This window comes from Cornus florida, unplaced genomic scaffold, assembly GCF_030987335.1.
Source record: "Cornus florida cultivar Cherokee Brave unplaced genomic scaffold, ASM3098733v1 CherokeeBrave_3.0.0_Hap2_Chr02, whole genome shotgun sequence".
NCBI lineage: Eukaryota > Viridiplantae > Streptophyta > Magnoliopsida > Cornales > Cornaceae > Cornus > Cornus florida.
Window position 1 is genome coordinate 52,771,533 of NW_026775572.1, and position 72,089 is coordinate 52,843,621.

General features: G+C 34.1%; 1 protein-coding gene and 2 pseudogenes across 2 annotated transcripts; 2 read left to right on the forward strand and 1 right to left on the reverse strand.

Moving 5' to 3' along the window:
• Nucleotides 1-40,868: 40,868 nt before the first annotated feature.
• LOC132294983 (uncharacterized protein At4g28440-like) lies at nt 40,869-49,022 on the reverse strand. Of its 2 annotated transcripts, none has more exons than XM_059793042.1 (3): nt 48,879-49,022; nt 48,087-48,315; nt 40,869-41,363 (listed from the first exon to the last, which is right to left on the reverse strand). In XM_059793042.1, the coding sequence occupies exons 2-3, from the start codon at nt 48,301-48,303 to the stop codon at nt 41,203-41,205; spliced, it is 378 nt and encodes a 125-aa protein (XP_059649025.1). In that variant the 5' UTR covers nt 48,304-48,315; nt 48,879-49,022; the 3' UTR covers nt 40,869-41,202. The 2 variants fall into 2 exon arrangements, with proteins under 2 accessions (XP_059649025.1, XP_059649024.1); XM_059793041.1 differs by having other exon boundaries at nt 40,869-41,393.
• Nucleotides 49,023-67,723: 18,701 nt separating this feature from the next.
• On the forward strand, nt 67,724-67,821 carry LOC132297664 (U2 spliceosomal RNA; annotated as a pseudogene).
• Nucleotides 67,822-68,023: 202 nt separating this feature from the next.
• Nucleotides 68,024-68,157, forward strand: LOC132297663 (U2 spliceosomal RNA; annotated as a pseudogene).
• Nucleotides 68,158-72,089: the final 3,932 nt, after the last annotated feature.

Genomic DNA, 72,089 nt, shown 5'->3' on the forward strand with positions numbered 1-72,089 from the left:
TCCAGAACTTGACGCACTACAGCCCAAGTGGTCGGCATTTTCGTTATACTCCCTTGGTAATTGGATGAACCTGATCTGATCAAAGCCTTTCGCCTCACGCAGAACTGCAATTCGGTATACTTCCATGGTCTTATCCTTGGTCCCATATTCCCCAGTGACTTGCCGAATGATTAGTTGTGAATCATTATAAGCAATCAGATTTTTGATCTTCATCTCTTTAGCCAACTTCAGCCCAGTTATCAACGCCTCGTATTCTACCTCATTGTTGGTTGCATTAAACTCAAGTCTCATCGCTTAGCTCAACGTGGTGCCTTCTGGTGTTCGCAATTGGATTCCAATCCTTGCCCCCATCTGATTTGAAGAGCCATCCACAAAGAGCTTCCACAAGGAACAATTATAATCTTCCACCAAATCTTCAGCATCACATTCAAGTAGGAAATCTGCCACCGCTTGACCTTTAATTGCCGTCCTGGGCTCGTACGCAATATCAAATTGAATCAACTCAATGGCCCACTTTGTCATTCTTCCTGATAGGTCCGGTTTGTGCAAGATCATTCTTAAAGGGAAAGTTGTTAAGACGACAATCGGATGAGATTCGAAATAATGTCTGAGCTTCCTTTTTGCGTTGACCAGCGACAAGATCATCCGTTCGGCCCTTGAGTACCTTCTTTCTGGCTCAGACATCGTTTTGCTGACATAAAACACTGAGAATTGTTTTCCGTCTTTGCAATGGATCAAAACGGCACTAGTCGCTATGCTGGATACCCTAAGATACAGAAAGAGCTTCTCATTCGGCTTAGGAGCAGATAGAACCGGAGGGTTACACATGTATTCTTTCAGGCTGGTTAGCGCCTGTCGTTGTTTATCCCCCCAGGTTTGCATTCCATGGCCTCGAATTGTATCAAAGAAAGGTTTACAGGGGTCCGAAAGTTTGGAAATGAATCGGCTCAGTGCAGCATTCGACCCGTGAGTGCTTGCACCTCCTTAGTTGTCTTTAGCTCTACATTTCTGATCAGAGCTTCTGCCTGCGCTGGGTTAGCCTCAATTCCTCTATGATTGACCACATGTCCCAGAATTTGACCAGAGCTTACACCGAATGAACATTTGGCCAGATTAAGCTTCATCCTATATTAGCGCAACACATCGAACATATCCTGCAGGTGCGCTAAGTGATCGTTTTTCTTCTTACTCTTGACCACCATATCATCAATATAAGCCTCGACAGTTCTTGCCATTTGGCTTTTAAAAATCTTGCTGATCAACCTCTGATAAGTAACTCCAGCGTTCGAGCAACCGATCAACCTCTGATAAAAATCCTGCTTCGAGCAACCGATCAACCTCCTCAGCTATAATCTGGTTTCGTTCTAGAGCAAATCTTCTATGTTTCTGCTTCACTGGTTTTGCGTTCGGATCTACATTGAAGGAATGGTAGGATACAGAAGGATTTATCCCTGGCATATCTGAATGGCTCCATGCAAATACATCTGCGTTCCGAATCAAGAAATCAGTCAACTCTAGTTTTTCCTCTTCTGTAAGTCTGGATCCCCCCCTTGTTGTTCGGTCCGGCTTCTTATGGTCGATCTTCACTTCATGAAGAGGTTCTGTGGTCAGAACTGGTGGCTCCTCCTCCCTATCTTTGCTGGGAGGAGGTTCCTGTAATTGCTATATTGGACTGGCAGAATGGATGGGATTTTTCCCTTTTCCAGCAGATTTCAAAGTCACTGAATAACACTCTTTAGCTGCGACCTGGTCCCCATGTATGTCAATCACCTTGGTCCCATCTGGACCCAAGCACCGCATCACTTGATGCAAGGTAGATGGGACGCCCTGAACTCTATGAATCCACCCTCTGCCCATCAAGAGGTTGTAGGATGGATGAATTTCCACGACCATAAAACTCTCAGTCAAAACTCGCTCAGCAGCTTGTACTGTCAATTCCACTATACCGATGAACTCCACTCGCTTCCCATCAAATCCGAGCAACGGATTTCCTATGGGTTTAAGTTTTTTAGGTTCGATCTCAAGTCGGTCGAACGTCACCCTGGGCATGACATTCGTACTACTTCCTCGATCAATCAAAACTCTTTGAACCAGGCATTCTGCAACCGTCAGACTGACGACTAATGGACCTTCATGAGGTATCTGAACGCGTAGCAGGTCTGTTCTGTCGAACTTTATCGACGTGGATGCGTTCTGCTGGTGCAAAGCATGCACACTGCCAATCCTTCTTTTCTGTTGGGCCTGGCATAACCACGTTATGAGCAACTCCTCTGACTCCGTCATTTGTTCAGGTCAGCCATGCATTGCATTTATAATCCGAACAGGCTGAGAGTTATGTTGGTTCAGCCTCTGATTCCGCTTGATCTGTTCAGCCGGTCGGTTCTACTCTTACGCCGGACCTTGAACATAGCTCGCAAATTCCCCCTTTACGATTAGCATCTCTACCTGCCTCCTTAGGTTCCTACATTCGTTAGTCTGATGTTCAAAATCACTATGGAAAGCACAATGTTTAGTTTGATCCCTCTGTTCAATAGGTTGTCTGATTGGTAAAGGAGGGCGAAACTTATCTTTATTTTCTTGGTATAGCTTTGCTAAGGTGACTCTGAGTGGAGTTACTGATTCCTCCTCCCTGGGCCTTTTCTCCGCCTTCCATGAGGTATGATGTTGCAGCTGAGCTTGTTTTTGCTGGATCTTGGCTTTGGACTTCTCTTCCGTCGAAATAATTGACGTCTTCCTTGAATTAGCCGCCTCTTCCTCCCCAAGACGAACAAAATCGTCAGCTCTCTCGTTCAGCTCGTCTATGGTCTTCGGCGTATTAACCACCAAGCTGGTGTGGAATGGCGTCCCCCGGTTCATTGCGAGTTTAAATGCTTAGACCGTTGTGGATAGATGACACTCCATTACCATGCTTTTAACGAGGTTGAACCAGGTGAGAAAAGTTTGGAGCCGTTCATCCTCGTGCTGCTTCATTGTGAAAAGGCTTGATACATCCTTAGCCGGACGTTTATTCCCGTAGTACTGGCTTATGAACTTATCGCACAAGTCCTGGAAACTAGCGATTGAGCCCTGAGCCAGATTCTTGAACCAATTGAAAGCTGGTCCAGCCAAGCTTGTAGGGAAGCATTTGCACATCAAAGGATCAGTGTTAGTATTTAGAACCATTTTCAACTAAATGTGGTAGATGTGATCGACCGGATCGGTTGTTCCATCAAACAGAATGAAAACCGGCATGGAGAACTTCTTCGGATTTGGTGCGTTCAGAATTTCATCAGTGAACGGAGATGCAACAGTCCTTGCTGATGAGCGCAATGCTTCATTTTCCCTTGAAAATTGTGACGGAAGCCCCCGATCGGCAGATCTCCTTTCTGAACTGTGGTAATTAAATGTTGTTATTGAAGGTCGGTAAGGTGGATCGAACGACCTGTCCTCTGTAAATTCACTTTGCCACGGTGACGCAACCCTATGATCATACGCCGGTGCTTCCTCCCTCATGATCCGTTCACGGCGTGGTTCCAGATGAATAGATCCTTCTCAATCCCCTACTTGACGGACATTCGGAGGCAGATCGCCGATTATAACTTCATCACGACGTGGATCTACACGATTAACACCTTCTGGATCACCTTGACGATCAGCTTGGGACGGTAAGGCTCCCTCTCTTTCAGGAGGTGGCCTCGGAATTGTAGGAGCCTCACGACGCTCTATTCCAGCTCGTAGTTCTGCATTTTCTTTCCTCGAAGCGTCGATCATGTTCATTAGCTCATCGAGCTTCATCTGCTGGCCGTTCTCCAAAGGATTTGAGTTCTCCTCTCCGATCATCATTCCAGATCGGAGCAAAGTCATCAACTGCAGATTTCTTGACCAGATCGGAGTTCCGCTAACGCACACGCACCAGATCTGAACTCACACTTGCTGAATTCTGTTCGCTACTGCCTGGATTCAGTAATCGCAACAAATCGCAATTGTGCAGTTCGCCGGATCAAGCACAAATCTGATCTGCGTGGATCGGACGCCAATTTCTCGAAATCAACCGGAGCCTGGACTCATCAAGACAAATTGTATTGTCACCAATGTTGATTCAGCTTTCGGAGATTAATCGTCTTCCTCGCAGAGTGCTTCGAATCGAGTCGATCTGGAACAACATCAATCAATCCTTCCTGTTCTTCCCACAGACGGCGCCAATTGAAAGTACAAAGAATTTTCCCCAATTGCAGAGAGAGAAATTTTACACTCCCAATGATTTCTTACCACTTTTCCTTCTCAATTTTCCTTATTTATAGACGGTTACAACCTCCTCTGACCTGGGCCTTACTTCTTCTCCTTAACCTGGACTCAACTTCTCTTATCTTAATACGGGCTTCCGCAATGACTTCATGGATCTGGGCTCATTCAGCGTGAACTTGCTCCATCCTGGCTATCCATACCCGGCCCGTTCTTATCAGTACGGATCATACCAAGCCCAGGTCACTTTGGTGTCCTCAATTGTTGTCATCTCTAGATCATTCATTTGGCACTTGAAAGAAATAGAATTTCAGATAGGTAAAAACAATGATTAAAAATTGGTTCCTCGTTAATATTGAAACCAGAAAGTAAATTTTCTACAGCTAACCAATCTCATTTGATCAAGTATTGAGTAAGAAGCAAAGTATCACAGAAACAAAGAACTTTTTTGGTGGGGTTTAATGTTTTTCACTCACTCCATTGCAACAACAAAGAACTGAACCACCATTGAGTCTAAGACATGCTTGCTGCACAAGTGTGAATGGTACTACTGCAATATGATGAGCACCCACCATGCCAACGTAAAGCAAGCAACCGAGCACAAGCACATCATTAACAAAAACAGTGCCACAAATGATTCATAATGCTCATGATAGTATGCTTTCCATGTATATATATATATATATATATATATATTGAATGTCAAAATTGGATCAATTTAGCTTTCATGATCAATCCTCAAGACCAGTCCTAACCTTGACAAGGCACAAATAGTCCCACCAGTTCAATCATTTAGGAGCCAGAACCTTTCAGATGAATGATGAAGAAAAACACACACACACACACACACACACTATAAACAAGGAATAGATCGACAACAATGGACAATTCCTCTGCAACATTATGAATTTCTCTGAAGTTTTTGAACAAAACATGGCAACGTTGTGGCATTGTTCTTGAGCAGTTTGCATCCAACGCGTCAAAAGCATTGCTGTGTGTTATATATTAGCGTGATTTCAGTATTTGTATTATCATGATATACTAAATTTCGAGTCTTTTTTTTCTTATATATTCAATAATTTTGATGTCTCTTGTTTCACTTCATCATTATAAACCATGTGATAAGTGCTCCATTCACTGAATTTTGGGCATGAAAATGAGGAGACATATGGGTAGGTCCTAATGTTTCTATATATCTAAATACTCATGTGCACGCAAAAACAAATTATTATCTATCTGTTTCTTCATGGATCAGATCTCATATCACCGTACTTTGATTTGATTGAACTCTGCTTTCCATTATTGATAATACTATCTAAATAATCATGTGCACACAAAAACAAATTATTATCTATGTTTCTTCATGGATCAGATCTCATGTCACCGTACATTGATTTGATTGAACTCTGCTTTCCATTATTGATAATACCACTCCCGTTCTAAAATATGCGATTTTTTTTTTTTTTTTTTTTTTGGAATTTGTGACTCACAACAATACGGTTTCTAAAACAGAATACTTATTTTGGGACACAGGGAGTATTAGAATACAACATAAAAGCTTTTGTCACATTTACAATTTTATAGTTAACAAATAGAAGATCATGATTTGAATAGTGAGTAGTCATAAAAAAAAATGCCTTCTTTTGTGTTTTTTTAATGACTTGAGACCCTCACAATTACTAGTCCTTTGGACTTGTAATTGCAGGTTAACCCCTGAATTTGTGCAACCTTATTGGTTGAGTCCAAATTTGCTGTCTTACAGAGAGTCTAACAAATAACCTCCTAAATGTGGAACTCCTGATGCAGGCAGTAATCATAAAAATGTTTATTACTGCAAAAATTAATAAATTGCTAAGGTTAACAATGTTGTGAGTAATCATAAAATGTTTAAACTATTTTTCTAAAATAACATGAAAGTTAATCTTTGATACTCGGATATTGGGAGAAGATTCAAATGCTACCACACTCCATAGGAAGAAAATTTCTTGATTGGAACTTTTGAAGCATGAGTCCCACATTTTTAGCCATTTGTGCATAAAAGGACAAAGTCATTATAAGCTTATTCAATTGATTTTCGACCGAGACATGGTTTGTGCGTGCATTTTGATCAAATTTGGGATCTAGCCAATCTTTCAATTTCATAATTTACATTAAAAGTTTTCATGCACTAAACTTACTGTTGTTCAACATAATATGAACTTCCATTAATTAAGGGTTTAGATCATTTGATTGTTACTCTAATGACAACTTCTTTAGTGAACTATCTTAAGCTTACATATTTTTATTGGTGTAATGATTTTCCAATTTACAAAGTTGTCTCCCTTGTTATGATTCTCTACAGTATTTATTTCGAAAAATTATTATATGGTCTGGAATCACCATGTGACACGTTGACGAAAAATCAAATAAAGCTTACACATCTTTGACGCATTTGCCATGTGTCACATGGTGATTTGGTCCGGAACCATGTAATAATATCTCATCTATCTCACAGAACTGTTCTTTTCACAATTTTTTTTTTAAAAAGCAAAAACAAAAAACCCAGAAAGTGTCTATTCTCGAGGTTGATATGTTCAGGTAAAGGTAAAGATAAGTTGGTTATATCTCAAAATCAAATTAGCAAACAAAAGAGAACAAAACAATACTATATTGCATGAGCACTTGTGGGTATTAATGTTCCAACTCACACCATTCCAACAACAAAGAAGAGAAAAGCATAGAAATACAAAAAAGTTTGCACCACTGGTCCACTACAATATCATGAGCACCAACCAAAACAGCATGAACCAAGAATGTGCATATTGTTGCTAACAGAACAAGATCCGGGGATAAATGGTTCGTGAAGTTGATGATTGTATGATTTTCATGTAATTAATATATCATTGAATGACAAGATTGCAATCATTTATTGATGAGCACTAGCCGAGATAGTACAAGTCCTACCCTAAATGGGGATGTTGCAACTTACCCATAAAAAGGAAAAAAATAAAAATAAATAAATAAATAAATCTTAATGGTTTGTTCTTCAATTTTGTTGAACCTGTTTGTCAAGATAGTATAAGCACTCTCCTAAATGGGGACGTTGTACTTTCGAATCTTGATTGAGACATAATATAAATGTGTGTTTGCTTGAATTTTTTCAAAAATAAAAAAAATAAAAAATAAAATAAGAAGAAATCAACCCTTTCATTGGAACCAAAATCCTCCTTCAAGTATGAATTAGTGGACCACAAAATAGTTTTAAGGAATGGAATAAACTAGGAACTAACAACCTTGTGACATTTTTCTTACATATGTAACATATTTGTGTACGTGGCATGTGATATTCATACACTAGTACTAATTAATTTTAAGCCTTAATTTTTTTTCTTCTTTAAACATTTTGATAACTTTTTGAATGTCTAACTCATTACCAACCATGTGTTAGGTGGTCCATTCACTAGATTTGAGGCATGGAAATGTGCAGCCACACTCTCACTTATCCTTCAACAGGAACATGGTGTCCATATGGATAGGTCCTACATATATCTATCTGTTTTTTAATGGATCGTCATATCACTGTATTCACTTTTGTTGAACACTGTTTGTCATTAGTAATTAAGTAATAACCATATAAAAACAAAACATAGATTGTCTGTTGACTCTTATTGTGCTTGTACATTTATAATTAACAATTAAAATATGCTTTAGATCCATAGTATCATAAAGATTCTTAATTAATACTGCAAAAATTAGTAAATTTCTCACGCATGTTATGTAAAGAAAATTTTATCTATTTGTTTTTGGAGAGAATTAAAATTTATGTCTTTGAGCTTCAGAAAATTGAGCAAGTTGCAACTATTATTTTCTTTTCTTTTCTCCTTTTTCCCTTTTTTTGGGTAATTAAGTTGCAGCTATTTTCTTCCATAATGAAAAAATAATAATAATTATGAGAGTTGTGGCCACATTACGATATGGATTAATGGTTTTTTTAGGTGCAGACATATTTCACTAAGTTTTGCTCTTATAAAATTAACACACACACACACACACTCATATATATATATATAGAGAGAGAGGGGGAGAGAGATTTGAAGCCTAATATATGTAAAAGTAGTGGTCAAAATTAATTATTAAGCTTATATATATTTCTTGTTTCTCCATCTTCTACAACAACTACTAACTTGAAATGGGACCACATAATATATAGAATCATAAAGTGTGACAAGAAATAAATAAGATAAGTTTCACTGGACATATCCTCCCTGTCATGCGTAGTTTGATGCATTGAAATTCAAGACATTTCTCTGAACAACTGATGATCACAGTCTTCATTTTCAAGCAACAATCCACCCCAAAAGATCATCCATATATATTATCAAAATTAAGGATCAAATTACTCAATATAGCAATTTTAAGGTGCACTAGATGGATATCAACCTACCATACTTCTGTTCTGCGCGCAGAAGATGAACTTTGGGTAATTAATGAGTTTTAGATTAAATATTTGTTATTTTAATGAAGATTTTTCTGGTGAACTGTCTTAAAATCACACGTTTTATGTCGGTGCAATGACTTCCTATCATGCACTTGAAGGATTTGAACACGAAGAAAAGTTTGTTTGACACTTTCCTTGAAATTGTTTACATGCTTTTGCTTTTACCACAGTGATTAGTTTACACCATTTTGTTTTTGTTTTTTTAGCACAATTAAGAAATATGAAAATTGTATATTCTCAAGTTTGATGTGCTAAAGAAAAGTACAACATGTTAATTATCTCAAAAGCAAGTTGCCATAGGAACAAATTAAAGAGAACAAAACAATATATTAATTGTATGGCTACAAAACAATATATATATATATATATTATATGAAATTTATGATACTTAAAATGGTTTAGAAGGTATGAAATAGTTGTAATCATTGTGAGATATATTTTTGTAATTGGTTAATTTCAGTAACAAAATAAGTCCTAGTCGAGTTGTAATTTCATCGACTGTACAATTGGAAGATTGTTAAGAAGAGGAAAATACTATTGATCATCAAAAAATACAGAACAATACATTAGAAAATCCTTTTCCACTCAGGACACAAATACTTACATGGTATATTTTCTGGAATTACCAAAAACAGAAAATCCAAGCTCAAATTGGATTCTATCAAGTGGGAACCGGTACTTGCATTTGGGAACCGGTTCAAGAAGCTAAGATTCGAGATAAATCAATTATGTCCTTTAGGAACGGTACCACAGTTTGGGAACCGGTTCTAGAAGTCCTGACAGCATCAGGTTTTCAGTTTCCTTATTCTGATTGATTCCTTTTTTATCCAACTTTCCTTCCAAGTCCTATGCATTAAATTTCCTTTATTTTCAGCAGGAATAGGACTTTGCAAACCTCTATATAAACCTTGTCATACACATAGGTTTATTCATGGCTTTTGCACTATCAAGTTATTATTTTTAAAAGCCTTAGGAAGATTATTCTTGTAAAAAATCCAAGAGATTTATCTGTCATCTTTCTAGAATACATACACATAAACACATAGTGAGTTTAGAGTTGTGATGTTCAAATCCTGATCGTGATCTTACAGTTGCATTTACATCGATCATACAAAAACAGATCTACTTCTACATCGAATTGAGACGATTGAAGAATAGAAGTAAAAATAATCACACTTTGAAAGGGTTGGAGCATTCGAGGAGTATTGTCTAATCTACCTGTTACTCTTTTACAAATATCAAGCATAAGCCCGAGGTCAAGTTATTGTTGGATAGGGAGTCGCAAAGCCAAAGGATTGTCAGCAATTGGGGTTTGGTAGAACAGTAGGGTGTGAGCCAAAGTCAAAGTTCAGTATACTTTGTTTCAAACATAGTGGATCGATTTACTTTGGACTATACAGTCCACGAGGTTTTATCCACATAAACAGTTAACGTATTTTATCAACTGGGGGTTTCCTCGCTAAAAATCCTGGTGTCATATCTAACTTTTAATTTGCTTTATTTTATCTGCATGTGATTAATTGTTTAATTACTAAAATAAAGAAAGTTAGAAAAATACAAAATCTGTTTTCAAAATAATCAAAACTTTCTAAACATTCCATTGCGTATGACTCACAAATTGGTATCAGAACCAATCTCTACACATTGAGTTGATCCTTGTGGAATATTTTGATTGATTTCAAAAATTTTGTTAAAATCATGTCTTATGTGTTGAAAGAAGGTGGTTCTAATCAACATGGTCCTTTATTTGAAGGAGATAATTACAAATTTTGAAAATTAAAGATGAGAGCCTATTTGCAAAATTCAGGTGGTAAAACTTGGGCTATTGTTAAATCTGGCTATTTACCACCTACAGAAGATAAAACTGTAGATGGTAAAGAAGTCGAGGTCTTAAAAGATGCTTTTGCTTTTACTGCTATTGAAACTGAATGTAATGATGCTAATGGAAAAGCTTTATATGCAATTATTAATTATGTTGTTCCATCTGAATATGTTAGAATTTATGATTGTAAAACTGCTAAAGAAGCTTGGGATATTTTGCAGGTTACTCATGAAGGAACTTCAAAAGTGAAATTTAAATGTTTTCTCATAACTTTGGGAACATCATGATGAACGAAAATGAATCATTTTCTGATTTTTATTGTAGTCATCTTGAAATAATTTCTGAACTGCGTCACTTAGGCAAAAAAGTTAATAATAAGAAAATCTGTGAGAAAATCTTAAGGTATTTACCTAAAAATTTCAGATTAGTGTTAGAACCATCACTGAACATTGGGATTTAACTTCATATAAAGTTGACGAGGTTGTAGGTTTATTGAAAACCTTTGAGATGCAGAATTTTGATTTAAATCAGAAGGAGAAAAATCCTACTTTAAAATCTACATGATGAGTGCTGAAAAGTGCGCATTTAAACCCTTTAAGCTTAGGTATTTTAGGATCTTTATCTATCTTACTTTCCCATTTTAGACTAATTTTATGTTATTGTCCTTTTTAGGTGCTTATCCCCAAAATAAGCTAATTCAGCCAAATAAGAGCTTAAAAGAAGCTAACTCAAGCTGGATGGAAGAAATGAGCAAAGTGGAAGCAGAAATGAAGCAAAATGTGGAAATCAGCATATTCGATCGATCGAAAGTTCATCGATCTAGACTTTCCAAGATGGATCCAAGCCCTATTGTCATTATCCAAAGATCCCACAAAGTTCGATCGATCCAATAATGCTCAGATCGATCGAAAAGATTCCATCTTATCACGTTGTACCACCCTACCTACCACTTTTGTTTCTTTTCCCAAAATATCTCAGATATGTCCTTATCCAAAAAGGCACCGCCATGAGAGGATCAATCTAGCCAAAGTTTGATAGATCTCAGCTATGTTCGATCGATCACAGCACAGGTTCGATCAATCGAACCCTCTCACATGCGAATTAAATTAATTTACAGCTCATTAAAAGTTATCTCATTGTGCAACCATTGGAGGAGCCCTTGTGTACGAGCCTAGACCATTGGGTGTGACATTTGAGCTACCTATATAAGGAATATGAGCTACTTTTACATATAGTCTTGGATATACTTTTTAGAGTAGAGAGATACAATTATTGGAGAGGAAGAAAATAGAAGAGGAGGCTAGAAACACATTCTAGAGAGGTTTTCCATCTTCCTCAAAAAGAATAGCACTTCTACCATGGAGATAGCCCTTGAGGGTTGGAGGACACCATTCATGAGTGGCTAAACATCCTTTTGGGGCTAAAGTTAACCCTAAGCATGCTTTCTTTACCTTGATTTATTTATTTTTGAGGGGATTTGTGTTGTAATACATGTTTTGACATATTTATTTACATAGATCTTGTTTATTCAATAATTTATGTGGTTTAATTATTCCAATTGATTATTTCATTCTATCCATATGTCTATGTATGCTAGAATAGATGTTCATGTGTTTATCTTTATCTCTTGTGTTATTAATGCATGTCTATGTGTGTTGATGCTATAGATCTAGAGATTGTCAAGACATAGTGCTTAATAGAATGCTCTTGTGGTTTATTTGATGGTTCATACTCATTTCTTGATGAATTATGCCTCTCTCTTAGTTTAATTAGTTTAATTTCCATGTCATTAGTTTAGATGTAGTGTAGTTACCTTAATTGTTAAATGGGAGGACAATCCATGCTTGTTGTTTTATGTTCCATACTTATGAATGCAAGTAGTATATTTCTCTAATTAGTTTGATGTATTGTGCTATTCATTGTGTTGTTTAGACAATATATACTTAATTGGTCATCCATGCTTGTTAAAACAACCACACACACTCACTATTGTTGCAACATATGTTTTCCCCCTCATTAATTGTGAATTAAGTGTATAGAAAGGTGATGCTTAGTGGTGATATCTAAGTCCCAAGACCTCTCTCTCTTGTTTTCTCTATCCTTCAATTACTTATTTTACATTGAGCTTGCTTAATCTTAATTGTAGTTTAATCAACCAAACAATCTACCTTTGATCACTCGACCTACTAACCCTAAGTTTTGTTTCCATTACTAGTAGCCCTCTAATCCCTTGGGACGATTCCTACTCACTCTTGCTACGTTAGTAGTAGTGGTAGTAGTGGTTTTTATAAATTTAAACTTGACCCAAAAGGCTTTTCTTGAACCTATATTCACTACATTATTTTGGTGTATAGGAACGGCCACCATCACTACACAAGTTGAGAATTTTGTGGATGATAACTCTGATGATGATTTTACTTTTCTGTCAAGGCAATTTAATCAGATCTTGCAAAGACAACAGAGGAGAAGGAATAGCAATATGGCTAATCCTCAAAATTTTGAGAAGATGTCAAAATTTATATATAATGAAAAGAAAGTAGAAGAGTCAAAAGAAACTGAATTCACTTGTTGGTATTGTGATGGCAAAGGTCATGTAATACTCCTAATTTTAAAAGGATAGTCTCGGTATTTATTTATTTATTTTAATTGTATTTTTAATTATTTAATTGATTATTTGACTAATTGCTTATGTGTTTAATTGAATTAGGTATTACTTGATTATTTGATTATGTGTCTATGTATTATTTGTATTTATCTATGTGTTAATTATTTAATTAGATTATGTGCTTAAATGGTATTTTGATTAATTGTAAATTAAATGTTTTCTTTTCTTTTATTATTTTATTTTATTTTTCTTTTGTGGTTATGGTTAGTAGTAATGGGCCAACCAATTGGGTCGCATGGACTACTTGGATAGGAGGTTGGATGTGTATGAATTATTACCCAAGGATAGTTGTGTATGTATATATATAGATATATATTATATACATATATAAAAAGAAAAGTAATATATTAATTACTTTTATGGTAATTTAGGTAGTAATATTTAATCTGATGTATATGTTTTATATTTAAATAATAAAAATATACATAGATTTGATACATATTATGTTTTAAGTTACTTTATAATATTATGGTAACTTAAGTATTATTGGATAATCCATTAATAAATAATGGAATGTGTATAATTTATTTATTTAATAAACATATACATAAATTATATACGTAACATATTTTACTTACCTTTTTAATATTTTAATATTTTTTTTTTTTTAAGTTGACTTGGATTGGGAAAAGGGTTAGGGTTATTTTATTTAGCCTATAAATATATAGTTATAGGTTGTAAAAGGTGGTTATAAATATTCACGTGATATATTCTAAAGAGAGAGAGAGAGAGTTAAAGAGAGAAGGAGGAAAAAACTCTGTAGAGAGAAGATCAAGGAAGAAGAAGTTTAACTTTCGATCTGAAAGTTTAAGGCAAATTCTTCTTCTATCTCTTTCCCTTTGATTCGTGTTTCTATGCATGCCTAGGAAATTCTAGGATTTATTAAACACATAAAATCAAATAATTATGCATGTTTAATTGGATTAGAACATAGGTTTTATGAAATTGGTTCATATTTGTTCTTGTTTTATGAATTGATAAATACATGATTTTGATTTGATTTTTAGTGTGAATTTTTATATGTTTACATTATGTATTTTTCATATCTGTGGAATGATGGAACGTAAAAACATGCCTAGGATTCCTGAACATTAAATAGGAACTAGGTTTGGGTTTAAATAAATTTAAATAGACTCAATCATAGTGATGCTTACTATTTGAATGTTTTAAACAAACGAATGGATTTAATCTTTTAAAATGTTTTAGCAATTAAGATTAAATGTGTAGGATGAATTAGATATGGAGAATGTTTATTTGACGGTATAATAAAATATCATCATGTATAAGATTCAGTTTTTGTAGGACATATGATATAGGAAGCTTAAATAAATAATAAGTCATTCCTATTTTGTGATAACTTGATATCATATTATCATAGTTATTTCTGGATTGTTTGATGTATTTCCTTAATCGTTACATCAATTATTGGATTGGGTGGTTTAATGCACCGGTATGAGACGGTGGTATTCTAAGGACGGATTAACTTATCAGTTAAGTCCTACCTATTTTATATAAGGGAATGGATTAACTAAAATGTTAAGTCCTACTTATATTCAAGTCAGGTCAGCTGAACAAGTTGAATGACTTATGGAGGATTAATTTATACTGGATAGGATGGTTACTAGATTATATATATATATAAGTATGGTGCCATGATATGAGTTTGAGTCTCAGGATCAATGGTTAGGGCGCATATATCGCCAGGGATGTGTAGCTAGATATAGTGTAGTTGTGTACCCTGGTAGGTCTAGGTACTCATGCCCACTATATGTGCGTTTTGCATGTTGCCTACTATTCAGGTTGAGACAACCCTATAGTCTAGTGAGGTTCCTTTAGTGTGTGTATATATATATATATACGGACTACTAGTTACTGTTGGATTGACTAGGATGTATACGTGTATCGGATCTCTGCTTGGACTGTAGTAGAGTAGAACTTGTTTGTGAGCCTGACCCACTATTATTTTTCAGGTGTTCGTCAGGAGTAAATGTTATTCGTGCTGAGCGAGGATCAGTCTACTTCATTATTCCGATGCTATATAAGAGTTCCTTTATGATTCAGTTTCCTGATTTAGACAGTTATTGCTATCATTTGTTTAGTTTGGAGTTTCTAGGGGTCCACACAATATGAATTCCCGAGTTATATTTTGGAGGATCAGTTGTATCAGAAGAGTTTATTAACTAATGGAAATATATTCTGAGGTTTATTATTAGATTATCATTTTAGTTTCTTGTCAGCATTTTATTTATTCTTCTTTATTCTTTTGTACTCTGTGTTCGTATATTATCAATTTGTTTTGATATCATCGGGTATTCGGGCGTGGGCCTGGCTTACCCGCATTCGGAAATCCGGGGGTATCACAGTTGATATCAGAGCACTCCAGATTCAAGTGTCCTTAGGAGTGTCTTTCGTTATATGACTTCCGCGTTGCGTCTCTTAAAACTTAGAGCCGTATTAGGATTCATTGTACTCAATTTAACCGTTTGTTAGGAGGAGCTGATCTCAATTATATTCTGTAGTCATAAAATGGTAGGTACTAGGAAAATGATGGGTTCAAGGCGAAAGTGATAAAGACCCAAAGGAGTAAAGGAGTACGTTATTGATTTCGTTACCAAAGGCAGAGTTAGGGATCGATGGTTTAGGCTCGTTTGGCATTACTTTAAAAGTATAAGCTAAGGAATGATTTAGGTGTACGTGATAGGTCACCGTATATCGGGGCCAACACGACTTCAATTAATCTCAAAAAGGAGACAAGCGAGGAGTAGGAGCCTGAAGAGGATCCTAATGTAGGAGATTTCACCGTATCCAAGAGAGAGGGTATTAAATCTTGAAGATGGGTGATTGCGCAAGGGTGATGTTATTTACTAGTAGTATTGCGAATAATATTAGTGGAATTGGGGTTGATCAATCTATAAATAGTTAAGCTTTCTTATCATCTCTAAAAGAGATATATAAGAAATATTCTTCAGAAGTTTGGGGATCGGATGAATTCTTATCAGAACAAACTACATGATTTTAAAAGAGCATTGGTATTATGTTGTGACGTTCTAATTTGCTTTATAAAGCCAAGTTAGACAGTTTACATTCCGTATAAAGAGGATGAGGGTTAAGCCCTTGGTATTTGCTTAGGCAAACATATGTTGCTTTTAAGTTATGTTTTAAAGGATATGTTTTAAGATTGGATGATTATCTACGAAACTATAAAAGAAAATTGTGAAATAATCTAGTAAGGTTGATTTCAAAAGAGGCTTTCTTTTCTAGAAAAAACGATGTCTTAAGTAGGAGTATATTTTGTTTTATTGTGTTTATCATACGTGTTTTATTTTTGTTAATTATTCAGGATTTGGTATGTGGTTTAGTTGAGGACACAAGTGTGTGATCAGTCAACTAATGTTTTAATAACATGGAGTAATAATGCTATTTACGCTAGATTTGGAAGCATACGGTCATAGGATTTGGTAGATATACATAAAGCTAGCCAGTCTATTGGACCTGGACATACGTCATTATGGTATGTTATTTGGGATGAGGTAGTTAAACCATCAATACGAGTCAAATAATCTAGAACAATTATTTTGATATACTTTACCCTATGTATGGATTCGTATTTTTTATTACAACACCATGATATTGATGGTTGTTAATGTTTCAGTATGTGTGAGGTGGTGGTAAATAAAGATCACCGTAACACCATGATGATTTATCAGAGGTGCTGGATTTGCTAAACATGTTCTTAAAAATTTCAGAAGTTGTTACAAAGTCGAAAGGAGGATTTAGTACTGGATTAAGTACTTATTGGAATGACACCAAGTGAGGATAGGAGACTGAATAAATATTCATCAGTAAATTCTTACTCAAGAATTTATTCATGAGGGTGTTTCATTAGGAGGAATTTTCCGGTGTTGCACATGGAGGAGGAAACTAAGTCTCTTCATTTCCATAAATAATATGGAATTATTTTTTTTTTAGTCACAATTTACAACAATTAGTTGTTACTAGGAAATTGATGACTTATGTAGATGATGAAAAGATTTCATATTCTTTTGAAGTTAGACAAAGAAGTCGGATTGTCATTAACTTGTCTTAAAGAAGCAGGGTGTGTCAAAGGCAAGATGGTGAAACCAAACACCTATATAAAGATGAGGTGCATGGTATGTATGGAAATGTCGTAGTTTGTTGACTTTTGTTGAGTTAAAGTCATAGTTGACTATTGATAAATGGAATTACCGTTTGACTTTCAATATCGGTAAGTTTATCACAGATCAGTGGTGGATAGATTTAGTTACAGAATTTGCTTTTGAAGATGCTCCAATTTAAACAATGGGTACAGACAAAAACTGGTGGTACCGGATTAACAGTACTTTCTGCAAACAAATTGGATGGAGGATGCAAGGACTGAGTTTCACAACTCTTAGTTCTTTATTTATCCTAATGGAAACATGATGCTTCACAGTATGAAACAGACGTTTGGAGGACAGGCAGGAGGGGGACATAGTGATTTTGTCTCCCAGTGTATAATTTATTCGATAGTCAAGATGGACCATCAGAGATCACTAGATCATTTTCAGCCATTCCCTATATTGAAGTGGAAATGAGAAAGCATTTTCCACGGATTTAGTTGAGGGATTGCTGACTTCGCACAAGGGTTATGATTCTGGATGAGATATTGGTTGAATGATAAGTTAGGTCAGCTTCGTTCTTGTCTATTTCGAACTGGTAAGACTTCAGTTCATATAAATATAATGGATCACGAGACGGTTTAGATGAATAGAAGTAGTGATTCACACTTTATATCAAGTTTCGTCTGGTGGAAGCAATTATGGAAGTGGATGCTCTCAACAACCGATAAGATATTTAAATCTTTCGGTTCGTTGATGAGTTATCAGTTGAATGTATAGCAGGTGTAATAATAACACTTGTTATTACCAAGGTAGTTCAGGAGATCAATTTTGAATATCGGAGCTGACCTTAGAGAATGTGTTACCTTACTCAGATGGAGTTTAAGGTACTAGAGGAGGAGTTAGTAGTTTCTGTAAATAGTGATATGACGGTCGGGCGACTGAGATGGAAATTTATAATTTTTCTTGGTACACCCAAATGGTTAGAAGGTACATCACGACATCAAATGTCAGTTTTGCTGAACATGTACAGATAGGGACATGTATATAATTGCTCTAAGTGTAAAACCTGCTACAAAGGTGGAAAGTTGATCATTGGATATCATAGGAATCTTTAGCCACTTCCTATAACAAATATGGAAGTTGAACTAAATAGGAGTGACGGTCGTTGGGAAAGATTGACATTGATTTGGAATTTCAATTTTTCACATGGAATCCGAGTGGTGGATTGAGAAAGATCGCTTGAGGACATAAATTTGAGTGATGCTTATTTTAGAACTTCATAGTAGTTCCATAGTTCAGTGATAGTGGTGTTATAGCATGTGGATATCCATATTAGTGGATGCAAAGTGCTATTTTGAAGGAGCTTTATGAAGATTTTGGAGCAGCAGCTCTACTTCATATCTATAGACGGGGGAATTAATTGAGAGATTAAATTAGACCATAAAGGATATGTTTGAGGTGTATATCCTAGATTTTCATGGATAGTTGAAAGTGTTTACTTCACTTGTCGGAATTTTGTTTGTGATGTTATTGGCACAAGGAGGTTAGTGTGACAACTTTGGAGGTTTTGTATCTTTCACAATGCATACCTCTAATTTGTTGGTTGGAAATGGAAGTAAGGGTTGTACAATCAGACCTCAACTTCATTTAAAAATATATCGAAAAGAGATACTTCTCTTTGTATTGAACTACGCGCGGTTGGGAGGCGACAGTGTGATGTTATAAATAGTTGAACTCATATACTAGAGTTTTTCTATCAGGGAGTAGTTTGCTCGTTCTGTTTTCCATGTAGGAAGAAAGGCTATTTTTGGAGAAAAGGTCAATTTTACTTATTACATTGACTTTTAGAGAATTGTGTTTCATAATTGAGGCAGTCGCCTCTGAATTAGCGTTACCAAATTATTAGTGCTGGGTGCATAGGAGTTTGTGCGCATATTCTATGACACTTGGAGGTATGTAGATCATTCCCTTGTCGACATGGGAGGATTACGTTGTTATTTGATACAACCTACGCATTGTATGATTATTGTATTTCTTAAAATATAGGAACCCTGTATACCACTTGGTATATTGGAGTGAAGTGGAGCCCTTATAGTGAGGTTGCGTCTCCTTGGGAATAGGAGGATGTTTTTCGCTCACAGTTTACAAGCATAATGGAAGAAAGTAAAGGCGAATTCCGAGGACGGAATTCCTTTTGTTAGGGGGAAAAAATATAATACCCCTAATTTTAAAAAGATAGTCTCGGTATTTATTTATTTATTTTAATTGTATTTTTAATTATTTAATTGATTATTTGACTAATTGCTTATGTGTTTAATTGAATTAGGTATTACTTGATTATTTGATTATGTGTCGATGTATTATTTGTATTTATTTATGTGTTAATTGTTTAATTAGATTATGTGCTTAAATGGTATTTTAATTAATTATAAATTAAATGTTTTCTTTTCTTTTATTATTTTATTTTATTTTTCTTTTATGGTTATGGTTAGTAGTAATGGGCCAACCAATTGGGTCCCATGGGCTACTTGGATAGGAGGTTGGATGTGTATGAATTATTACCCATGAATAGTTGTGTATGTATATATATATGTATATATATATATTATATACATATATAAAAAAGAAAGTAATATATTAATTACTTTTATGGTAATTTGGGTAGTAATATTTAATCTGATGTATATGTTTTATATTTAAAAAATAAAAATATACATAGATTTGATACATGTTATGTTTTAAGTTACTTTATAATATTATGTAATTTAAGTATTATTGGATAATCCATTAATAAATAATGGAATGTGTATAATTTATTTATTTAATAAACATATACATAAATTATATACGTAACATATTTTACTTACCTTTTTAATATTTTAATTTTTTTTTTTTAAGTTGACTTGGATTGGGAAAAGGGTTAGGATTATTTTATTTAGCCTATAAATATATAGTTATAGGTTGTAAAAGAGGGTTATAAATATTCACGTGATATATTCTAAAGAGAGAGAGAGAGAGAGTTAGAGAGAGAAGGAGGAAAAAACTCTGTAGAGAGAAGATCAAGGAAGAAGAAGTTTAACTTTCGATCCGAAAGTTTAAGGTAAATTCTTCTTCTATCTCTTTCCCTTTGATTCGTGTTTCTATGCATGCCTAGGAAATTCTAGGATTTATTAAACACATAAAATTAAATAATTATGCATGTTTAATTGGATTAGAACATAGGTTTTATGAAATTGGTTCATATTTGTTCTTGTTTTATGAATTGATAAATACATGATTTTGATTTGATTTTTAGTGCGAATTTTTATATGTTTACATTATGTATTTTTCATATCTGTGGAATGATGGAACGTAAAAACATGCCTAGGATTCCTGAACATTAAATAGGAACTAGGTTTGGGTTTAAATAAATTTAAATAGACTCAATCATAGTGATGCTTACTATTTGAATGTTTTAAACAAACGAATGGATTTAATCTTTTAAAATGTTTTAGCAATTAAGATTAAATGTGTAGGATGAATTAGATATGGAGAATGTTTATTTGACGGTATAATAAAATATCATCATGTATAAGATTCAGTTTTTGTAGGACATATGATATAGGAAGCTTAAATAAATAATAAGTCATTCCTATTTTGTGATAACTTGATATCATATTATCATAGTTATTTCTGGATTGTTTGATGTATTTCCTTAATCGTTACATCAATTGTTGGATTGGGTGGTTTAATGCACCGGTATGGGACGGTGGCATTCTAGGGACGAATTAACTTATCAGTTAAGTCCTACCTATTTTATATAAGGGAATGGATTAACTAAAATGTTAAGTCCTACTTATATTCAAGTCAAGTTAGCTGAACAAGTTGAATGACTTATGGATAATTAATTTATTATATAAGGGAATAGATTAACTAAAATGTTAAGTCCTACTTATATTCAAGTCAGGTCAGCTGAACAAGTTGAATGACTTATGGAAGATTAATTTATACTGGATAGGATGGTTACTAGATTATATATATATAAGTATAGTGCCATGATATGAGCTTGAGTCTCAGGATCAGTGGTTAGGGCGTATATATCGCCAGGGATGTGTAGCTAGATATAGTGTAGTTGTGTACCCTGGTAGGTCTAGGTACTCATGCCCACTATATGTGCGTTTTGCATGTTGCCTACTATTCAGGTTGAGACAACCCTATAGTCTAGTGAGGTTCCTTTAGTGTGTGTATATATATATATATACGGATTACTAGTTACTATTGGATTGACTAGGATGTATACGTGTATCTGATCTCTGTTTGGACTGTAGTAGAGTAGAACTTGTTTGTGGGCCTGACCCACCATTATTTTTTAGGTGTTCGTCAGGAGTAAAGATTATTCGTGCTGAGCGAGGATCAGTTTACTTCATTCTTCCGATGCTATATAAGAGTTCCTTTATGATTTAGTTTCCTGATTTAGACAGTTATTGCTATCATTTGTTTAGTTTGGATTTTCTAGGGGTCCACACAGTATGGATTCCCGAGTTGTATTTTGGAGGATCAGTTGTATCAGAAGAGTTTATTAACTAATGGAAATATATTCTGAGGTTTATTATTAGATTATCATTTTAGTTTCTTGTCAGCATTTTATTTATTCTTCTTTATTCTTTTGTACTCTGTGTTCGTTTATTATCAATTTGTTTTGATATCCTCGAGTATTCGGGCGTGGGCCTGGCCAACCCGCATTCGGAAATCCGGGGGTATCATAGGTCACGCATCCAATGTTTATCCTAGTTCTAGGAAAGAACAAAAGGATAGGAATAAAGGAAAAATAATGAAAGTTTCTATGTCTGAAAATTTTGCTTTAAGTGATAATGATTCTCCTCATGATGATACAAATGATTTTTCTTATGTCGTTTTTCTTGAAAAAGGTCCTCATATCCTTACTTTATCTGACTCTGATATTTCAGATAATAAAGAAAATGAAGTTCATGATGAACAAGTGCAAGAGGCTGAAAAGGATGATAAAATATTGAAGAAGATGGTCGAAGAAACCATAAAGGTTTAACAGGTAATCAATAAGCTAGCAAAGGAGCTTATCCAAGCTAAAGGAAAGAATGAAGATCTAAGGAAACAGATTGATGAAGGAAAGGGGAAAGTTTTTGAAAACAATTCTATCATCACTGTGCTTGATAAGAAGATTATCATTCTTGAGGATATGGTAAATATTGCTAACTCATTGAAGTAATGTCTTGCTTTGAAAAATAATTATATTGAAATTGAATTGAAATCTGAACAAGATAAATTGAAAGGATTCAATATGAGTAAAAACAATTTGAATTAGATAATTAATATGGATAAGGATGTGAAGGATAAAATTGGGTTATGATTTGTTAAAGGTTCATCTTGTAGTCAAGGTAAAATATTTTTTGTTAAACCAACTATTATGCATAAACCATGTTTGCTTGATGCATTGCATTCTGATATATCTTATGTGCCTTAATTGTTGCATTGCACTTTTTGTGGTAAGAATGGACATAAGTATAACTCATGCCTTCACAGGAAAAAGAAAGACATTTCTAAAATTCATTCTTATAATGTTCAAACTAAGAAAATGGTGTGTTCTAAAAGCAAAAAGAATATTGTTACACCTAAAACTTCTAAAGTTGAAAATTTGCCTAAGAAATAGGTAAAGAACGAAAGAGAATTTCAGGAAATGAGAGTGAGAACTATTTGGATCAAAAAGTTTGATTTGATTAATTATGTACCTGTTGAGTCCATGGAACTAGTTTCCAAAAGGACTTCACCTTCAAACTAAGTCCTATGAAAGTTAATGATCATGGCTTGTTTTTAAAAGAAAATTTTGTTGCCATTGGATCACTTGTTAGGGTTTGGTTTAGGTTTGAGTTTTTGATCATAGTCTTCATAATATATATTTATGAAAATTCTTTCATTGAATTTATGATCTATCTTTGAATGCAAATTGAGACACATGATTTTTGATTAAAAATAGATTCTTGATTTGTAATCTATACAATGAAAGTTGATTTGCACTGATTAGGAGATTTTTAGATTTGAATCTCTTAAGTTCATAACTTTTTGTGCACTAGTCCAAATCTGAGAAATTTGATTAAAAATCATTAAATTGTTAACTATGGTATATTGATCACAAAAGTTATAAAGGTTATTATCTGGAAAAAAAATAAGAGATTGAAATCAAATGAAAAAAAAAATGAATAAATTTAACTTGAAAAGAAAAGAAAATTTTGAATATGCTAAATTCTTTATTTAGGAAAAGACTACCTATTGAGATGTGTTCGAAAACTCCCATTAGACTTTGAAGTGGAGTTAAATGAGTAAAAAGAAAGGTGGAGACAAGTTGAATTGAGGAATTGTTGTATGCTCTTTAGAGTGAAAGTCACCTTACTTAGAAAAATTGCTTATAGACAATTTTATCTTGATGTTTTTCAATCAATATGGTTTGAACAATGATTTATTGATAATTGATTGAAAATCACACACTTGAACTTGCTAGATTGATTTCTAAATGTTTCATTAACATATGCAAGTTAAAATTCGTGTTGTGATTATTTCCTGATAATTGAAATTGATTGAATATTCTATGGAGTCGAAATTTTCGTTCATAAATATCTCTGAAATTTTCGGAAAATTTAGATCATGTGTGGACCTGAAAGACTTTAAGTGACTGCTCAATGATTTGTTCTTAACATTATTTAAAAAAATGAAAAAAAAAATGAAAAATTATAAATAAAAAAAAAAATTCAAAAAGATTTTTTATTTTAGTTTGTAGATTTTTTTTTGCTTTGATCATTGAGTGATTCAAAAAGTCTGTTAGAAATTTTTTCTGGAAAAATTTCAAGTCTTTAAAATACATTCTGCCATGTTCCTACCAGTTCAAGCTTTCCTCTATCGGTTCAAAGGTCTAAAGTAGCAAGGCCAAACACTTCTGGTGCTTGGCTATCGTTACCACAAGTTTGGTACCGGTTCAAAAGTGGTCCTCACTTTTCAAAGGCTCACTGCCTAGTGGGAACCGGTTCCTAAATTGGCTACCGGTTCCTGGCAGCGTGAAAGGGCTTTAAGTAACCCATCTTTACCTTATTGGGTATTGTTGCACACATCCATTCTCTCTCTATATTGTGCACACACACTCTCTCTACATAACTCCATATATATATATATATATATATATATATATATATATATATATATATATATATCTTCATATATTGTTTCATTCTTGCATCATTCTCACCATATATTGCAAGATTGAACATGAATCATCTCTGGGATCTTAAGATTTGAAGATTGAAATTGAGTTTTGAAGAGGAGTTTGGGTTTGAAAAAGTTCTAGTGGATTTGGTTGAGATTTTGTTGAAGATTCTTGGGGTTGACATTAAAAGATTTGGGGTTAATTGTTTGAAGATTTGTGCTTGCCTTGTTGGGTTGATTTTTGGGGTTATTGAAGATTGAAACAAGATTTGTTTAAGAACAACAGTTGCAACACACTCCAAGTGTTTGACAAAATTACCGAGTGAACTCCGAAGCCTCAAACCAAAATTGTTTGAACACAAGATGCCTCCAAAATTGTCTCAGAAAGCTAAAGGAAAAGGAATTGTTACTCCTCCACCTTCCAAGAGAGCCTGAATGACGATTTCCATCCGGGAACCACAAGAAGGGTCACATGCTCCAAGGGACGAACCAACTTCTCCCATGCATTCTTCCTCGCCTTCTACTGAGGTACCAACTGGGTATCCTTTAGTTTCTGACATTGGAAAGGTTGAGTTCGCAAGAGAACACTTCTACAATGAACATACGTGGAAGGTGTACACTAAAGTGTATAAAAATGGTCTGATAAAATTGGAACGCAATGTGAACTTGAAGAAGCTCAAAGAAAGTCTGTGCAATACCCCTAGTTTTCAAAAGGGTATAATTGGGATTTAATTTTTATTTTATTGAATTTTAGGTGCTTACGTGGCTATGCGTTGTTATGGTTTCATGATATATGTGAAATTGAATTAAATGTTTAATTTTGTGAATGCTTAAGTGTTTTGTTTTCATTAAGTGTTGAATTATTATTTGATATTCGATTTTTGCGTGTGTTTTATTTTATTTTATTTTTAGTTTAAAATGATGGATTTGAATGGTAGTGAAAGACCAACAGTAGGTCTCATGGACTACTTGAATAGAGGTTGGAGATGGGTACGAGTAATTCCCATATATGGTTGGTTGTATATAGATACACTTGTGTATATATATATTGGATAATATAGATTATTATTATTGTTCGTTGTTTATTTTAATGATAATAATAGTAGTTTTATGTTACTAGATTATGTATATATTAATGGGAAATTATATATATATAATTGGGTAATACGTATAGGGCAGTATATGTATACGTAAATGTATTTTATTTTATGTTCTTTTCTTTTAGCCGACTTAGTATTGGGTAGGAATTAGGGTTTGGTTTAAACCTATATATATTTGTAGTCTTGTCTGCCTTAGGGTTCATAAACCTTATTCACGCCACCTTATAGACGAGAGTGGTAACAGAGGAGTAAGAGAAAGAACAGAGAGGAGAGAAGAGAAATCCTGTTATCGGAGAGAGGGTTTGGGCAAAATAATTAGGCTGAACCGAGAAGGGGTATTGGATGCTTGCTCATGGGTTAAACCTAGGGAAACAAAGGAGTTGACAACAATCAGAGGTCGCCGAAAAGTCTAGACAGAGAATGGTTAAAGGTTTCAATTCGAAACGCAAGTCTCTATCCTATCTCTTTCCCTTAAACCTGTGTTCTGTGCATGCCTAGGTAGACTCCAGGGGTTTAATTAATGCTAAAACATATTTGTGATGCATGTTTAAACTGGAATTTGCTTCGTTGTATTAAACTATTTTGAAAATTCTTAAACTGTTTAATTGTATCCTTCTGTATATGTTGTTTAAGCCTTGTTTAATTGAGATTCATGATGCATGTTGATGTATTTAAAATAATCTGGAACACTGATTAAACATTAGAACAAGTGTTTAAAAGAATTACGAAGGCCTGGGTATCGCCGGAGACGATGAAGACGAAGCAGAAATCGCAGAAAGGCTTCAGAGAGTGAGAGAGGGGGCTCCCAAAAGGAGGGAGCCAGCTCCCTCATCAATGGAGCCGGCTCCAAGGAGTATGGAGCTGGCTCCTAGCTACATAGAGTAGGCTCCCTAAGTTAGAGAGCCGGCTCCCATGCCAAATGAGCAGGCTCTCAATTTGTGAGAGCCTACTCTCGCCCAAAATTGTGTACTGTTGGGTTTTAAGGCGTTGTTTGGACTGTGCAGGGTGTTTCAACTTCATTTAAACTATTTAAATGATGTATATGATTCTCATAGACCTGTAAAAGATAGGAAAACAATAATTTATAAATGGATTAAGGGATGGACAGTGTAAAATTAGGAAAAAATCCTACATATTGCACTTTTGTTGTTAATCAGCTTACATATTGGAACTTGGAGATTCGTTTATATGTGGTTCAATATTGATTAATCATATTTAAATAGAGTTTTAAGTATAGTGAATTACTTGAAATTAACTATGCTTGGTTTGGATTAAATCGGTATTTAATTTGCGATTAATTGCATCAATTATGGTACTGTTTGGAGGATTAAATGCTTAGACTTATTTTATCCATCTAAAAGACTGCAAAAGGATTTTTAAATCTTATATTGGATGCATAATTTGGTTATACACATGTTAGACTTTATTTATGCTAATTTTGGAGTATAATTGATGAGTTACTTATTCCTGCTTTGTCAATTATACGGATTTGTGTTTTGTATACACCGGAATGGGACGGTGGCATACTAGGGATGGATTAGTTAAAAATACTAAGTCCTACCTATTTGGAAATAAGTTGGATTAACTATAAAAGTTAAGTCCTACTTATATATGTGTATATGCACCGGTATAGGACGGTGGCATATTAGAGATGGCTTAGTTCAAAACACTAAGACCTACCTATTCTAAGGACGGATTAGTTCAAATATTAAGTCCTACCTAATCTGGATTGAGGTATGGATTAACCATAAAGGTTAAGTCCAACTCATGCTTGTGTCATGTCAATAAAATAATTGAATGACCTACTTTGGTTTCTAAATGGATTGTTATACATATATCAGGCCACTATACCAGATAGAAGATATTTTGTAGTAGGAGTATACGGACTTTATATATTTATGTTATGGTGTCATGGTATGAGCTTAAGTCTCAGGACCATGGTTAGGGTGCGTATACCGCCAAGGATGGATAACTGGACAATAGTTGTTGTTCCCTGGTAGGTCTAGGTACACATGACCACGTTATGTGCGATTTGCATGGTATCTCTACTCAGGTTGAGATAGACCTATTGGGCTAGTGAGCGTCCTATAGTATGTACTTATACATATATGGACTACTCTAGTTATTGTTGAGCTATTTAGGGTGTATCTACGTATCGGGTTTCTATATGGATCGTAATAGGATAGGACTTGCATGTGGGTCTGACCCACTCTCTTATATTTCAGGTGCTCGTCAGTTCTAAGGTTAGAGTTTGGTCGTGCAGAGCAGATATAGACACTCATTCCTCCGACTACATAGGACTACTTTTCATGTTTAGCTTGAGATTTTATTTCAGTTGTTTTAGTTTCAGTTTGGGATATTATTAGGGGTCCACTGGATGGATTCCCAAGTTGTATTTGTATTGGAAGTTTGGATGTACCAGAATGGTTCTTATTAATAAAATTTATTCTGATGAGTTCATTATTGGATTGTCGTTTTAGTTTTCTTTCAGAAATTTTATTTATTCATATTCATCTTAATTGTATTCTGTGTTCGATTGTTGCCTAATTTATTTGATATCCTCGGGTAATCGGGCGTGGGCCTGGCCAACTCGCATCCGGAAATTCGAGAGTATCACAATCTAGGGAAAAAGCTTGGTGACTACATTGAGAAGCACAATTGGCTCTTTTTCACAAAGATGGATTGTACCTATAGCCTAGACATGGTTCACTACTTCTACTCGAATATCCAAAAAGCTCATGATAGTGGATATTTTGAGGTTTCATTGTTTGGCAAGGACTATGTTGTCAATGAAACGGCTATTTGTGGAGTTCTTGGTACTCCCAAGAAATATTCAAACACAGATTCAGGACTAAAATAGGAAGATATTTGTAATGCTTTGTGTGTTCCAAACTCACCGAGATACCCTAATTATATACCATCCTGTTATCTTACGGATGAGGCGGTGTTTCTGAATTTGTTTGCCATCTCCAATCTTGGTTACTTCATAAATAAGGATGTTATCTCTTCAGACCGTGCAGAGGTATTATATCTTCATCTATTGATGCACAGATCTATCTTGCTACTTCTATCTATGGGTTGATGGTAACACATTACAAGAACAATACCAAGAAGAAGTCATCTCCATTCCCTATAATCATCATAGGTCTGTATCGGCAGTTTGAGATTCCACTTCCACCTCAAGCTCGTCATATTGAGATTATGTTTGAGATGGATGTTAGGGCTTTTAACAAGTCTAAATCCGTCAAGGCTATTGCTAGGAAGGTTAGAAAAGGTTTAGCTACTTCATCATCTCTTCTTAAGATTACTTAGATTTTTTCGTCTAAACAAAATTTCACGACAGAGGACGCTAATCTGCTCTACTCACTGATTCTACAGAATCAGAAGGCGATGTTTGATGTTTTTTGTGATTTACAGGCCGAGGTAAGATTCCTTAGAGAGCAAAGGACGGGTAGTACATCAGAGGATGTCTACAGACCAGCCCCTCTAGATCCATCACTTTTTGCTGAGGATGAGAGAGATGAGGATGATGAGACAGATGATGATGCACAAGATGATGAGGATGGTAGTGGTAGTGACACTAATGGTGGTGATAAGGACATTCCGACTACTACAGTTCCGTTTAATGGAGATACTGATACTTGATTTTCTATGTTCATATCATACATGCATCATACTTTTGATCAGTTTTTACATTGTCGTGACACTTGAAATTTTTGGATATTCTCTTTTGACAGCTGACATGTAATAAACTGTTTAACTGTTTCTCTTATCGTTATTTCTTCACTCTGATCATTGTTAATTACTTTGTCAATTTTGTTCCAAAAAGGGGGAGAACAATGGTTAACTTAAGGGGAAAAAAATAAAATCTAAAAAATTTTTGGACAATTTATTCAGGAAAAGTTTTTAACCTATTTTTTTAACTTGTTTTATTAAGCTTTCACTGGTAGTTTTGCATGATCCATGTGCGGGAATTCAGGTGAAATTTTGTCCAAGAGAAGAAGATAACAAAGTTTGAAATTTTCGTGTTTTCTTAAATAATTGTAATTTGTTTTTCTATTTGGGTAGATTGCGTAAATTGTTTTTAAGGTTTTGTCACAAAATTGCCAAAGAGGGAAATTATGAGATATATTTTTGTAATTGGCTAATTTCGGTAACAAAACAAGTTCTAGTCGAGTTGTAATTTCAAGTTACCATATCAAGATCGACATCGATTGCGGAATTGGAAGGTTGTTCAGAAGAGAAAAATAATGTTGATCATCGAAAAGGAAAGAACAACACATTAAGAATTCGTTTCCCACTTAGGACACAAATATTTACATGGTATATTTTCCAAAATTCCCAAAAATAGAAAATCTAAGTTCAAATTGGATTCTGTCAAGTGGGAACTGGTACTTGCATTTGGGAATCGGTTCAAGAAGCTAAGATTTGAGAGAAATCAATTATGTCCTTTGGGAACCGGTACCATAGTTTGGGAACCGGTTCCAGAAGTCCTGACAGCATCAGGTTTTCATATTGATTCATTTTTTATCCAACTTTCCTTCCAAGTCCTATGCACGAAATTTCCTTTATTTTCAGAATGAATAGGATTTTGCAAACCTCTATATAAACCTTGTCATACACATAAGTTTATTTATGACTTTTGCACTATCAAGTTATTATTTTTAAAAGCCTTAGAAAGATTATTTTTGCAGAAAATCCAAAAGATTTATCTGTTATCTTTCTAGAACACATACACATAAACATATAGTAAGTTTAAAGTTATGATGTTCAAATCTTGATTATGATCATACAGTTACATCTACATCGATCAGACAAAAGCAGATCTACTTCTACATCGAATTCAAACAATTGAAGAACAGAAGTAAAAGCAATTATACTTTGAAAGGGTTGGAGTATTCGAGGAGTGTTGTCTAATCTACCTGCTACTCTTTTACAAATATCAAGCATAAGCCTGAGATCAAGTTGTTATTGGACGAGAAGTCGCAAAGTCAAAGGATTGTCAGCAATTGGTGTTTAGTAGAACAATAGGGTGTGAGCCAGAGTTAAAGTTCAGTGTACTTTGTTTCAAGTATAGTGGATCGGCTTACTTTGGACTACACAGTCCATGAGGTTTCTTCCCACACAAACAGTTGACGTATTTTATCAACTGGGGTTTCCTCGCTAAAAATCCTGGTGTCATCTTTAACTTTTACTTACTTTATTTTATTTGCATATGATTAATTGTTTAATTACTAAAATAAAGAAAGTTAGAAAAACGTAAGATCTATTTTCAAAATAATCAAAACTTTCTAAACATTCCGCTGCGTACGACTCACAATCATTGGATTACTCATTTGGCATTTGAAGCAAATAGTGTTATAAATGAGAATGTAGAAAATTTAGTTATTTGTTAAAAATACTAAAACCATAAGGTAAACTTTGTAGAAGCAACTAATCTTTTATGATCAAATATTGTGTTAGAAGCTAATCATTATAGAAATAGAGAAATTTTTTTGTAGGGTATATTGATGTTCCAACTCACAAACTCCAGCAATACAGGGCAGAACATATCCGCGATCACGAACAAAACATGTCTTATGTGTCGAATGATTCACAATTGCTTTCATATCATATATCACTGAAAGAAAAATTTGTGGACAGTATAGCTTTAATGATCAATCCTCAAGATTAACCCTAAAGTACCTTGACAAGCCACAAACTGTCCTACCAATTTAATCATGGAGAGCTTCTCTATCATACATTTCATTTATGAAGCTGACCTTGACAAGGCACTGTAGTCCAAAATATGGTCTAACTATACCATACACTATAGTATTACTATTTAAATATTATGCATAAATATAATGTGTGTATATATATAATTATTATTATAAAATAATAATCTATATATACAATATCTTATAAAAAAAATAAAACAAAATAAAATAAAAGAACCTGGAAATAAGTTGAGGCTAGAATTTGATTATATGTCCTTAAGACATATTCACCCCACTATGGTGCTAACGGACTCAGTAGCGTCTATCTCCCAGGATACAACAACTTTTACTTCCTTCGGTAGTAGCACTGCAAACCAAAGGAATAGACGAACTTGCTCGGTGTAGTACTCTCTAACTCTAACTCAAACTCGGAGTGACTGACTAAACTTGGACTAGGAGTGACTGACTAAGGCTCAAGCCCAAAGACAAGGGTTAGTACCCACAGACACTTATAGAAGAAGAGAATTCAGAATTAAAGAAAAGGATTCTGAATTAGAGTACTTTGGAATGAACCCAAGGGGGAGTTTATATAGGCCTCATGGTGCTTTTAGGTTTTAATATTTTTCCGATGTGGGACAAACATTTTCCACATTTTGCAAACCCATTTAGGCTTATCAGACACCTTACTTTGGAGCTAATTTCTCATTCACTTGGAAACGGATTTGAGAAAGTAAATATATTACGTTCATCTCTTTGCGAAGAGGAACGGGCTCGTCTATAGATCCGCAAAAAATTCTTAGCGGAATCTATTTAAAATCTCATCCAAAGTTTATGTTTTTAATGCCCCCGTTTCCAACAATCCCCCACATGAATGGAAATTTACGTAAATTGTGAATAAAGAAGATACAGACACTAGAAAGAGTACTATTGGAAAGTAACTGCATCGGGATAGGTAGTTTTTGGCCTTGAACCTTCCCTAGTGTATTACTATCGAATTTACTGCCTAACCAATGAACATGATGTCATGAACTGTTCAGCCGTTGATGTAAACGAAGACAATAGCAAACATATAGTTCCTTCCCGCACAAAGTCGATTCTAACAGTTGTGTTCATATGGCCCTAAACAACTCTTGGTGTTTCATGAGTGCTCTAGAATACTTAGCATTAGAAGTTCTCATAGAAGCGACCCCACTTCACACTCATATAGGTGACTTCTTATTAAGAATATCCTACTATACCCCACTTGAATTTTTAAGGTATAAGAGTCATTAAAAGCATAGCTTATCCTATGCATCGCTGTAGGTAACACTGTCTCATCATAGCAATAAGTTGAAGATTAAATCTTCCCGGTGCTTCTGGTGAGCCATTCAGAATTTCTGTTATCCCTTTGAACCTAGATCTTGGGATCTCCAGTCAACTAAGTTGGGTTTCCATTAAGATAACTCGTTAGCTTTCGGCTTTAATCACATTCTCCTTGATGAACTATGCACTTGTTCTCTTGTCAAACCTTTTGTAAATGGATCCGCTTAACTATCTTTTAACCTGATATAATCTACTGAGATTATCCTACTTGAGAGCAATTGTCTAACGATATTATGTCGTCAACGTAAATGTCGAGACTTACCTTTATGCATATTACTTTGTGCCCTTCTAATTGTTGATTGACTATCGCAATGTATACATATAGAGGGCACAGGTTTAATCCAATTTAGAATATCTTCTAAGAAATTACGAAGCCATTCAGCTTCTTCACTAGCTTCCAAAGCAATAAATTCATATTCCATAATGGATCTGGCAATACAAGTCTGTTTTGAAGATTTCCAAGATATGGCACCTCCTCCAATAGTAAAGACATAGCCACTGGTGGATTTAGAATCCTTTGTATCTGATATCCAATTAGCATCACTATCTCCTTCAAGTACTGCTGGATATCTAGAATAATGTAATCCATAACTTATGGTATATCTTAAATATCTTAGAACCCTGATTATTGCAGTCCAATGGTTCTTTTCTGGATTACTTGTATATCTACTCAATTTATTAACTAAGTATGCTATGTCTGGTCGTGTGCAATTCATCAAATACATTAAGCTTCATATAATGCGAGAATACCCAAGTTGTGGTATGCTAGGACTAATATTTTTCGATAAATGAATATTTACATCAATAGGAGTCTTTACAAAACTACTATCTTCTTAATTAAACTTTTTTAATATTTTCTCAATATAGTGAGATTGAGATAATATTAGACCATCTGATGTTCTAGAAATCTTAATTCCTAATATGACATCAGCTATGCCTAAATATTTTATGTCGAAATTTTTGGTCAACATCTTTTTAGTAGTTTCGATTATAACATCATTACTACCCATTATTAGCATATCATCTACATATAGACACACAATGACATATTCATTTTGAGTGTTTTTCACATAAACACATTTATCACACTTATTAATTCTAAAACTATTTGACAACATTACTTTGTCAAATTTTTCATGTCATTATTTAGGAACTTGTTTTAATCCATATAAGGATTTTATAAGTTTGTACACCTTCTTTTCTTTTCCTAGAACAATAAAACCTTCAGGTTATTCCATATAGATTTCTTCCTCTAATTCACCATTCAAAAATGCAGTCTTAACATCCATTTGATGTATTTCTAGATTTTTGCAATGCTACAATAGCTAGTAACAATATAATGGATGTTATTCTTCTGACTGGTGAATATGTATTAAAATAATCAAAGCCTTCTTCTTGCCTGTATCCCTTGGCAACAAGCCTAACTTTGTATTTATCTATTGAACCATCAGGCTTCATCTTCCTCTTGAAAATCCACTTATACCCTAAAGGTTTAAAACCAGGAAGAAGATCCACCAACTCCCAAGTATGATTTTGCATGATGGATTCAATTTCACTATATATGGCTTCTTTCCATAAAGGAGTTTCACGAGAAGACATAGCTTCCTTATCGCTTTGTGGCTCATTCTCTAATATATATGTTAGAAAATCAAGACCAAATGATTTGGACGTTCTAACTCTTTTACTACGTCTAGGTTCTTCCTTATTTTCATCATCTATAGGCTCTTGGTCTATATTCTCTTGTATATTGCTATTAACAATATCATGATTTCTTTTAATAAATTTTTTACAAGGAAATATATCCTTAAAGAAACAAGCATTCCTTGACTCAATAATTGTATTGACATGGATGTCAGGAATGTCTGATTTATGCACAAGGAAACGATGTGCACTACTATTCTGTGCATAGCTTATGAAATACCATCAAAGGTTTTTGGTCCTATCTTAACTTTCTTAGGAGTAGGAACCGTAACCTTAGCTTGACACTCCCACACTTTTAAGAATTTATTGAAGGTTTTTATAATTTATAAGGTGTCACATTTGTTTTCTTTTGAGGTATTTTGTTGAGAACATAATTACCAAAAAGCAAAGCTTCCCCCCATAAATTCTGGGTTAAACCAGAACTTATTAACATAGCATTCGTCATTTCTTTTAAGGTACGTTTTTTGCGTTCAGTAACACCGTTCTGTTGAGGTGAATAAGGAGCAGTAGTTTGGTGAATAATACCATGTTCTGAGTAAATGTCAGCGAATGGTGCTTCGTATTCACCACCTCTATCACTTCTAAACACTTTTATCTTCTTACCAAGTTGATTCTTAACCTCATTCTTGTAATGTTTAAACATTTCCAAGGCTTCATCTTTACTTCTTAACAATTATACATAACAGTATCTTGTGTAATCATCAATAAAAGTAATGAAATACTTTTTCCTACCGCTGGTTGGCACAGATTTAAAGTCACAGATATTACTGTGAATTAATGCTAGAGGTTTAGTACTTCGCTCTATAGAGTGAAATGAATTTCTAGTCAATTTTGCTTCTACACATGTTTGACATTTTTTTTAAAATCAATACTAAATTTAGGTATAGAATCCATGTTAATTAATCTACGAATCGTATCATAATAAACATGTCCTAACCTACCATGCCACACATCATATGACTCAATCATATAAGCAGAAAAAGCAATAACTTTGGGTACAACAGTCATTACATTGAACTTAAATAGTCCATTATTTAGATACCCTTTGCCCACATACACCCCATTCTTAGTCAACACAAACTTATCAGATACAAAAACTAGCTTAAACCCATTCTTGCTTAGGAGTGATCCAGAGACCAAATTATTCCTGATGTCTGGTACATGCATCACATTATTAGGAGTGAGCTCTTTCCCAGAGGTCATCAGCAGCTTAATCTTTCATTGTCCTTCAACCTTTGCAGTAGAAGAGTTCCCCATGTAGAGTTGTTCTCTATGATTTATAGCTTTATAGCTAGTGAACATCTTCTTTTTTGAGCAAACATGACTAGTTGCCCCTGTGTCCACCCACCATTCTCTATTGTTGCTCACAAGGTTGATTTCAGAAATCACAGTTGAAAGATTTAGCTCTGACACATCAGCTATCAATTTATCTTCCTCGGCAATGTGCACCTCAGTGGTCTTTTTCTTGTCCAGTGACTCCCATAGCTCTTTAGTAATGTTCATTAGACTGTATACATTATATAGAGTGTTGTCCAATCCATTGAGGATGTAATTCCTGCATAGGAAGTCTCGATGCTTCCATGCATCGACAGCTCATAGCTTTGTAATGTCAGTTTCTCCCACTTCTAGCATTGGAGCAGTTTCAGCTAGGTACTTGCTCAAATTTAGAGCTGTAAGGTAGAACATCATTTTCTTTTGCCACCTTTTAAACTCCGCCCCATTAAATTTTTCGGGCTTCTCCCCATGACTGACGGGAACATTAGGCATAGTAATACTTGTACTTGCCATTCGTCTGATATATATTAAATATATAAACCATAGTCAAATTTACAGAAATAAAATAACAACAATTTTTAAATAATTAAACTATAGTATAAGCCGAATCTATCTGAAGATTGTAGTCCAAAATATGGTCTAACTATACCATACACTATAGTATTACTATTTAAATATTATGCATAAATATAATGTATGTATATATATAATTATTATTATAAAATAATAATCTATATATATAATATCTTATAAAATAAAATAAAACAAAATAAAAGAACCTGGAAATAAGTCGATGCTAGAATTTGATTCTATATCCTTAAGACAGATTCGCCCCGCTATGGTGCTGATTTTATATCCTTAAGACAGATTCGTCCCGCTATGGTGCTAACAGACTCAGTGGCGTCTATCTCCCGAGATACAACAACTTTTACTTCCTTCGATGGTAGCACTGTAAACCAAAGGAATAAGCGAATTGGCTCGGTGTAGTACTCTCTGACTCGAACTCGGAGTGACTGACGGAGTGACTGATTAAAACTCAAACCCAAAGACAAAGGTTCGTACCCACAGACACTTATAGAATAAGAGAATTCAGAATTAGCGAAAATGATTCTGAATTGGAGTACTTTGGAATGAACCCAAGGGGGTGTTTATATAGGCCTCATGGTGCCTTTAGGTTTTAATATTTTTCCGATGTGGGACAAACATTTCCCACATTTTGCAATCCCATTTAGGCTTATCAAACACCTTACTTTAAAGCTAATTTCTCATTCACTCGGAAACGAATTTGAGAAAGTAAATATACCACGTTCATTACCAACAGGCCTGTGGCCTAACGGTACAAGGCTCCTACTTCCCAAAGGGAGGTCAGGGGTTCGAACCTCAGTAGAGGCAGTGTGTGTGAGTCCCAACTAGGAAAAAAAAAAATATACTACGTTCATCTCCTTGCGCAGAGGAACGCACTCATCAATAGATTCGCAAAAAAATTTAAGCAGAATCTATTCAAAATCTCATCCAAAGTTTATATTTTTAATGCCCCGTTTTCAACAGGCACGGACTGTCCTACAAGTTTGATCATTGAGTTAGAGCTTCTCTATCATATATGTCATTTTTCGGAGACAAAACCCTTCAATTATGAACGATGAACTTTCTTAACAGTAAATTAGTGGAAAAGAAAAGAAAAGAAAAGGAAAGAAAAAGAAAAACTAGGAACCAAACAGACAATTATGGACGATTCTTGCAGCATTATGCAAAACATAGCAACCTTGTGGCATTGTTCTTAGGCAGTCTGCTGCATCCAAACTCTCAATAGAAATCATATATATATGTAACATATTTGTGCGATTAGTGATTGTATTATCATATATTATACTAATTTAATTTCAAGTCTTCTCTATTTTATGTTTGATTAATTTGATGCCTTGGATTTTCTTAATCATTACCAACAATGTGATATGTGGTCCTTTCACTAGATTTCAGGCATGAAAATGTGGATCCACACTCTCACTCATCCTTCAACAAGAAGATATATGGTGGTGTCCATATATAAAGTAGGTCCTATTGTTTCTATACATAAAAAAATATTGTTCCATTACATTGAAGTTGTAAATTATTCAAGGGTAAAGTGCAAAAAAAAAAAACCTTGAACTATTGCTCTTTTGCAGATACGGAGTAACATTTCTGAACTTAAAATTGTCTTCCTGAACTATTGATTTGTTGAAATTAAGGACAAACTCGTCACAAAAGACTATATTACCCTTTCTTATTAAATTTTTTTTATTATCTTTTCTCTTATCTAAATACTAATTTTGTTATTTACCTTAATTTTATTATTAGTCTCGATTTATCATAAAAATGGAAAAAAAAAAAAAAAAAAGAAAAAAAGAATAGATTTGTAACTACCAATTTTTAAAATTATTAACTTATTATTAAGATTTTATTGTTTATAATAAAACTTATTATACCCAATTTAAAAATTTTTACCGTAAAAAATACTCCATACCTTATTTTTCTTACAATATATTGATGAAAAATTAATAAATTGCTTAAATAAAAAATACCTTCTTTTTTCATGTAATGTATTCATGAAAAATTAAGAAATTAATTAAACTATTTTTAAAATGTCTACTTAAGATTTTTATTTACACAATTAATTTCAAAAATTAAAGGTAACTTTATGCTAATTTAATGGAGAATGTGCCATCAAATTAGTATAATTTTTTTTCATAATTTATTTAATAAGAAAAATAGATTTAGTCTAATTCAATAAGAAATGACATTATGGTCATTTAATGAAATATAGTATAGGCATTGAGGTATTTTGTAATAAAATATGTTAGTTCAGGGGATATATATTATGCATAAAATATAGTTCAGGGGAGTTATTTGCAAATTCAAACATAATGTAGGATGATTTTTTGCACTTTACCTATTATTTTCAATTTTAAAAAGTTTGTACATTCATTACTATTTCTTAGTGTTTTATCTACATAATATGAAGGTTAATTAATTAATGTCCTTTAAGTCATTTAATTGTTACATTACCACCCATTTGGTTGGAGCAATGACTTTCCATCTTGCACTCAAAGGGTTTGAAAATGAAGAAATAGTGTTTAAGCATTTTCTAGTAACTTTGCCTTCCTTGTGATTCCATGTAAGGTAGAGATATTACATTAGAGTTGATTTCTTGCACAAATTATCGAAAAACAAAAATCTATATGTGTATGAATGAATAATACATGTAACAATTTGTGTGACATAAATGATTATACTAATTTCAAGTTATTTTCCTTTTGATTTTCTGTGTCATTATCAACCATGTGAAAAGCGCTAATTTCGCCAGATTTGAGGCATTAAAATCTGGAGTCCCTGACTTATCCTCCAATGAAGATGGTGTCGATCCATATGAGTTGGTCCTACTGTTTCTACACACACATTCATGGATCAATTATCACCATATAGCAACGGTGTTTTCAAACGCAACATTAATAACGTGTTTAAGCTATTCTGTTCGTATATTAATGAAAAATTGCTTGGTGAACTGTCGTAACATCACCCATATCTATGGTTGGTGGAATGACTTTCCATCTTGCACTAAGGGGTAATAATATGAAGAAAAGTTTTCAACCATTTTATTTTCTATGATCTTGTTTCACGTGTTTTGATTCCTCACAGTGATGATCTCACACCAGAGTTGATTTCATGCACAAATTAAGCAAAATCAGAATCTGTCCACTTCAAGTTTGGTATTTTCAAAAGAAAAAAGGTAAAGAAGTTTGGTTATCTCTCAAAATCAAATTGCACAAAAGAAAATCTTTTTTTTCAAAAGTTGCCCACTCAGAAATACCAGTCAAGATTCAATTGCACATGGGACTTTATAGATATGAATCACTCATTTGGCATTTGAAGCAAGTATGAGTTGTGGGTATTTGTTTAAATTTTAAATTAGAAATTATAGTATCATTAAGGCCTTAAAAAAGAGATAAACTTTTTTAAAAACAATTAATTTATTATGTTATTATGAAAAGAAAAAAAAAAATGATTTTGTGGGGTTGTAAGTTTTGCCACACACACCACTACAATTGCATGAGCATTCTAAGCAGATACTAACCAAGCAACCATGTGCTTTTATGTGCAGAAGAATCTCAAATGTAGTAGGTGAGCAGTGCAATAATTCAGACAATGATGATAAAATATTCAATATTTCTAAAAATAGGTACAGCAAAATTTTGATTGTTTGGATGTCAAGATCAACTTACAAGATAAGGGATAAATTATTGGGTATTGATGGAATAACACCAATTTAGCTCCCCTATTCAATAGGGGCACTATTATTAAGGGAGATAGTGAGTCACCATTAAATTGGGGCACTACATTATTGGTTATTCAATCATTTTTCTTTGAGATTTATTTATAATTGCAGCTTGATCTATGAACCCTTCTTTAATATACATTATGCTTAAAACCTACAAACTCCGTATCCTCTCTTATGTCACTTCATTCGTGTCACGTCCGGTGCCATTATATCGTATATGCAACAACTATATTAAATCGTTTATGTAATAATTTTTTTACACATCTATTGCACAACGACATAGTGTGTTGTACTAATAATTTAAATACAGCAAAAGACCAAGGCACAGAATTCCCTCCCCAGGAGGAGATCCGAATTCAAAACGGCAAGCCTTTGAGCGACTAGGAACAAAAATAAAGTATACATAGTTATGCACATGCATATGTATATATGAGCAACAGCATTATTATGGGTTTTAAGTAACTGGACTGAGAATTAAGCCTTGGTGACATTGTTCTTCGCAATACATATAGATCTAATAATGTATTATCTTACTTTTTCATGCTTCTTTCTTTCTTCAATCAATTTGATACTTCTACTTTCTGCCACTATCAATCATCTAATGAGTAGTCCTTTCACTAGCGTCAAGGCACTTCTCATTTATTCTTCCGACAAAGATAGTGTCGGCAATCGGCATGGGTTGTTTGTGATCATGTATAACAATTGTACATCATTTTCTATTTATGTTTGTGATCATAACGACCCTACTCTTAAATTGGCGCGAAAAGGAAGATTGCTACACCATAGAAACCATGGGAGCATCCCTTCATTTCTGCCAATACCTCAAGAACCAATTGCATACTCTGTGGCCGTTAAACAAATTTCTCAAAAAGATTGCAGAGAAATCGAAATAATATTTCAATACGAATAACCATAATGAATGTAGATGCCATAATATAAGTTATAGAACCAACAAAATTTCATCATGTTATTACAAAGGAACATATAATTTACTATCCTAAAACAAGAAAATGAACAGACCAAAGCAAAGTGCTTCATGTAATTAGCCTATAGCAGTCACACTCTATGTCCAACTAACAGGTTCCACTAGCTGCCTACTCCAGAATCCACCAATTGCTCGACTCTATTCGCGAGATTTTGGAGGCAATTGCGCAATAAACAGTGATGATATTCTTCCTTGGATTGATATTATCTTTTCGGGTTGTAATATTGGTAGTATAGAAATGAGTACCATTCACAAGTTACCCTTCAATGATATTCACAACTTCAAACTCGATCAGCGAGAGATTGCCATCTTCCTTGACAGAGAAACCAGCAGGCTCTGTTACTTCAACACGGCCCCACCTGTCCACCGCAAGTCTCATTGACCCCTTGAACATGTCAATCTTCGCCTTCTGCAAAACTACAGTAGTGCCCTCTTTCATCACCTCCGCTGAATATTGAGATGTCATGTAAGAGAGAGCATCTAGAATCAATAAAAGATGGGAAATCTTGATTTTGTGTACCTGTGCATTTACTTCACAAACATTGTTCGCCTATGAAATTAAATAGTCAACCACAATACAAATAGTGTACCTTGACATGAAATAACTCAAAGAAAGGGCAATCTTCCTGTCTATCCAAAAGAAATTCGATTAAAGAATGTCTTCCCATTCTTCAAAAATTTAATGATGTTCCATATATTACCACAAATTCAAATTTTTAACAAGTACAACTATTATACAAAAATGAAAACACATGTACTTCTTAAATTACAACAAACAGCCAGGTTTCCAGTGAATTCAAGACTACCACCATCAAACCAAACAATAAACCAACCAATACAATACATTTGCTTGATATCACATGAATTGCCAAGGTGCTGGCAATTCCACGGTTAATACATATGCTTGATATATAAAATAATTATCGCAGAAAGCAGATAAGCATTTAGTTTCTGATTTTTTAAGTTCCAATTGTACAAGCATGGTTGTTAAAGGGCACGCATAGGCTCCGAAAAAGCCAGGCTCGTCAAGGCTCAGCTAGAGCATCTCAACCTAGTTCAGACTATGACCCTTTAGTCAGGCTCACATCAATCCTCAGGCTCACACTTTTTAGTAGGCTCCAGGCTCAAAAAAAGCATGCCTTTTATTTTTTTATTATTTATTGAATGACTTAAGTCATTCAAATAAAGAGGAAGCCTACATCCAGTTTGGTTGATAACAAGCTTTGGAACCATATTAAGTATAATAGATTACAACCTCGTGATGCAAGATACATCATTAGGTTTTATATGATTATCGTTATAACTTCACATTTAAGTCTGTTTGTTTAGTTAAGGGTCTTGGTAATTATTGCTTTTGTTTAGGATAAGTTTTTTCATTGTAGGAGTTAATAAAGTTTTATATGATTTAAAGTTGCAAGTTTTGGATAGAATTTCTAGAATCCAAAGAGTTTGACTTGCTGGGTTACAAATCTATTTTGTGCTGCAATCCAACCCATTAATAGCTTTAGACTTATTAGAGTAGGCTACTTCTGAAGGTTTATGTAAATCTTTGGAGTTTTCTAGTATGGATAAATAAGGTCATTCATTATAAAATGAGACTGAAGTTATACGAACGGTTTATTTGGCTAAAAATTGAATGTAAAATTCTTTTTGTTTGAGTGTTGATCTTAGTGAACTTCCCATGGGGTAGGGTAGTTTCTCACTCTTCATTTTCTTTCTTGTTTACTGACTATTCTTCTTCTACAGTTCTGTCCACTCTCTTCCAACAAAGCAAATTCATTGATTCACAAAGCCTAACCTGTTTCCCTAATTTGATTACTTAGCCAAACACTTCTCATCACAAATCAACCCTAAAATAATAAAATAAAATTTCTTTAGACTATGAAGCATGGCAATACAGATATGGTAAATAAAAACACGGCGACATACGGCAAAGACATATGCCAAGATATTGTATTTATGTAGAATTGTATACAAATTCAAATTATGAAATATATATATGTGTGTGTATATATATTTATGTATACATTTACAATAGTCATTATTCGTCATGTTCTATACAGTATATTATTACTAACTACCTGTGGTATCAATATAATCATCATTGTAAAAAATTTCAGTAAGTTGTCTTTACAAACCATGAAACGATATCCAACAAAACTCAATAAACAGAAAATAAATAAAACAGAAAATTCTCTTGGCAAAATCCCTCACAAACCAAATGGAAGGAAAACCTAGCCAACAAGAAAAGTTCTCCCAACTGGAGAGGTTCGATGACACAAGGAGAACATAACCAAAATGCCAAACAATAACAACAATCAACTATTGATGTGATGCTATCTGAATTTTTTTAGTGAACTTCAATCCATGTCTTCTTTTTCTTTGATAAGTAAGAATTCATTGAAGGGCACCCAAAAGTGAACTTCAATCCATTTCTTTTTGACATAAATCATTTATCTTAGTAAGTGTTTCCCTTTCAAACAATAACCAAGCTTCTATTCCAGTAGGGTAATTATCATTTTGAAACCATATGGATTTTTTTATAGCTATGAAGTATGGATACAAATATATGACACGGATACAATGACACAACAAATTCTTAAAAATTCAATACAAATACAACAAATTCATGAAGATATCTATGTATACGTATCTATGTAGAAATTAAAAAACAGTTAATTGCTTATCATGTTTGACTGAGGCTATGACCTTAGATTGAGCAAGATGAAAAAATAAGATTCGTGTAAACGATCCCATGTACTTGGAAAAAGGGCTTTGTACAGTTGAGTTGCATTAATTTGTTGTCATGTTATATAAATATATTATGACTAACAGTCCCTTGTTCAAAGATTTATAGCAATAAAATGTATCAAACATTTTGTAGTTCTAACTTATAATATTAAAGAAAAGATTGTGCTTTATGCTGTATAAACAAGAATATTAGACTAAATTAGATGACATACTCATTACGTCTCAATTCTTTGTCTAAGTCCAGTACTTGAAATCCTTATGACACTTTTCATAACGTGACATTATATTATAAATTTTGCATTTTAATGTTCAAGAAGTATCAAAAACGGGTCTAGACTATTTGTTAAGTATCAGATACGTGCACAGTGAAGGGAGGACTGTCATCCCCATACATTGGTACGTCAGTTTACATAAGGTTCTAAACTAGACCTAGAAGGGAGTTTATAGGTTTTGAAAACTTCTTAACTTCCAATAACAGTTTTCTTTTTTTTTTATTTTTTTATTTTTTTTTTATAAGTAAGATTTCATAAAAGGTGCTCAAGAGGGAAGCGCTCCCGAAGAATACACAAAACGCCAAAGGTGACAACTAAAGCTTTAACCTATCCAAAAGATCCCCCAAAGATTTACAATTACGCTTGTTAACCAAAAAAAATGAAGTATTCAGTATGTTATATTTGAGAGACCAAATAGGAGTCTCCTCTCCCTCAAAAGATCTCATATTTCTCTCACGCCAAAAAGCCCACCATAAACAAAGGGGAGTGGCCCTCCAAACAACCCAGGCTCGGCTCTCCACAAGACACCCATAGTTTAGGTTATAAACTGACATACCATAATTTTTTGTTTAATTAATTTGATATTCAACCACAGTTTAGGTTATTTCATAAGCCTGGGCTCTCCACAAGACACCCATAGTTTAGGTTATAAACTGACATACCATAATTTTTTGTTTAATTAATTTGATATTCAACCACAGTTTAGGTTATTTCATAATGCCTTGTAATTTATCAATTAGATACATAATTCATGCAAATAAAGCAATAAATTTAAAATAAATAAAGAACCAAAATTTCAATAAAAACCTAAAAAGGGAGAAACAACTGGACCTTCCAGGCACAATCCACTGTATGAGAAAGGTATATATCCTAGGCATCAAACCTAACCCCTTTTAGAATTACCTAATTACCTCTGATCTAGACTTACAGCTGTATTCTCCACTTAACACTGTTGTTGTCGATCAACAAACACGTATGCCAACAAAGTTTGTTCTCCTTTAAATTGTTCATTTGTCTGTTATTCTTCAAAATCACCCGGTTGATAGATAACAACTCTTCATTTAAGCATCTTACTTTGACTTACTCAATTACATAAGGAAAATGGTGATCTATATTAAGCCCTTGATTTATTATCAAGACTATATGTTTTCTCTCACTTTTTTACTGTCTTGTTATTTTTTTTTTTTTTTGGTTCCTGCCTAGTGTAACTTTAAGCATGTTAATATAGGAGTCCTAAATAGGCTAGGAAACTTTTCTCAACTATTAGACAAAAAAACATAAAAAGAAGGAAACAAGTCTGCCTATGATCAACCGAAGGACTCTAGAGCATGAATGATAGAACGTTTTATCAAGGTTGTCATTGACTAATAGTGTTATTTCATCAAATTTCATGCGAGAGTTCAATTGGATCCATTACAATCAATTGAAGTTCCTACTTTGAAATTTTCTAATTTATTTAGCAAAAATACAATTCAAACTTTTTTTAATTCTCAAAATACTTTCATGTGTAATCCAACTATCTAATAAATTATCCAACCTAGACTTCTATGTCAGCTAAGATTTCTCACTTATGACTTACCTTTCCTAACCATGTCATTGACTTAATAAAGTTTCCTTGTTCCTCCATCTTCATCGTCTAACTCATAGACATTTTGTTCAACTACAATCAAATTTTTCTGTTGGGATTTTTCAGTCACAAGACTTACTTTCCTAACATACAAAATAAAATATTGTTTCCAAGTTATAGATATGTTTAGATTCTTTAGAAAGTATCATAAACATATCCTTGAGTACGCAAGTAGAGCTATGATATGAATACAACACCATTATAGAAGTATACGTGCTTCATGGTTTTGTAGGTAAGTGATAATTTTATTATCCATGGGAATAAGAGTACAAAGAAAAACGATAGAGCAATTCTCCAGCCCTAACACATCTCTCAAGAGAAGATCAATTCTAGCATAATCTACAAAAACTTAAGTCTAATAACCCGAGAGATATATAAATGATAAAAGACAATCGAAAAACATAATGTACATCAATAAGGAGCAATTGGCTACCAAACATACCCTAAGGGCAGGACAAGCATAGAAGGCAGGGAAAACCCAAGCGAGCGAAAAAAAAAAATGAGATCACAGGAGCCAAGTAAGCCATAAAAGTTGGTAAAAGACTAGTGACTGCCACGCTCAAGAAGCCTGGTCAATGGTTCTTGGCTCGTTGGTCAGCCAGCCCACCAGAGTAGATGCAAATCAGCAAAAGAAGGTGACAAACCAGTGGAGAATCTTAACACAGCATCTCAGGACTGCAATATGAGTTTTGTTACGACAAACGCAGCGACTCAAGCAAGAATCACAAAACACGACAAAAAAGTAAACACATCATACACAAAGATTTATTTGTGGTGCGGCAAATCCTACGTCCACGGTGGAGATCCGATGAAAGTCTTCAATATGTGTAAAATCGGAGATTACAAGTTTCAGCCCCTCACTCTCTTTCTGTATGATTTTCAATGTCTCTCGATAATTTGCTTCAAACCCTAAGCGCCCATATATATTGGGCTACAAGAGAGTACTAATTAGGGTCCATAACCCACAAGCAAAAACGGGTCAAATTTTTCCTTTGAAAGCTGGCTAGCAAAAGGATGACATATGGTAACTCTGCAAAACACCCGAACAATATGGACACAGGACCTAATTATAGGTAAGCAAAGAAACACATGTGAAAAGTATGGTCATATTATTCCAAGTGTCTCAAATTTCCCATGTGCTCGCCTTTAGGAGATAACTTCCAGAATAAGTTGTTTCTGCCACAAACATGCCAATGAGTCCCATGCAAACTTGCCGCTCAACCCAAGAGATTCTAGAGGCGTGTGACAGTAAAGACCCATCTGGACGCATTTAAAACAAGTACCAACCTTGGACACATGTACTTCCAGTACCTTGCTCAGATAGATTTTCCCCCTTCGTAAAATTACAATTAAAGCACTTTCTTAGAACCAATTAATTTATCCTTTAAAAATATTTTTCAAAACATGCTTTTCCAAAACTTGTCTTAGGTAACCTAACATAACCTAATTTTAGGTGGCAACTTTATATCAATCTACCAAGCACCTAGCTAATTCCAATTAAAGTTCAATTCCTGTCACATCATGTCCTATATTCTCACCCTGTTTTATTAAAAATGAACATGCTTTTATACAGCAGTATGTACTTTCCAACACCATGAAGACTATTCCTCAAAAATCTATCCGGATTCCTTGGTAATTATTAAGTTGAAACCAAACAGGGAGTTGAAGTCAAAAAGTGCCATTAAATCAGGATATCTCAACAACAGATGAACCGTAGATGCAATTGGACAAAGGTGCAACAATCTTCACTGTAACCAGCTTTTTCCTGAGTTACAGCGCAAGCTGGTGGAGTTACCATGTGCTCTCAAAGCCGATCATGATTCACAAGAATCACAACTCACAAGTTACTGGGCAGTTAATCCCATGGAAAGGTATGTGTCTTGAGTATGGGTATCTGTCTAGAAGTACATGACAGAATCATTAGCCTAACCACACCCTTGTAACTTTCTTGAACTCTTGTATTACAACAATCCTATGGCTCCAAGGACAATCTGACAAACTATTCTAGTTATTTTCCAAAATAGAGAAGAGGAGAGTCACCCAAGGGCCTTGTAGCTAAAAAAAGAGACCAGAAATTAGGATTTCCTTTCTGACATACAAATTCTTCTTAACCTCAACACAACTTCACTTGGGGAACTTTTAGTATGTAATCAATGAAACTCAAGCAAGCTCTATGTATAAAGTATTTATTCCACTAAAAAAAAAAGTAATGATCTCATAACCTGCAATTAAATATAGCCTCCCTATCCACACTTACAAAACTATAAAAATGCACAAAAAAGATAAAATGAGTATCCCTGTTAATAGAAAGATCATTACTAAACATGGAGCGATGACAAAACTTGATATGCTCAAGGAAATTCGTGAATTGTATCCATGTGGTTAAAAATGTTAATTACATGATTGACCAGATGAATGGACTATGGAGAATGTTCAAGAGAAATAAGATACAATTTCCACCAAAAAGCATTATTTATGAAGAAATTATACCTTGATCATTTCTGGCTGTGAAGATAATCATTCCTGTCTCATCGCCTACCAAGCATTCAGCAAGTCGCATTTGGCGTCCTTGAGTTCCATCTGCACGACCCCTCTGCATTATCGCCTTAGAACTAACAACCTTTACTGTTAGATTGAGGCCTTTAGCTCCTGGCCTGAGCTGGTCAACCTTGATAAAAACAGGTTGTTTCTTCTTTTGTTCAGCCATTTCGTACAAACCCTTTTGACATATCAAATTAAGGAAACTAATCATTAGAACATTGACCACAATTGGACAGCAACAATAAAATGCATTCCTTTATAATTGTCAATTTTTAAATTAAAAAATAAATAAATTGAAAGAGATCCATAAGGTGGGAAAGAAAAGAATAATTATTTTTAAAAGGAAAAGATTAAAATTAAATATTTTGAAAATTTTATTAATTGGTACCTAGGTAAAAGCCCCACTGGGATGAGACTAACATATAACATAGTCTGATCGAATTTTTAATATTTTGGAACGCAAAGACGTAACACAACATTTAAAAAAAAAAAAAAGCTTTCTTTTTCTTGGCAACCAAACATTGTATATATACATGCAGACATATAATCTCAGAGCACAAGGAATGCAAACAGATCATTGATATAATCAGAGCAAAAAACGAACACAATTTACGCAAATAAGAAACCCTAAATTTGGTTTATTTACCGAAAAATAAGAAACCATAAGTTTGGTTGATTTTTACAAAATTAATATAATGAAAGCTTTATGAGGATACAAAAGAACAAGATCACGGAAGTCACCTGAGCTGCGGAGCGAAGAATCGAACGATGATACTGGGAGAAACTATTTTATTTTTTGTTTTTAGGTTGGAGCAGAATAAAGAGCTTGAAATCAAACTATTAAAACCAGAATAAACCGAACAAACAAAGGAGTGCTGATTGATGTATATCTACGTCTATACTATTACTGAATTTACGAAGCTTTTAAGTATTTTAATATTTATTTATTAATATAAAAAAAAATTTAAAAAAAAATTTACTTAAAAATTATTTTAAAAGTTTAATTCAAATTACAAATTACCTAATAGAATTTATATTTTTTGTCCCACGTTGATTTTAAATAAAAAGGATTACATGAAAACCTTTTATAAAATTACAGACATAGTAAAAAGAATTATATGAAAGTCTCTTATAAAACTATAAACCCACAGAAATAATAATCACACCTTTCTCGGCCTTTTGGCTAAAATTAAGTGAAGTATTAAATTTTTTTGAGTCGGCCTTCTGTGTAATGATTCTGTCATTTTCCTTCTTTTCTTTTTTCGTATTTTTCCCTATTTCGTCTTTTTCTCGTTTATCATTTTTCCTTACATAACCTCACTTTTTGTATTCGGATTTGATATCGACTTTGCATATATTCATGATATTTAATTTCCATGATATCTACATTTTTACTTTTGTAAAAAAACATGTTAGATGTTACTTTTCTTGTAAAGGGTATGGATGCATAACTTATTGTAATTATTCATGACTTTTGGGGTTTTAGTGTTATTATGAAAAGTAATATTTTTCGTCTTAGGGACCATTTTGCAATTTAATTTGAAAAATATTTTCAAAAATGACCTTTTTATAATTTTCGAAAAATGTGACAAGTGTCACATTCCTATGGTGCCACTTGTTGATCTTGTGGTGGAACCACTTGGAGGCTTAATCTCATAACACATGAAGGGTGGAGATTCACCCATTTGTTGGTCTAGGATATGAGCACTTGTTAGCATGAATGGTTGACAAGTGTAGGCTTAATATTAAGTCTTGCAAGTTTATTTAGATTCATAACAAGTGTGGGTCTCACAATTTGTCTTGCATTGTGTGTGTGAGAGAGATAATGCAAGAGCACCTAGTGAGTGGAGAATCCCACCACATTTAACTTAAGGTTTCCACATTTTATTTCATTCATCTCTTTCCTCTCAAGAACCCTAACTTAGTCACCATTGGAATAAAGCTTAACTTAGAGCTTTGACTTCATTTTTGATACCCTTCCACTCACATTAGACCTTTAAGCTTAGAATATTTTAACTTCCTCTCACTTTCCTCTATAAAACCCTTGTTTGGTTTTCCATTTTTAAGCTTGGTTGTCTTGAATTCAAGAGGAATAATCCTCTTGTGAGGTAGGGGGTGTTCTAGTTTATTATTCAAGTCAATTATTGTTTTTTTAATGATGTATAAGTTGTATGCATGATTGTATTAAATTGAGTAACTAATGATTAATGATATCTTGCATATAATTCATTTTAGACTTGATATATGGCATGGCCATGACTTGATCTTTGTTATTTATTAATTTGGCATGAATTAAATGAGCTTTTAAATCTAGAGAATTAATTAATATAAATTGATTTTAATTCTACTTATTTGTACCATGCTTGTATTCCAATTTGAACTTGATATATGGCACGGCTATAACTTACTTCTTGTTATATATTAAATTGGAATCATTTAAACAACTCTTGAAATCTAGGGAAATTAACTAGTTAGTCTACTTAATTTCTATCTTATTGATTTAATGATTTAGTCATGAAATTCATGGAGCTTTATTGTGTTTTTATCACATATCATGATTTGTTGCTCAACTTGTTGATTTTGAAACTTGGAATATTATCAAGAACATGACTTGGCTAGGACTTGGTTCTAGTACCGGAGATAGAGAGCTCCTTACACTATAGTGCGCACTAGGGGAAGGTACCCATGGGTTAATAGCCCTAAAGTAATCCTAAGATTACAGTTTTAATCCGGGCAATATCGAAGTATCCACTTTGGTTTGATTTCGCACTTTAATTTCTAAGTTAATAACTTTGTGAAATTGCATCTCATCGTGCTATATTGAAAGTTCCAATGTCACTTTAACAGCATGGATTAGATGGTATTGAATTGCAACTTTGTGTAAAGATAAGCTTATGCATGCTTATTCCCTACGAGTAAACTTGTTTACTTATCCCAAAGTTACCGGGTGTTTTTCAGGTAAAGAAGTATTAGTGTAGGATGCACAACACTCTTAGACTTGCTTGACTTCTTGGAGTATTTTTGTTTTATCAGAATATGCACTTGTTAGCATATCACGCTTCATTTTGGTTATTATGTCAAAACTTGTATTTTTAGTTCAACCTATGTAATGTGCACTTAGGTGCACCTTTTGATACTCTTTAGATATGTGTGTAATGAGGCCAAGGGCCAAGCATGTTTAATTTAACACTTGTACTCATGTGGAACCATATTTTGCTTTAAGAGTGTGTTTTAACCAACTTTGGAAGTTTAGCATGTGAGATACTTGTAATTGATATGTATGAGGCCATGAGCCATTGTTCTATGTACAAATAATTCATATTATGCTTGTTGACATGTGCACATGCTTAATTTCCCTTAAAAAGAATCAGTTTTGACCTATGCATATGGGTAGAATGAATTTTATAGGTTCAATTGCAAATCTCCCATGTTTAGTAAAGCTTCTAGTAGGTTTCGATGTGTTTCGGTCGACCGGTGCCTTTTTGATTTGTAAAAATGCACATTCCAGTAGCTAAAAACACCTTTCAAGGCCATTTCGGTTGACCAATGGCTTATTTCGGTCTATCGATGGCTTATTTCGGTCTACTGAAGTACCTACCCCTCAAAAACAAGACTTCAGAAAAGTTTCTGTCAGTTTTGGTCGTCCAAAACTCTATTTCGGTCAACCGAAACAACCCTCATACACACAGTTTTCCAGATTTAGTTTCAGCACTGATGTTCCAACTTCAAAAGGGCATAACTCCCTTGTTCCTAACCCAAATGGGGTGATTCTTGAGCCTAAATTCAAGTATTTTGATTCAGCTTTCTAATGGTACCTATGTCATTCTCAGATTCAAATCATAGTGAGAGTTATTCATGTTTTAGTGAGACAATGTCAGTTTTCACTTAAACCGGGAAATGGCGTTTTGTGGGATTCTCGTCCAAAGTTCTTAGAACCACTTGAAATGTTGTGAAATGATCAGTATAGGTTGTGTGGACCTTATTTGACTTGATTAAGGTCAAATTTCCCTTCTTAGTTATAAATTGACCATTTTGCCCTTAATTAGCAAAATTTGCTCGTTTTTTACTCCTTTTTTCTCTTTCGCTATCTTTAAATTCCGTGAATTCATGAAAGGTCACATTGGTGTCTTAGGGATGATTTATATCCCTAGAGACCTTGGTTTATCATTTGTTTCTGCATTTCGAATCCGTTACCGGGTTAACCTTCAGGAAATCACTGTTGCACCGAGCTGAAAAATATGGGTCACGACAAGTGGTATCAGAGCTCCTAGGTTCAAAACCTTAGGACGACGGGTTTTAGGTGCATATCATTCTTTTGTTGACGTGCTTTGATATGTTTACATGTTTCTTAATAACATGCTTTGATTTAATAACATGTCTATGTGCTTGTGTGACAGTATGTCTAGGGATTTGCCTTAACTATTTTAATATGTTATATATGCTTATCTGCTTTAGCATAACTGTATGTTACATACATTGACATGCTTCTTGTTTCATGCATCCATAGCGTGAGTTGCATTCGATCATAATAACTTGTGTTATTGTTGACCTCTTCCTTTTCGTTCGTTTAGCATCATGGTTTTGACTTGTGGAGAGTCTTCTCGTCATGAGGAGCGGATGAGCAGGTTGAGGACATTGGGCTCACACGGGGTCCAGGGAGGCTTTGGGTTCGACCTCATGGCATGGATCCTAATCCACCACAAGCGCTGACTTACGAGGAGTAGATCGTACAGGGAGTGGCTCTGGGAATGTTAGAGTCTATTCAGCAGATGTTTCGTCAACATATTGCAGGGATGCAGATTCCGGTACTGGCACCAGCACCGGCACTAGTTGTTAATGAGGCATTGGACTACTTCATGAAGTTACAACGGGTTAAGATCGACTATTTTACAGGGAGTATAGATCCGCTTGCTTTAGAGGCATGGCTTGACCTCATGGTACGCAGGCTTGATAGCCTGGCTGTACCTACAAACTGATTGAGGAACTCCTTGGCAGCCTCTATATTCATGGGAGATGCCGACATTTGGTGGAGGTCTATGACTAATATCCACGATGTGGAAGTGATAACTGGGAGGAGTTTAGGACATTGTTCTTCGATCGCTTCTTTCCGAGGGCTATAAAACAGGATATGAGAGTATAGTTCACAAGTCTCTATCAGGGCATGATGAGCGTCATTGAGTATGAGACACGCTTTACTTCTCTTTCTCGCTATGCACTGGAGATGGTAGTTACCGATAAGCTCAGGGCAAAAAAGTTTCAGGATGGGTTACATCTTGATATTAGGCCATGGATTTCAATGTTGGATTTTAGAACCTATGGAGAGGTGGTCCAAAGGGCTATGATGGTTGAGGTAGAGGACCGAGACCAGCATAGGATCAAGGGTTCGTATAAGCAACCGCATGGAGAGTCTCTATCAGTATTCGTTGGGGGTCAGTGGAAGAAGGCTAAAGTCGGGGACAGTTCACGTACTAAGGGATAGTCACAACAGGCTCGGTCTGCATCTGCAGTTCCAGTATCTTAGGGGTCAGCCCGGGGAGTGATTTGTCACCATTGTCAGCAGCCGGGGCATATCAAGCCTCGTTGCCCACAGCTTCAGCCATAAGCCAGTCAATCACAGGCTAGTAAGCCTATAGTTTCGACGAAGGCGTTTCAGGGGACTTGCAACTATTACAAGCAGCCTGGTCATATAAGGAAGGATTGCCTTCATCCATGGAGCAGGACACAGAGTGGCACAGGTTTACAGGCCACACCGGCATAGTCAGCAGTTGTGCAGTCAGGTTTCAAGGTGCCTCAAGCACCACAGCCAGTTGCACCAATCAGTTCATAATCGAGTAGGAACCCTACGCCTATTGCTTCCGGTCATCAGTCGGGCCACCAGGGTAGTTCTCAGCAGTCAGGGGCTCAGGGACGAGCTTACGCATTGCCACAGGCCGACACCTCCGTAGGGACTTCTACAGTTCGAGGTATTTTTCTAGTTTTCAGTTCTTGAGCTAGAATTCTTGTTAACACAGGTGCATCACATTCATTCATATCTGCTTCATTTGCACATTATTTGGGTCTATCTGCTTCATTTGGACCGTGTTTATCAGGGTTGTGCTATCGAGATTGTGACAACCCGAATTTTTAAGAGTTAAAATTTATATTTTTTTTCTTGACTTTTTAGTTGTCATTGATTATTTTATTTAAATTGAAGATTTACCCACTTAAATGATTTAATGGGTTTGATTTTTTGTTACATATATATATATATATTTTGCATGTGAAGGAGATGCTACCAGTAGCCGAATTGGTGGGAAAAGAAATGAGGAAGATTGGAATTGTAATGTTGAATTTCGGGTCCCACTTTAAAGGTGTAAAGGAGTTGAATTGGTTTTTTTTTAGTATATATTATGTATATATATAATATTGCAATTTGATGATAAGAATGGAACAAGGGAACTGGCTGCTGAAATTAGTGGGTTTTGATGATATTTTGTTTTTGTTGGATATGTAATTATATACATATATTTGTGATGATGACAAAGATAATGTAATGAGGTGTGTGTTGTATAATAGAAAGATGGAAATAAGGGAACACAATGATGAGATAAAGAAGGGATGGAGCTACTGCCAGTAGTGGAAAAGGAAAGCAAGGTGGTGGCGGGTTCACTTTTTTTGGTTCATTGTATTTGGCCTTGAGTTTTGCACGTGGTTATTTTAATGACATTGTAATTCTTTATATATGAAATCTAATGAATGAAATAGTGGGCTGCCGAAGTGAAGAGAAGAGAGAAAATGAAATGGAAATGATTTTTAATTATTAAAGATTTATTTAATTAAAGGTTTTGGTACCTTATGTATATTTATATATGTAATGAATTGTGGAAGGAGGCATAAGGGAAGCAGGCAGTGCCGAAGTGGGAAAGAAAAGATAGAAAGGTTGTTTTTGGCGGGTCCTATTGGTGATGATTTAATAGGCTTGAGATTGGTTTCATTGTATATAGAATATACATATATACATTTTGCTTCAAAGGGGAAAACAGGGGCTGCAAAATGGAGGGAAGAGAAATGGGTTTTGGTTTTGCGCATGTATATATATATATATATATATATATATATTGCATCAGTGGGATAAGTGAGGCTGCCGAAATGGAATGGAGGAAGGGAAATTACGGGTCGCACTGAATGGTGTTTAATGGGCTTGGTTTCATGATTATATATATATGATATATATACTGTATATAATCTGATGGAATGCATGTACCAGTCGAAATGGGATAGAAAGAGAAAACAAGATTGAATTAGTGACCGTGGGACCCACTTGATATTTGTTTTGCAAAGTTTCCTTTGACTCTGGCTTTTACACTTGATGATATTCTAGAAAGAGAAATATTTGTGTGTTGTGTAATAAGAAATGAAGGTTCATTCAGATGAATTAGAGGATAGGAATTGGGCAGGTGGCTGCCAAAAGTAAGAGAGATGATTGTAATGTTACAAGTGTAGGCTCCACTTGAAGACCAAGTGTTTTGATATTTGCGTGTGGGCTCCACTTGAAGACTAAGTGGGCTGATATTTGTTGAGTGTCGGCACACTTGTCTATATATTGAATGTTTGGTGCACCAAGTATGTATTAGAGATACAAAGAATTGAGTAAAGGTTGAGAGAAAAATTAGAGATGCACAGACACTGTGAGCCGAGAGCACACACATCTCGGACAGAGAGTTGATCATTTAATGACGAATTATTTTACAGTACAGGGTTCTTTATACCTTGAATTGCCTGGATGATTTTATTTCAAATATTTTGTAATTGTTCTTTTGCTTCAAATTGCATATATGTTATTTTGTTTAAAAGCATATATATTATTTTGTGAAGCTAATTTTCATGAAACCCCTTGAGATTCTTGCTATGGTTTTTTCTACTGGGACTTCCTCCGTCTCACCCCCTTCCAGTTTCAAGTACCGTGGATTGCTAGTTACGGACTTAAGTGAAAGAGTTGGCGTTGAAGAATTATTTAATTTATTTAGAGAATTTTGTATATTCATTTTTGAGGAATTGATTTTGTATCAATAAATGATAGTATTTTTTTTGAGATCCTGGGTGAATATTGAAGTATTTTGATTTGAATAAATTAAGGATTTTATTTAGAAAATTCAAGGTGTGACAGAGATAGTTGGGCGGACCTTAGAGTTCGATTTCGTTGTTTTCGACATGGCGGGCTTTGTTGTCATTCTCGGGATGGACTGGTTGTCTTTCTTTCTTGCCATGATCGATTGCTTCTACTGGCGAGTGTTTGTTTGCACTCCCAAGGGAGATTGTTTTCACTTCGTGGGAGATCGGAGCAATTACCACTCGATGATGATTTTCAGTATTGGTGACAGGAGTCGCCACAGGTCTTACTTGGCTAGCCTGTTAGCCGACGAAGACAACAGTTCGGGTTGTGTTTATCCAGCAGTTGTTGTGGAGTTTCTGGATGTTTTTCCAGAGGAGTTGACAAAACTTCCTCCTCTTCGGGAAGTCGTCTTTGACATCGATGTCATTTTCAGTGCTACACCTATCTCTATGGCATCGTATCGTATGGCACCGGCAGAGCTTGATGAGCTTAAAGCTCAATTGGATGATTTAAAAGCTAAGGGCTTTATACGTCCTAGTGCTTCACCTTGGGGAGCACCGGTCCTTTTTGCGAAGAAGAAGGTTGGGTCTTTGAGACTTTGCATCGATTATCGTAAGCTAAACCATGTTACGATCAAAAATAGGTATCATTTGCCTAGGATTGGTGACTTGTTTGATCAGTTGAAGGGAGCCACTTATTTTTCGAAGATTAATTTGAGATCAGGTTACTATCAGTTGAGGGTTAAGGATGAGGATATATCCAAGACCGCTTTCCACACACGGTATGGCCATTATGAGTTTTTGGTGATACCATTTGGTTTGACCAATGCTCGAGTAGTTTTTATGGACTTGATGAACCGTGTATTCAGTGACCATCTTGATCAGTTCGTTGTGGTCTTTGTTGACAACATTCTTATATACTCAGCTTCGGTGGAGGAGCATGAGTACCATTAGAGGACAGTGTTGCAGATTCTTAGGGATAATCAGTTGTATGCCAAGTTCGAAAAGTGTGAATTTTGGTTATCGGAAGTGAAGTTCCTTGGACATGTTGTGTCAGGGGGCGGTGTTGCAGTGGATCCGTTAAAGATTGAATCGGTGATGGATTGGGAACGTCCAAAGGCAGTGTTTGAGATTCAGAGTTTTCTTGGCCTACCTGGCTATTACCGGAGATTTGTTCGGGACTTTTCTCATCTAGTGGCACCTATGACTCGACTTACCCACAAGGGGGTCAAGTTCGTATGGAACGAGGCTTGTGAGTTTATTTTTCAGGAGTTAAAGGTCAGGTTGACATTGACTCCAGTTTTAATCATTCCTAAACGTGGTTTGGATTATGTGATCTTCTGTAATGCTTCGCGAGAAGGTTTGGGTTGTGTCTTGATGCAGATAGAACGGGTAGTTGCTTATGGGTCTCGATATTTGAAGACTCGTGAGTTGAACTATTCGACACATGATTTAAAGTTGGCAGCAGTTATCTTTGCCCTAAAAGGGTGGAGACACTATTTGTACGGGGAGAAGTTTGAGGTTTTCTCCGACCACCAGAGTCTCAAGTATCTCTTCTCTCATAAGGATTTAAACTTGAGATAGCGCAGATGGGTTGAGTTCATGGAGGATTATGACTTTGAATTGTAGTACCATCCGAGTAAGGCCAATGTGGTGGCCGATGCATTGAGTAAGAAGTCACAGGGGACTCTCGCTAGCATTTCCATTTACAGATGGAAAATGCTAGAAGAGCTTGCAGATCTTGGTTTACAGTCTTATAAGGATGTTTTGCCGGCTATTTTATTTAGCCTTGTGGCTCAACTGGCTCTTGTTAGTATGGTTATTAAGGCACAGTTGGAGGATGGGGAGATGAAGGCCATCCATGTTCGGCTTTCAGGTGGTGAGAATGTAGAGGGTTAGACTTTACATTCAGACGGTAGTCTCAGGTACAAAGGGATGATGTTTGCTCCCTTGTCTTGTCATGAGGATGTTCTTTGGGATTTTCACCACTCTCGGCTCGCAGTTCATCTTGGTGGTACGAAGATGTATCATAATCTGCGGCGACAGTTTTGGTGGCAGGGCATGAAACGGGATGTTTCACAGTTTGTGGCTCGATGCCTTACTTGTCAGCAAGTGAAGGCAAAGCATCAGCGATCGGTAGGATTGTTGCAACCATTACCAATAGTTGAGTGGAAATGGGAGCATATCACCATAGATTTCGTAACGGGACTTCCGAGGTCTCAGGCAGGGAACGTTTGGGTCATAGTTGATAGGTTGACTAAGACAGCTCACTTCTTGCCCATGGCAGTGATAAGCAGTGCAAAGAGACTGAGTGGACTATATGTGAAGTAGATTGTCAGGCTTCACGAGGTTCCTGTATCCATTGTTTCGGATAGGGATCAACGGTTCAGGAGGCTTTTGATACGGGGCTCCACTTCAGCACGGCATTCCATCCTCAGACTGATGGTCAGTCAGAGCGCACCATTTAGATATTGGAGGATATGCTACGGGCTTGTATCTTGGATTTCGGAGGTAGTTGGGAGGACTACTTGCCTTTGGTTGAGTTTTCCTACAATAACAGTTACCAGACCATTATTGACATGGCACCTTTTGAGGCATTGTATGGCAGACCTTGCAGATCTCCAGTTTGTTGGACCGAGGTCAGTGATACCGTTACCTTGGGTCCCGATATTGTCATTGAGACTACTAAGAAGATTAAGTTGATTCGGCAGCGGTTAGCTACCACATAGAGCAGACAGAAGAGTTACACTGACAGGAGGAGACGATCCTTGTCTTTTGAGGTAGGGGACCATGTCTTTCTTAAGATTTCTCCGCGTAAGGGACTTTTAAGATTTCGACAGACGGGTAAGTTGTCTCCTAGGTTCATTGGACCATTTGAGATATTGGAACGCGTCGGTGAAGTTGCTTATCGTTTGGCGTTGCCGCCAGACCTGGATAGGGTTCACGACGTCTTTCATGTTTCTATGCTGAGGAAGTACGAGCCGGATCCATCACATATTTTACAATGGACAGATGTTGTTGTTGATGAGGACGTGACCTATAAGGAAGGTCCAGTCCAAATTCTTGATTTACAAGAATAGGTCTTGCGTACCAAGACCATCCCATTGGTTAAGGTCTTGTGGAAACACCATGGCATTGAAGAGGCTACCTGGGAGCTCGAGTAGGAGGTTCACTCTCAGTATCTCCATTTGTTCTCTCTTTCAGGTACGATTCGATTTCAGGGACGAAATCCTTTTAAAGAGGGTAGGTTGTAATGACCCGGTCATTTTCCTTCTTTTCTTTTTTCGGTAATTTCTTTTTTCGTCTTTTTCCCTATTTCGTCGTTTTTCTCATTTATCATTTTTCCTTGCATAACCTCACTTTTTGTGCTCGGATTTGATCACGGCTTTGCATACATCCATGATATTTAATTTCCATGATATCTACATTTTTACTTTTGTAGAAAAACATGTTAGATGTTACTTTTCTTGTAAAGGGCATAGATGCATAACTTCTTGTAATTATTCATGACTTTTGGGGTTTTAGTCTAATTGTGAAAAGTAATTATTTTTCGTCTTAGGGACCATTTTGTAATTTAATTTGAAAGATATTTTCAAAAAAGACCTTTTTGTAATTTTCAAAAAATGTGACAAGTGTCACATTCCTGTGGTGCCACTTATTGATCTTGTGGTGGAACCACTTGGAGGCTTAATCTCATGACACATGGAGGGTGGAGATTCACCCATTTGTTGGTCTAGGATAGGAGCACTTGTTGGCATGGATGGTTGACAAGTGTAGGCTTAATATTAAGTCTTGGAAGTTTACTTAGATTTATGACAAGTATAGGTATCACAATTTGCTTTGCATTGTGTGTGTGTAAGAGGTAGTGCAAGAGCACCTAGTGAGTGGAGAATCCCACCACATTTAAGTTAGGGTTTCCATATTTTGTTTCATTCATCTATTTCCTCTCAAGAACCCTAACTTAGCCACCATTGGAGCAAAGCTTGACTTAAAGCTTTGACTTCATTTTTGATACACTTCCACTTACCTTAGACCTTTAAGCTTGGAATATTTTAGCTTCCTCTCACTTTCCTCTATAAAACCCTTGTTTGGTTTTTCATTTTTAAGCTTGGTTGCCTTGGATTCAAGATGAACAATCCTCTTGTGAGGTAGGGGGTGTTCTAGTTTATTATTTAAGTCAATTATTGTTTTTATAATGATGTATAAGTTGTATACATGATTGTATTAAATTAAGTATGATTAATGATAGCTTGCATATAACTCATTTTAAACTTGATATATAGCATGGCATGACTTGATCTTTGTTGTATATTAATTTGGCATGAATCAAATGAGCTTTTAAATCTAGAGAATTAATTAATATAAATTGATTTTAATTCTACTTATTTGTACCATGCTTCTATTCCAATTTGAACTTGATATATGGCACGGCCATAACTTACTTCTTGTTATATATTAAATTGGAATCATTTGAACAACTCTTGAAATCTAGGGAAATTAACTAGTTAGTCTACTTAATTTCTATCTTATTGATCTAATGATTTAGTCATGAAATTCATGGAGCTTTATTGTGTTTTTATCACATATCATGACTTGTTGCTCAACTTGTTAATTTTGGAAACTTGGGATATTATCAAAAACATGACTTGGCTAGGATTTGGTTCTAGTACGGGAGTGTCATACCCCCAGATTTCCGGATGCGGGTTGGCCAGGCCCACGCCCGATTACCTGATGATATCAAACCAATTAGCAATAAACGAACACATAATATAATTAAGGAAACAAGAATAAATAAAAATTTGCTGAAAAGAAACTAGAATGATAATCCAAATACTGAAACCTCAGAATAAAATTAAATTAATAAAGAATTATTCTGATGCATCCAAATTCTCCATGTCTAATACAACTCGGGAATCCATCTGGTGGACCCTTAAAAACTCCAACACTGAAATCATCAACTCAAGACCTCATCTGCTAAATCATGAAGAAACTCCTACGTCGTCGGAAGAACGAAAAGTCGTCTCTGCTCAGCACAAACAAGAACTAAGACCTGGAAACGCCCGTTACCTGAAAAATAATAGTGGGTCAGGCCCACGAACAAGTTCTATCCTAACTAAAATCCAAACAGAGACCCGATACGCAGATACATCCTAGATGTCTCAACCATATCTATATAGTCCGTAATAGATAAATATATATCCACACTATAGGACTCTCACTAAACTATGCTGAGGGTCTCAACCTGAATAGAAGGCAACATGCAATACGCACCTGAGTGGGCATGACTACCTAAGCCTAACAGGGTATACCTCAACCAACATAGCTAGCTACGCATCCTACCGCATATACGCACCCTAATCGTCAACTATGAGACTTAAGCTCAGATCGCGGTACCATAATTTATATATATAAATTCCAATCCAAACCAATGCAGTGCCGCTCAACAGTTCGTTGCCATGACACGACACAAAATTAGGATTTAAGTGTTTTAATTAAATTCCTATCCATTCTACTAACAGAAAATATAAACAACCATCCGTTATGTCGTTCAACTGTTTTAGTTGATAGGACATGCATCCATGTAGGATTTAACTATTTTAGTTAATCCATTCCGTATGTATGAGTGGGTTGGAATTAGCGTTTTGATCTAATTCTTCCCTCCGTATGTCAACGTCCCATACCTGTACATACATAAAAATGATCCGTAAATGATGTAACATTTTATGCAGTACATCAACAAATCCATATAATCCAAATAGATAATAAACAGAATTTAAACAGTTCATCATCTATAATCCAGAATCCATCCACGTAACTAACAAAACAAGATTTAATAGTTCATCAAGTTAATTATCCAGCATCCATCCAAGTAATTGACATAAAATATATATAATTAATTCTTCAATTAATTCCAGGCCAACCTCTAATTAGGTTAACAGAACCTAATACTAATTCGGCAATTTAAGTCCAAACCCTAATCCCAATAATTGCTGTGTAGTGCTTAATATTACAGTAATTACAATCCCAAGCTTAATTCCATGTATCGCAGTACAAAATTAATATTTCCAACAATTAACATCCAAGGTATGCATAGATCAAACATGATATATAAATGACCCCATCATGCAACCAAAATAAGATTTATGAATATATATATAATCCGTTAAATTGTTAAAATTAAATTAGGCAATTAAACCCCTTCCATCCCTTAACAGCCGGCACCGCTGTATACTTTCCTACGGTTAAATCCAAGAGTACCAAGCCATTAATTTATTTAATGTGGCTCTAGTATAGCCTAATATCATGTTTAGAGTCCATGCTACAGTCTGTTAAATTTTTAAAACAAGATTTAGCAATTTAGTCTTTCTTATTCGTTAGCAGCGTACAAATTTGCTTATTTTTACACTATTTATTCCATTTGCCTTAAGGACCACATTATACAATTAGAAGGATTAAAATCCATTAAAATTACTTTCAGAATCTTTATTCCAATCCTTGAAACCATTTAAAATTCCAAACAATGCCCAAACAGTGTTTATATAGTGCCCCAAACACGTCTAAACACTACACAACCAAAGGAGCTTGCTCTAAAATCACATAGCAGGATCTAAACACCTTAGAGCCAGCTCCCTAACCCCTTGGAGCCGGCTCTATGAAGGGGGGAGCCGGCTCCTACTTCCTGGAGCCGGCTCTCTCCTCCTTTGAGCCTACTGTTCCGCTTCCTGCTTCGTTTTGCATCATCTGTTCATCTCCGGCCTCTTCCTACCCTTCTGTTCTTCCTTAAGACTAACTTTAACAGTCTAATATTTATACATTGTCATCCCAGTACTTGGTTTACAACAGTAAGTATCACAACAACAATTAAAACCATAACAGTTTCATGCTTTAAAACTAACCACGAAGAACAGAGATGCAAGGAAAATTTCAGACATATTGTAAACATATACAGATGATTATTTTGGCATATGATAGGCATGCAAAAACTCAATTAATATTTAATTAAAACCCTAGAGACCATCTAAGAGTGCATAGAACACAGGCCAAGAGGAGAGAGACAAAATAGAACTTGCCTTTACAGTTTTGGATTCAAAACCATGTCGTCGTCTTCCTAAGCTTTCCGATAACATCCGAGTACTGTCAACTCCATCTTCTACTGCTCAGCCTTCCCTTCTCCCAAGTCCGAATCCTAATCCGCAGCCGAAACCCTCACCTTGGTTACTCTGTTTTCCTCAAACCCTCTCTCTGTTTTCACTCTAAAAGTTCTCTGTAAAATAAACCCTTATATACGTGAATAGGGTCGTGTTTATTTTCCAACCCTAAGACAACCTATTGTTGTATTTATATAGGCTTAAAGAAAACCTAATTCCAATTCTGAGAGGAGACGGGAAAAAAAATAAAATTATACTAAGTCGGCTAACTCGTGAGATTAAACGAAACCCTAAAATTATAATATTCATTTAATAATAATTTTCTAATTTAATTATTAATAATTCCTTATAATTAAATTAACCCAAAAATACATATATCCCCATAAATACATGAATATAAAATCATGAGTATTAACCGTACCCATGTAATCCAACCCATCCAATCGGCTAAAATAAAAATAAAGCAACTAACCACAATTAAATCAAATAGACTAATTAATCAGATACTGAAAATTCAAATACACTATGAACAATTAAATCAAGTAAAAATAAAATAATTAAACACAACCAATTTGACACATAAGCACCTAGCCACAAAATCAAATTAAAATTGCACATAGAACAAAATTTAAATTCCAATCTTATCCTTTTGAAAACTAGGGGTATTATAAGGAAATAGAGAGCTCCCTACACTATAGTGCGCACTAGGGGAAGGTACCCATGGGTTAATAACCCTAAAGTGATCCCAAGAGTACAGTTTTAATCTGGGCAATATCCAAGTATCCACTTTGGTTTGATTTCGCACTTTAATTTTCAAGTTAATAACTTTGTGAAATTGCATCTCATTGTGCTATGTTGAAAGTTCTAGTGTCACTTTAATAGCATGGATTAAATGGCATTGAATTGCAACTTTGTGTAAAGATAAGCTTATGCATGCTCATTCTCTACGAGTAAACTTGTTTACTCACCCCAAAGTTACCGGGTATTTTTCAAGTAAAGAAGCATTAGTGTATGATGCACAACACTCTTAGACTTGCTTGACTTCTTGTAGTATTTTTGTTTTATCAGAATATGCACTTGTTAGCATATCACGATTCATTTTGGTTATTATGTCAAAACTTGTATTTTTAGTTCAACCTATGTAATGTGCACTTAAGTGCACCTTTTGATACTCTTTGGATATGTGTGTAATGAGGTCAAGGGTCAAGCATGTTTAATTTAGCACTTGTACTCATATGGAACCATATTTTGCTTTAAGAATATATTTTAACCAACTTTGGAGGTTTAGCATGTGAGATACTTGTAATTGATGTGTATGAGGCCATGAGCCATTGTTCTATGTACAAATAATTCATATGATGCTTGTTGACATGTGCACATGCTTAATTTTCCTTAAAAAGAATCAATTTTGACCTATGCATGTGGGTAGAATGAATTCTATAGGTCTAATTGCAAATCTCCCATGTTTAGTAAAGCTTCCAGCAGGTTTCGAGGTGTTTTACCATTTTGGTCGACCAGTGCCTTTTTTATTTGTAAAAATGCACATTCCAGTAGTAAAAAACACCTTTCAGGGCCATTTCGATCGACCGATAGCTTATTTTGGTCTACCGAAGTAACTACCCCTTAAAAACAAGACTTTAGAAACATTTCTGTGAGTCCGAAACTCTATTTTGGTCGACCGAAACAGCCCTCATACACATAGTCTTCTAGATTTAGTTTCAACACTGATGTTCTAACTTCAAAAGGGCATAACTCCCTCGTTCCTAACCCAAATGGGGTGATTCTTGAGCCTAAACTCAAGGATTTTGAGTCAGCTTTCCAATGGTACCTATGCCATTTTCAGATTCAAATCACAGTGAGAGTTATTCATGCTTTAGTAAGATAGTGTCAGTTTTCACTTAAACCGGGAAAGGACGTTTTGTGGGATTCTTGTCCAAGTTCTTAGAACCACTTGAAATGTTGTGAAATGATTAGTATAGGTTGTGTGGACCTTATCTGACTTGATTAAGGTCAAATTTTCCTTCTTAGTTGTAAATTGACCATTTTGCCCTTAATTAGCGAACTTTGCTCATTTTTTACTCCCTTTTTCTCTTTCGCTATCTTTAAGTTCCGTGAATTCATGAAAGGTCACATTGGTGTCTTAAGGATGATTTATATCCCTAGAGACCTTGGTTTATCATTTGCTTCCGCATTTCGAATCCGTTACCAGGTTAACCTTCGGGAAATCACTATTACATCGGGCTGAAAAATATGGGTCACGACATTCTGGCTAAACTTTCTTGGTCTTTTGCCTAAGATAAGTGTAGTACTACTTTCTCGGCCTTTTGGCTTTCAGTATTTATTTATTAATATAAAAAAAAAGAGTTTTTATAAACAAAAAATTATCTAAAAATTATTTAAAGAATTTAATTCAAATTACAAATTACCTAATAAAATTTATAAAAATTAAATTAAAGAGTTTAAAGTATTTCAGTATTTATTTATTAATATATAAAATAGAGTTTTTATAAATTATCTAAAAATTATTTAAAAAGTTTAATTCAAATTACAAATTACCTAATAAAATTTATAAAAATTAATTTAAAGAGTTTAATTCAAATTACAAATTACCTAATAAAATTAATTTTTATTGTTCCACATTGGTTTTAAGTAAAAAGGGTTACATAGTAGTCTCTTATAAAACTATAGACCTACAGAAATAATAATCACACATTTCTCGGTTCTTTGACTAAGATCAAGTGTACTACTAAATTTTTTTGGGTCGGCCTTCTAGCTAACTTTTCATGGTCTTTTGCCTAAGATCTTGTGTAGTACTACTTTCTCGGCCTTTTGGCTTTCAATATTTATTTATTAATATAAAAAAAGAGTTTTTATAAACAAAAAATTACCTAAAAATTATTTAAATAGTTTAATTCAAATTACAAATTACCTAATAAAATTTATAAAAATTAATTTAAAAAGTTTAATTCAAATTACAAATTACCTAATAAAATTTCATTTTTCTTGTCCATCATTGGTTTTAAGTAAAAATGATTACATGGAAGTGTCTTATAAAACTATAGGCTTTAAAAAATAATAATCACACATTTCTTAGCCTTTTAGCTAATATCAAGTGTAGTACTAAATGTTTTTGGGGCGACCTTTTGGCTAACCTTTCTTGATTTTTTGGCTAAGATCAAGTGTAGTACTACTTTCTTGACCTTTTGGCTTTCAGTATTTATTTATTAATATATAAAAAAAAGAGTCTTTATAAATAAAAAATTACCTAAAAATTATTTTAAAAGGTTTAATTCAAATTACAAATTACCTAATAAAATTCATTTTTCTATTCCCAAATTGGTTTTAAGTAAAAAGGATTACAAGAAAACCTCTTATTAAACTATAAACCTAAAGAAATAATAATCACACATTTTTCGGCCTTTTGGCTAAGATCAATTGTAGTATTACTTTCTTGACCTTTTGGCATTCAATATTTATTTATTAATATAAAAAAAGAGTTTTTATAAACTAAAAATTACCTAAATTATTTAAAGAGTTTAATTCAAATTACAAATTACCAAATAAAATTTATAAAAATTAATTTAAAGAGTTTAATTCAAATTATAAATTACCTAATAAAATTTTATTTTTCTTGTCCCACATTGGTTTTAAGTAAAAAGGATTATATGAAAGCCTCTTATTAAACTATAGACCTAAAGAAATAATAATTACACCTTTTTCAGCCTTTTTGACTAAGATCAAGTGTAGAACTAAATTTTTTTGGGTCGGCCTTTTGGCTAATCTTTCTTGGTTTTTTGGCTAAGATAAAGTGTAGTATTACTTTCTTGGCCTTTTGGCTTTCAATATTTATTTATTAATATATATATAAAAAAAAGTCTTTATAAAGAAAAAATTACCTAAAAATTATTTTAAAAGGTTTAATTCAAATTACAAATTACCTAATAAAATTTATAAAAATTAATTTAAAGAGTTTAATTCAAATTATAAATTACCTAATAAAATTCATTTTTCTTGTCACACACTGATTTAAGTAAAAAAAAATTACATGGAAACCTCTTATAAAACTATAGAGTTAAAGAAATAATAATCACGCATTTTTTTGGCCTTTTGGCTAAGATCAAGTGTAGTAATACTTTCTCGACCTTTTGGCTTTCAGTATTTATTTATTAATATATATATATAAAAAGTGTTTCGAGAAACAAAAAATTATCTAAAAATTATTTAAAGAGTTTAATTCAAATTACAAATTACTTAATAAAATTCATTTTTCTTGTCCACATTGGTTTTAAGTAAAAAGGATTACACGGAAGTCTCTTATAAAACTATAGACCTAGAGAAATAATAATTACACCTTTCTCGGCCTTTTGGCTAAGATCAAGTGTAGTATTACTTTCTTGGCCTTTTAACTTTCAATATTTATTTATTAATATAAAAAAAGAGTTTTTATAAACAAAAAATTACCTAAAAATTATTTAAATAGTTTAATTCAAATTACAAATTACCTAATAAAATTTATAAAAATTAATTTAAAGAGTTTAATTCAAATTACAAATTACCTAATAAAATTTCTTGTCCCACATTGGTTTTAAGTAAAAAGGATTACATAGAAATTTCTTATAAAAGTACAGACTTAAAGAAATAATAATGACACCTATCTCAGCCTTTTGGCTAAGATCAAGTGTAGTACTAAATTTTTTTGGGTCAACCTTTTGGCTAACCTTTCTTGATTTTTTGGCTAAGATCAAGTGTAGTATTACTTTCTTGGCCTTTTGGCTTTCAATATTTATTTATTAATATAAAAAAAGTGTCTTTATAAACAAAAAATTATGAAACGACCCGAGTTTTTCAACCCAATGCGTCAGCGATGACCCAAAAGTTGACCTGGTAATGGATCCGAATTTCGGGAGCGAAAGATAAACCAAAGTCTCTAGAGATACAGATCATCTCTAAGACACAAGAGTGACTTTCCATGAAGTCACGAAACTCAAGGATTAATCGAAAGCGAAAACTAACATGAAAAGGGTCAAATGGAACCATATGGCACCAATGATAACCAAAGGAACAAGATCTAGTTCAAACTAGACCAGGTACACCACTAAATGGTTTAAACAAGATCAACAAGGTTAAATGGCGATGAACGAAGCAAGGTTAACCTGTTTAGGCAACAACCCAACCAAAACTCACAAGGCAACTCTATTTCGGTCAATCGAAATGGAGCATCGGTCTGCCGAAATGAGCCTGGAAAAAGAAGAGAAAAGAGCTCTCAGTTCGGTCAACTGAAGTGACAAACCGGTCGACCGGTTTAAGGCTCGAGATAAAAAAAAATGAGTTTCGGTCGACCGATGTAGAGAACCGGTCGACCGAAATAAGTCTCGAAGTGAAAAAGGCTACTGGAATTGGGATTTTTTTTGAACCATGAAAACCAAGAAAGGTTCGGTCGAACGAAACAGGCCACCGGTCTACCAAAACTGGGCAAAAATGCAAGGATGAACCTGCTATGCACCAAAACTGAAAAAGAGACTTTAAGCCTCACTTGAATCCCCCATAGTATGATCAAACTTAATTATATGCTAATGTGTGATGATGTGAAAATACACGCAAGTGTAAAATAGTGTTTTAAACATGCTACAATGGCCCATGGCCTTATTACATTTCATTTACTCTAAATTACATGTCAAACCTTTAAGGTTAGAAAAGTTACCTTTCTTAAACAAAATGTGGCACCAAGTGAGTAAAAGTGTAAATATAAACATACTTGACCCTTGGCCTCATGTTATACATGTCAAATACGTTACAAAAAGTGTACTTATGTACACATTACATATTTAGAATAAAAATACAAGTTTTGTTATACAAAGCTACAAATAGGATTTCATGCCAACATTTTCATGAAAATGATACTTCAAGTCTACGAAACTTTCATGGCGTAGTGTGCATCCCAAATCAAGGTCCTTGTACCTGAAAAATGTCCCCACTACGTGGGTAAGTAACATAAAGCTACTCGTAGGAGATGAGCATGCATCGACCTAGCATTTTACAATTACATTACCTTAAGGAGAAACATGTTAAAGGGGCTCATGCCGCCTAACGTCTATGTCAAAATGAAACTCAGGGATCATCCTAAGCTTCTCATGCAATTTAAAGTAAACAACGGCATACAAGTACACATAAAATTTTAATTAAATTAAAAAAATATTTACTTGAATTTCTCAATATCTCTAAATTCTTAGTAGCTCTAAATTATATTTGTTCTTTTTGCAAGACATGGATGAATTCAGCAACACAGTGACAAGCTGCAAAGGAAAATATTTTCTTTTTCTGGTGAAGATAAACAATACTCAACAAGTCGTGAAAACTTATTTTGCGGTGGAAGAATTAAAAGAATTGACACTTGACAATGATTCATTTCATGAAGAAATGAGATTTGCAAAAAAAATAAAGACTGAGAAATAAATAATTTAGGAATACTTTTATTTTTAAATAGTTATAGTTTTAGATTTTTTAATATATTTTGTTTCTTTTGAGGTGACAATTATTACAATCTAAAAATTGTTGGTACTATATAGAATTTTTATATAGTATTTATTTATGAATATTTTGTAAATTATAGAATTTTATTTTCATTTATTTTTTAAATATTTGAAGTTTTCATTTATACATTAATGGAGAACCTTATTTTGTTTCTTTTGAGCTGACAATTATTACTCTCTAAGGCATTCTGGCCTGAAACTGTTTTGTCAATTTTTTTTTTTTTTTTTTATAAAACTATAAACAATTAAAAATTATATGAAAATATAAATTATATAAGTTAGAAAACATTCATTATGTGCCTTTTACTAGTGTGTGTGTGTATATATATATATATATATATACAAACACACACGAAAAGGAAACTAGTTGTTTGTATATATAGAAAATTTAAGTGTTTCTATATATAAATATATATACACACGTGACACATTTTTTCTACAAATTTATATTTTTAATGTTATGAAAGACATTTAATTAATAAATGTATATTCTTAGAAATTTTAATCAATTAAGAATGCAACTGTGCAATTCTCCTCAACAAAAAATATCTTTAGGGTCCATCCTTTTTTTTGGATTTCATATTTGATTTCAAGCATTTTATTACGTCCTTTACAAAAATGTAAATCTTCTACAAAATTTGATATATCATATATCTTTATACTTCCATTTAGATAAACACGAGAGAAAAGGAAAAAAAAAAAAAAAATGGTAACATTAATTATATGATGAAAGGATGGCAACAACATTAATTATTATCATAACTTTTTTATAAAATTATAGTATTCTTGTTTAGAAAAGACTAAGGAGAGAAAAGAAAGAACAAAAATTAAATTAGTATCATAATTTTTTAGAGACAATATCCGCACTCCACTTTTCAACATTTGTAATACAATCTTAAATAAAATGACAATTCTAACCTTAACTTTACAACTAAGTAATTATTATTTTTTAAATGACAGAGCTGGCCTTCATATTTTCTCTCCTTATCTCAAATCCTTAATATTTTAAGTATCTTTTAACAACACAAATAAAATAAAATAAAAAATGGAATAATTTTTTGTAAGGGACCAAAAAAAAAAGAAAATTTTGTTATGTTGAATAAATTACCACTTTTGGCCGGATAAAAAATAAATAAAAAGTAACCATTTAAAAAATTATCTCTTTTGACATAAAGAAAAAAAACCTCAAAAAGTATATTTATTGAATAAATTATCTCTATTTTCAAGATCCCAAAATAATAATAATAATAATAACAAGTACAAAAGGAAGATGATTAAAATATATATATATATCTCTATTGAAAAAGGTTATTTTTATCGAATAAATTATTTCTTTTGATAGGATCATAAAAAATTACCAAAAAATAAAGTTACCTCTTTTGACAAAATTGAAAAAAAAAAAAAATTCAATTTTTTAAAATAAATATCTCTTTCCATTGTACAAAAAAAAAAAAAAAAGAAGAAGAAGAATAAGAAGGAAAGTCATTATGGGATAAATTATCCCTTTTGAGTTTTGACTGCCAAAAATAAAATTATTAATATAGAATAATTTTTTTTCTTTGAGAGGACCTCCGGAAAAAACAAAAAGAAAGGAAAAAAAAATAGTAAAGAAAGTAAAGAAGGTAAAAAAAAAAAAAAAATTAAAGTTATATAAAGGGTAGTATGACATTATAAATTAAGAAATTGTGCATTAATGAATTCAATGACTTTCTTGTCATTTCCTTTAAAAGAAAATAATAAATGGAGTTTAATGGAAAAAAAAGTAGAGTGCGAATATCGTCTCCCTAATTATTTTATAAAATTTTATAAAATGAAAGTATAATGTTATAAGAGAGTGATTTCGGATTATGAATATACTACTTACTCACTATTTTATGGGATAACTGCAGAAAACACCTCTAAAGTACTCCGCGTAGTATTTTTACCCTCATTTGAAAAAGTGTGCTAAAAACACCCCTAATCTTTTTACATTGTAGAAAAATACCCCTCTGACATAAATTAGTGTTGTAAATTTGTAATACATATTTTGCCCTTTTACTCTTCTAAAAATGACAAAGGGACAAAGGGGGTATATATGCTACTAATCTCATAATATATGGTATTATTATTATTATTATTATTATTATTATTTTTTTTTTTTTTTAACTTTAATAATTTGTAGAATATGGATTTGAATTTTTTGG

Coding starts and splice junctions, on each gene's coding strand:
- LOC132294983 (XM_059793041.1), bottom strand. CDS start 48,303: ATGGCTGAACAAAAGAAGAAACAACCTGTTTTTATCAAGGTTGACCAG. Junction 41,394..48,086: donor CACAGCCAGAAATGATCAAG/GTATAATTTCTT, acceptor CTCAATATTCAG/CGGAGGTGATGAAAGAGGGC.